General features: G+C 40.7%; 1 protein-coding gene across 1 annotated transcript; it reads right to left on the reverse strand.

The window, feature by feature from the left end:
- Window positions 1-19,317: 19,317 nt before the first annotated feature.
- On the reverse strand, window positions 19,318-56,467 carry LOC308502326 (overexpressed in colon carcinoma 1 protein). Its single transcript, XM_081059951.1, has 6 exons — window positions 56,162-56,467; window positions 41,007-41,031; window positions 25,149-25,184; window positions 24,202-24,281; window positions 23,363-23,392; window positions 19,318-20,560 (listed from the first exon to the last, which is right to left on the reverse strand). Exons 1-5 carry the CDS (start codon window positions 56,205-56,207, stop codon window positions 23,388-23,390), a joined length of 192 nt encoding a protein of 63 aa, XP_080916077.1. The 5' UTR covers window positions 56,208-56,467; the 3' UTR covers window positions 19,318-20,560; window positions 23,363-23,387.
- Between the last annotated feature and the right edge of the window lie 15,622 nt (window positions 56,468-72,089).

Below are 72,089 nucleotides of genomic sequence, written 5' to 3' on the forward strand. Positions count from 1 at the left end.
GAACCAGCAACCTTGTTGAGAGCTTGCACTCTAACCAACTGAACCATCCGGCAGCCCCTCTGGCAGCTCAGTAGCAGCTCATTGTCTTCAGTCTAGTTGTGGAGGGCACAGCCCACCATCCCATGTGGGAATCGAACGGGCAACCTCATTGCTCAGAGCTCACGCTCTAACCAACTGAGCCATCCGGCAGCCCCGGTTGCTATTGTTTTGTTTTAGTTTTCATTTTTTCTTTCTTGTATTCTATGCTTTCCTCTACAATTTTTCCAGAATTGATTGAGAGTCAGGTTACAGGTAGAGCTGGAAGCTCGTGCTAGTTCACCAACTTGGAAGGATCTGGAAATCTCTTATAGAACTTTATATATACAATAAGATTCTGTTACCTGAATGACTCCAGAGACTGTCAATCAAAAAAGATGGCTAAAACAAGGAATTATTTTTTTAATGATGCATACATACCTCGAGTATTTTAACTTAAAAAACAAAAAACACCCACAAAAAAATTATTGTAATATTCTGTTATTGCTACTGAGAGGAAACCAATCGATTTCTTCCTATTTATTTATTTATTTATTTATTCATTTATTTATTTAGTAAAGAAAGAACAAAAGAAAGGAAAGTAATGTAATGTCATGATGTTTGGGTCAAGAATTTTTCTTTAAATATTAATCTGCTGATTGGGGTTCTGCTTTACTTTTTCTGGCATAAATCACATTCATTTTGCATTATCTAAGATACTCTTATTTCTTTACAATTGAACAAGAACTTAAAGATACTTGTAAATAAATTCGATTGCAGAATAATTTTAAATTTTTTGATGCGTTTTTCACTCCCACAACTATGGTGACTGCATTAATTTTAAGCACCTCATTTTATTTTTTGAAGCATTCAGTCTAATTTTATAAAAACAACCTTTTTGCCACACTCATGCTTCATCAAAGTTTGACATTTTAAAACGTATTTCACTGGTAATTTAATTGCATTAAGTATAATTAGCTGAGTAGGTTTGGAAACTAACAGAATTCCCTCTTGCTAAGAACACATGACTTGAGAGTAAAAGCATGGCGTTCTGTAGCACAGCCCAAGAGTTGTGACAATTTACCGCACATTAGGCATCCGTCAGCAAGTTTTAGAGAGAGAAAGGAAAGTGTAGATGTACTCACATCCTCCAGCCCTCCGCAGGGACCGTTACATGGACATCAGTTAGGAGAGCATCTACATCACCTCCACGAAGGTATGTTTTGGTAATTAGCTGATAAGTTAGAGATCTCAATTCAAGACAGCCATTCCTATGATTTAACTACTTACGCCTACTAAATTCAAGTATTTCTGGGCAGAAAATGATATATCAGTTGACTGTCTTCCAGAAACAACTTAAGTCAAACATCAGGGGCTGTCCCTGAGTGAGCACCAAAAGCCAACTTCATCTTCTTCACGATGATGCTGAGTCTACTCTTTCCACTCTGCCCTCACAGATGTCCATCGATTGGCACAGCATTCTCACCCTGGTTATTCAAATAGCATGATGTTGCTGCTAAACTACCCTGGACTCAACCACTGCAATGCCCAGAAGTGTCAACAGAGGCAGCCTAGAAAGCAGGCCTCCTTTCTGAGACACAGCGATAAGAACGTGGTTTCCCATGCTGGCTGCACGCTTACTAGATACGTGACCTAAAGCAACGTACACAGCCTCTGTGAGCTTTAATTTCTCCATATTCAATGACAATTTATTTATCCAACAAATGTTAACTAAGTGCCTGCTATATGTCAGGCACTGTGTTAGGTCTGGGCATCTATCATTAATAGACATAGTTCCTGTCATTGTTAAGTTTACGTTCCCATGGGGGAGACATATATAATTCCGAACTGAGGCAAGTGCTCTGAAGAAAGGTTACAGAGTATTATATGAGAGGATGGCAGAGACTAGTTTAGCCTGGAGATGCCATAGATAATAGTTGCATTTACCTCAGAGAGTCTTGTGAGGATTAAATGAGATTGAGAGCCTGACTAATGTCTGACATGTGCCCAGAGTTCTATAAATGGTCACTACTTCTGTTATTCAGACCAGTAAGATGTCAGCCTTGGGGGATTGACAAGTGTACAAATGCCATGTTTCCTGTTCAACATGCCATTCCTGTCCTGTGTTTCTGTGGCTCATTCTATCACAGAGCTAACTAGGGGTAGGAAACCAACTCCTCTCAGAAAGCAAATGGAGAGGACAGCTGGACAGCTGTAAGGCCTCCGGGTGTTTCAACGGAGTCAAGGAAGGTTTCAGAAAAGTCCTGCTAATGCTAATGAGAGGACACTAGTTCATTTTCTTCTTTATCATTGAAAAAAGAAAAAGAAAGAAAGAAGAAGAAGGGAGGACAGAGGGAGCAGGGAGAGGAAGGAAGGAAGGAAGGAAGGAAGGAAGGAAGGAAGGAAGGAAGGAAGGAAGGAAGGAAGGAAGGAAGGAAGGAAGAAAAGGCGGGAGGGAGAGAGGGAGGGGTGAAGAGGAGAGAGAGGAAGGAAGGAAGGAAATGAAAGGAAAGAAAACTAGTACTGAACAAATGAGCATGTATGTCCTTAACCAAAGAAGTCTTGGTGAGAAAAGCTCTTTGAGCAGCTTGAGTAAGAAATACTATAAATGGGAGAATCTCAATAATTTCCATTTATAGGCTTTCAAAAGTTATTCTGGCCATTTCATTCCTGCCTCAGGCTCCAATGAGTCAATGTATTTATTCTCCTGAAGGGGACCTCTTCCCTGGACTCACAGCCCAGCTGAGAACCAACACAGTTGGGGGGGGAGGGGCAACATTCCCTTCTCCAGGATATTTTTCTTCTTTTTCTTTTTTCCATTCAGTCTAGAAAAGGATATTTGAATCTCAAAATTTCTAGGCTAGAAGAGCTTTGAGAGATCATGCAATATAGCCATTTTCAAATCATTTTTCATAAGAGGACACTTTTGTCAAATGAAATTTTATCCAAACCCTAAGGCAGAACATGGGGAGATAAAGTAATATTTTTCACATAACTGTATCATTTTAGTTTCAAGTTGTCTGGCACTGAGTTTGACTGAGTATCCTTTGAGGGATCCAACAAATTACACTGTGGAATTCTGCACAATACAGGATAGTTCGTTCCTATATTTCCTTCGGCCTCTAATTGTTGTTGTTGCTGCTTCTGCTGCCGCACAGTTGCAAGAAAATCCTGATTTTCACAATTAGGCCCTTTGCCAGTAATTACAATTATAAATTTCCTGTAACCTTCGATGTTGCCAATGAGAGAAACTCAATTCCACTTAGATTCAGAAGGGGCAGAGAGGGGAGCCTTCACAAGGAAAAGTCAAGGGCATGAAGAGCTTCGGCCATGGCAATCTCTCCATCTCCTCTCTCTCCACTTCTCAGCCCTGCTCTCCCTAAATTGGCGTTCATCTCACAGAGCCTCCGCGGACTGGAGAGAAGGATGACCCAGGAGCTCTAGGCCTTACAGTTAAAGCTCCTGGTCCTGGAGGAAATGAGAATGCTCTTTATCTCCCTAAAGTCAGGAGAAAATTCCAGGGCAGATGCTGATCAAGCAGGCCTGGGACACATGACCTTCTCCAAAGGGATGGCTACAGGTAAAGAAAATGGGAAAATCCAATTGGCCAGGTTAGGGTCACGTTGCCATCTGGGTGGTAAGGAAGGATATGGCATCAGCCCTTCCCATCCATGAGGAATGAGTTTCCTACCGGGAAGGGAGCTACTGTTAGGGAAATAAGGGGGGAAAAGAAAGTGTGCTCTGCAGACAGAACCCATAACTACTACAGCTCACTTAACTTACATTTGTAGGTGCACACTTAACAATTTTAATAGCTCACTTTCCAATCTCAGTATAATGGAACAAATCTAGAGCTTGAGAGACAGCAGGAATTTTTGGCCTCATGATGAATAACTAATACTAACAATTATTCCCATTTCTTAATTTATTAAGCATTGCCTTAGGAGGGATTTGATGAACAAGGTCTTCATCCACTTTACATTTTCCTTCTTTTGAAAAATCAGAATACTTTTCAAATATATCTTGAAACCGTCAACAACGGCATTTGTAATTATTAGACACCTCAATTCCTGTTCTGTCAGATATTCACAAAATACCTCAAAACTACCTAATTTGTGTTGTTTTGAGTGTTGAGTCCAAAGTGTAATCTTCTGATTACTTTAAGGAAGCCTTAGCTGTTCCTGTAGGCATGGGAAGGTTATGAGCCCCTTTCATTACTACACTGAAACCATTCTGCTGACTAAAGTCAGAACTGTAATATAAACTTAAATACAGAGATGATCTATGACATTATATTGTGACAATTCAGCATGTTTTATGGTCTGTTGTTACTACCCAGCTGATCTATTAAGTTATGACAGCGCCTCACCCAGTCTGTATTTGAGAATGGCCTGCACATATGTTATAAGTATTTATAAATATGCACAATTTCAGGCAAGTAGATGACTGCCGACCTAAATGGTTTCTAAATATTAGTGTAACGCCCTAAGCCCCGTAAGTCAGCAAGACTTCCACAAGAATTTTAAGCATATGCAGAGCTCTGGTGCAAAGTTTGCATAAATGATGTACAACATACATGAAAAAGCAAAATGGTGGTGTTCCCCGTTGGCTCCATTGTGGTTTATGATACTTCTGTTGATTCTGTAGTTCTTTTCAGTTTCTGACGTATAATTAACATGCTATGAAATGTACCCTTTTCAAAAGTATACTTCAATGAGTTTTCTAAAGAATAAAAATTAATTTTTAAAATGATCTTCTGGATTATAATCTTCAGCATTTACATTGGATCTAATCTTTCCCACTTAAAATATATTCTCCCTGGGGTTACCATGACCAGGTATTTTTAAATATTATAAGCTATAATAATTAAAACTGTTTGCTACTGGAGTATCATATTAGTTTGCTAGGACTGCCTTAACACAGTACCACACCCTGGGGAAAATGTGTTGTCTCACAGTCCTGAGGGCTACAAGTCTGAAATCAAGGGGTTGGGAGAGCCAGCCTCCCTCTGAAGCTTGTTGGGAAAGGGTCCTTCCTTCCCTTTTCCTGGCTTCTGGTGATTTGCAGGCAATCTTTGGCATTCCTTGGCTTATACATGCATCCAATCCTACTTTTTTTGTATGGCTGTCTTCCCTCTGTGTTTGCCTGTCTCTGTGTCCAAATTTTCTTTTTATAAGGACACCAGTTATGTTAGATTAAGACCCACCTTAATAATCTCATGGTAACTTGATTACCTCCGTCAAACCCTATTTCTAATAAATAAGGTCACATTCTGAGGGACCGGGGGTGAGGACTTTAATATTATCTCTTTTGTGGAGCATAATTCAACCCATAACAAGCATGAATAACAGATGGTGTAGAATTTCATCAGAAATCAACCCAAACACACACACACAAAATTAAAATATGATAAATGTGGCATTTCAAACAAGTTGAGAGAAGATGCATTAATCAATACATGGTGTTTGCACAGCCAGTAGCCATCTGTTGTCTCAATAACTAAGTTGTATCAAACCTTCACAGCTCAGACCTAATCACTTTCCACTTCCTGGTTCTAGTCCCTGGGAGGCCTCGCTGTCCTGGGGTCCTATAAAATACTACAGTATCCTTTCAAAAATATCACTATTTTTAACAAGGGGTGGCTTGGGTTGGTTTCTGTAGCTTACAACCATTTCAGAGGCTGATGGCCTCCTAATTGGTATTCCTTTTCACAGTGAGAAGTTTATATGTTCTACAGAAAGAAAGAGAGAAGAAGGGAGGGAGGGAGGGAGGGGGAAGAGAGAGAGAGAGAGAGAGAGAGAGAGAGAGAGAGAGAGAGAGAGAGAGAGAGAGAGAGAAAGAAAGAAAGAAAGAAAGAAAGAAAGAAAGAAAGAAAGAAAGAAAGAAAGAAAGAAAGAAAGAAAGAAAGAAAGAAAGAAAGAAACCTCTGTCAAAAAGAAACCTGCCTCCTTCACAATTACATCTGGTTTCTTGCCTCTACCTGGAAGTAGGCTATTTGAAGTCATTTGGTTCCTTCTGTATCGTTCATCATTTTGGGCCGCCCAGAAGTGATCAGTCAGAGCAGCAGCTGTCCTCGGAGGGCCACTAGAAAGTCTGCAAAGCCAGCTAAGATCGCAGCTATTTTAAAACCCAGACATCAAAGTACTTGGATGGGGTCCAGAGTTTCCTGCCTCCCTGAGACCTCTTTCCAGAAAAGAATCAAATTGTGGGCAGGAGGGAAAACCACCTTAATTGGACCTCCAATTCCCAAAACTGCTATTGGACTCCTTGTTCCAGAAAAGGCGGCTCCTTGGAAACCAGCTTATTAAAATATTTTTCTGAATATTGGTGAACTGGAGGGCAGTGCTAAAACCAGACAAAGCATACTTGAAGCCAGCGGCTCACTCTCTTTCAGGTTTCCTCTTACATTTCCTGGTTTTGCTTTTCAAATGGTAACAATAGCTCCCATCTACTGGGAACTTATTGTGTGCCTTGCATGTGTACAAAAAGACTCACATCATTACATTACTGAATTCTCACCACATCCCTATAAGTTCTATTATTATTCCCCTTTTTACAAATGAGGTAACTGAGGATCAGGGAAGTTTAGTAAACAGCCCAAGAGCACACATTTCAGGAATGACTAAGCTCAAATTTGAACCCTGCTCAAATCTGACTCCAGAGTCTGTGCTCTTAACCACTACTCTGTGAATCCTAAACCAAAACATCTAAAGTCAATAGGTGAGAATAGAAATGAATGCCACAGATCAGGGGTAAGACATAGGGCATGGTAGACAGAATGGCAAGCTAGAGAGCTTGCATTACATTTATAGAAGGCACCCACTTTGCAGCAATAGCCAGTCATAGCTCTGTGGAAATGTGGCCCAGTGTGGCCAGGTTTTCCATTTTCAAAGAAAAGCTTGAAATGTGGATTTTATATGAAATCTCCCAACTTTTAAAAGATCCAAGATAGTGGAGTAGATAAACATTGTGCATGCTTCCTTCCATGAACACATTAAAATTACAACTAAATTATACAACAGTCAACCTGGAGAACCATCTGAAGCCTGGCTGAACAGCAGTTTTATAACTAAGGATATAAAAAAGCCAAGTCGAGACTGGTAGGATGGGTGGAGACACGAAACAGGCTATCCCCAAACCTCCGTGTGGTGGTTGAGAACTGGGAGGGATATCTCAGCTACAGAGGGAGAAAACCCAGCCCCACACCAGCCACCGCAGCCCAGAGTACTGGTGCCAGAAAAAGGAGCCCCCACAACATCTGGCTGTGAAAAACTGGGGATTCCAACCATCCAGGTGGGACAGAAGGCTGCAGGAAACCCAGACGTCCTCTAAATGGCCCACGCACAGACTCTCTCACTACCAGACACTCAACTTGGGCTCCAGCAGGACAGGAACTTGGGGGAATTCGGAGGCATATGGGGGTGCAGACCGAGGTGTGTGGCTTCAGGATGAGGACTGGAGAACAGTCGTCATTTTACCTGTGAGGAATCCTCCTTCCATGCAGCCAGCAGGTGGGTGCCATCTTTCCTGTGTTGAACCCTCCCCCACAAGCCAAATCTGAATCTGATTGGACTGGTGGGCTCCAGGACTCTGCCCTGCTGACTTACTAGGACCCTGCCTCACCCAACTCCCCCAATGCCGGAAGCAGTTTTTCTGTGAGCAGCTAGCCCCTCCCACCTTGCACTCTTTCGTGAAAAACTATCAGAGTCCACAGGACCGACACGGGTGGCAGCTGGCCTCAGTGTGCTCTGAGGCTTTTGCTGAGTAGCTCCAGGCTCAGCACTAACACCAAACCACAGTCTACATTAACCTGTTAACCACAACTCTTCCCACTCTGGTAACTCCCTGAGATCCTGCCTCACTCAACTCCTGTACCACATGAGGCTTTAATCAGGGGCTGAAAGTTAAGAAAGCCAGCAGGTGGCAGCAGGCCTCCAGGTGTCCTGGCTTTTTGCAAAGCTACTGTAGGCCCAGTACTGGTGGTAGATGTCTTTGGTTCACAATGTGGCCTCTCCACCTTCTTCCAGGTTTAGCACAGGCAGCGAACAACTGCAGATCACTTTGTAGCTCCCACCAGGTAGTCCCCAGCCAGTCACAGGCTGGGGTGACCTGAGCCTACTCTGGAGCCCCTCCCAAGAGGTCCCAGAACCAACATACTTTGAGGTTGACTTCAGACCACAGCAGAGAACTGCCCAATTAGCCCCATAAGTTGCACACCCAAAAGGCAGTCTCAACAAGCACCAGAGCCCACTGGGGGGAGAATCTCACTCAGTGGGGTAAGCTCCCCGGTACAGCAGCCTGTGAGCTGTGGACATGGCCAAACCCCACAGCCAATCAGCCTGGGGGGCAATTCCATCCACTGATGTGCCAACAGAAATCAAGGCTCGTCTATAACAGGAGGGCACACATAAACCACACAGGGACACTCCTAAAGCACCTGAAGCAGGTGATCAGGTCCCCACAGGGCACCTACTACATAAGGCCACCAGGCCAAGACTGGGAGATGTAGCAGATCTACCTAATACATAGAAACAAACACAGAAAGGCACCCAAGTTAAGGAAACAAAGAATTATGTCCCAAATGAAAGAACAGGAGAAAACTCCAGAAAAATAACTAAACGAAATGCAGGCAAACAACCTACCAGATACAGAGTTCAAAATGGTTATAAGGTACTCAAAGAACTTAGTGAGAACTTCAACAAAGAGATTGCAAGCATAACAGAGGACATAGAAACCATAAAAAAGGACCAGTCAGAAGTGAAGAATACAATAACTGAAATGAAGAACACACTAGAAGGAATCGCCAGCAGACTAGATGAAGCAGAGGATCAAATCAGCGATTTGGAATAGAAGGTAGCAGACAACACCCAATTGGAACAGCAAAAAGAAAACAGAATCTGAAAACATGAGAATAGTTTAAGAGACCTCTGGGACAACATCAAGTGTGACAATATTCACATCATAGGGATACCAAAAGGAGAAGAGAGATTGAGAATCTATTTGAAGAAATAATGACTGAAAATTTTCCTAACCTAGTGAAGGAAATAGAAACAGAAGTCCAGGGAGTGCAGAGAGTCCCAAACAAGATGAACCCAAACAGGTCCATACCAAGACACATTATAATTAGAATGGAAAAGGTTAAAGACAAAGAGAGAATTCTAAAAGCAGCAAGATAAAGGCAACTAGTAATTTATAAGGGCGCTCCCATTAGATTGTCAGATAATTTCTCAACAGAAACTTTGCAGGCCAGAAGGAATTGGCAGGAAATATTCAAAGTGATGAAAAGCAAACTACAACCAAAATTACTCTATCCAGCAAAGCTATCATTTGAATCGAAGGACAGATAAAAAGCTTTCCACGGGGTGGTGGTGGATGGGGGGAGGGGGGTTCACGGTGTGAGGGATGTAAAAATAAAATAAAATAAAACTATAAAAAAAATTTAAAAAAATTTAAAAATAAAACAAACAAACAAAAAAAAAATTTGGCTTTGAAAGTTAAAAAAAAAAAAAAAAAAAAAGCTTTCCAGACAAGAAAAAGCTAAAGGAGTTCTTCACCACCAAACCAGTATTACAAGGAATCTTAGAGGGACTTCTTTAAGATGGAAAAAGAAAAAAAGAAGAGAGAGATAGAGAAATTATGAATAAAATGGCAATAACTACATATCTATCAATTACTTTCAATGTAAATGAATTAAATGCTCCACTCAGAAGACAGAGGAGGGCTGAATGGATAAGTAAACAAAACCCTTCCATACGAGTATGCTGCCTACAAGAGAATCACTTCAGATTGAAAGACACACATAAATGGAAAGTAAAGGGATGGAAAAAGATATTTCATGAAAATGGAAACAAACAAACAAAAGCTGGGGTAGCAATACTTATACCAGACAAAATAAACTTACAAGGCTATAACAAGAGACAAAGAAGGTCCTAGGAATCCCACTTCAGGATGTTTACCTGAAGAAGCCCAAAATGGTACTTAGAGGGGACATGTGCGTCCACATGTTCACTGCAGCATTGTTTATAATGGCCAAGATGTGGAGGCAGCCTGGGTGTCTACTGATGGAAGAATGGACAAAGAGGAGGTGGTACATATATACAGTGGAATATTGCCTGGCCAGGGAAAGGAGTGGGTTCTTGCCATCTGTGGAGGCATGGATAGACCTGGAGGGCATTGTGCTGAGTGGAGTGTGTCAGACAGAGAAAGACAGATGCAATGCAATTTCATTTATATGTGGAATCTATAGAACAAAATAAACAAACAAAACAGAAACAAACTCATAGATACAGAGAATATATTGATGGTTGCCAGATGGGAGGGGACCTGGGGGTGAGTGAAAAAGGGGAAGGGATTAAGAAGTACAAATTGGTTGTTACACAGTAACCATGGGGATGTGGGGTATAGCATAAGAAATATAGTCAATAATATTGTAATAACTATGTATGGTGTCAGATGGGTACAGAGTTGAAACAGGTGAAAAGATTAACAAGTACAAACTGGTAGTTACAAAACAGTCATTGGGATGTAAAGCAAAGCATAGGGAATATAGTCAATAATATGGTAGTAACTATGTAAAGTGCCCAGTGAGTACTAGGCTAGTCAGGGGATCACCTCTTAAATTATATAAATGTCTAACCACTATGCTGTACACTTGAAATTAATATAAAATAATATGGAAAGTCAACTGTAATTGAAAAATTTTAAAGGGTGGGAGAGGAGAAGGGAAATAACAGGTCCAAATTTCTACATACAAAACAAGTCCTGGAGATGTAATGCACAGCATAGGGAATATAGTCAACAACATTGGGATAGCATGATAAGGTGTCAGTTGGTTGCTGGATTTTTTGTGATCACTTCTTAAGTATAGAAATGTTGAATAACTATGGTGTATCCCTGAAACTAATGTAATATTGTAGGTTAGCTATATTTTTAATAACAATCTTTAAAAAAAAATAAAGTGTTGAGAACTAATTCAAATATTTTTAGAAAGATTTTGTGCCAGCAAAATAATTGGCATCTGTAGTCCACGGTTGGGCAGAAACTCATGCTCCCTACTCCTCCTGTCTCCTGTGGGAGGGACTTAAGCTGGACTGTCTGTCACCTCTCATCTTTCTCCTCTGATTGGTGAGTTTGGAGAAGGAGCTGGGCTAATCTCCTTCCTGCTCTGGAGCCAGCCCATGAAAAGCACTTCATAGGCCAGGTGAGAAAGTGCATCTGTTCAGAAACGAGGCACCTACAATCCTACTTCCTTGCAAACAGAAAGCCATGTTCTCCAAACTGTTTTCTTGGTGTATTAGTTTTCTGTGGCTGCTGTAACAAAGTACCACAAAATGGCTGGCTGACTTCTTCTGAACATTTTAGGGAAAAACCCATCCTTGCCTCTTCTAGCTCCTGGTGCCTCCTAGCAATCCTCGGCATCCCTTGGCTGACAACTCCAATGCCTCTGTCTTCACATGGGCTTCTCCCCATGTGTCGCTGTGTCGCTGTTTTCTCTTCTACGGACACTAGGCATATTGAATTGGGGCTCGCTTAATCCTGTATGACCTCATCTGAATTAATTACATCTGCAAAGACCCTACTGTTACTGTCTCCACTTTATAAATCAGGAAACGTTGTGACACAGAGAAGTAAATTGCTCAAGACACACAGGCAATAAGTGTGTATAATAATAATTATAATGTAATCCTCCAGAATATAAACTCCCTGCTCTTGTGAAGAAACCGCTGAAGAATCCTGGAATCCATGAATAGATTAAAGAAAGTAAGCTAGGGACTACTCCCACTAGCGGTAAAGAAGAAAAAAACAAAGCTACTATCAGAAGCTAATTCCACTAGAGAGCAGTAGACGCACGCATTACACAGACATGACGCTAGTCCATGGAATTCTTTTTTAAAGATATTAAACACTGAAAGTTTTATTGCACGTTATGCCGATTGTTAAAGAAGAAATCAATCCAAACTACTTTTCTATTTTCCTATTAAAATATAGAAGATTGCTGTGAGGATTAAATATATGTAAAAGTGTCTGATAAGCTGCCACGCAAATGAAAGGACTTCATTCCATCAACAGTCAATAAAACCGTTGTTATTTCCTCCTCTGCGCCTGACATCGCGCTATTGATGGGAGTCAGGACGTACCAGGTACCATGTCCACTGGACAATGATAGACAAGGACCCAACATACCATTGTACTCTCCACTCACCCTTATTCTGTGTGAATATATCATAGCGATGGCCCAGGCACAGGATGGTGGTGGCAACTGGGAAAAATAGGTTCAGTGCATATTTGGAGCAATTGAATGAAACTAAATTTGGAAAACAGTGTAATAAGTGCTGTGTTAGAGCCGATAAGCCAAGCGGGGTAGGAGTGCTGGAGAGGAGAAAAATGGGGAAATATTCCAAGAAGAAATACTTTGGCCAAAGATTCCAGAGCATGGAAAATCCTTGTGCCTTTGGAAAACAGTAAGAGGATACCCAGAAAGGCCTATGCAGTGAGCTGGAGGGGAAGTAGGACTGATATCCACCCACCCCACCCCCAAGTAAGAATATTAAACATGCAAGAGAGGTGAGAGAATAATCTGCTCTTAGAGCACACAATGCTCTTCGATCACTCCCTCTCAATACACCACCCTTGTGTAGAGAATTAGGAAATCTCGAGTTAGGGAATCCATCCTCTAGCTCCAAACAGAAACTACATCAATTGAAAATATACCTAAGGCAAAAATTACAATAGACCTGAATGCAGCTATTGTTTTAATAGACAATCTGCCTAAAACAAAATCAGTATCTCCAGACTCTCTTTTCTGTCCCTACTGGCTTTGTTTCTATGGGGATCAGTTATCCTAACCATTTCCTACTGTATGGCACTTCTAAGACAGTATCTCATCCAGAGCTCCCTTCGTGTGGTTTCAGGATATCAAACATTCTAGTTTTCCTTCCTCTCTCTTCTTCTTTCTCTCTGGCTATTCCTTTTCATTCTTCTTTACTGGTCCTTCCTAATCTTTTGGACTCCAAATACTCAATTTCTTCTCCAGCTACCCACTCTGCCGGTGATCCCATCACCCTGTGTCTATAAATACCATCTGTATACTTAACTTTATATAGATTTTCCAAATTTATATCTTCAGCTCTGACCTCCCTTCTGATAGCTCACCTGCTTATTCTATGTCTCCACTTTGCAGTTGAAGAGGTATCTCAAAGTTAATGTGTCTAATCACCTGATTACCCCCCTCAAACCTGCTCCTCTCAGTCTTTTCCTTCTCAGCAAATGGCAACTCCATTCTCCCAGCTGCTCAGCCAACACCCTTGGAGTACTCCTTAATTCTCCTTTTAGTCTTGTATCCCATATCTGATGCATCAGCCAATTCCATTCACACTGTCTTCAAATTCACACTGTCTTCAAATACAGTGAAGACACTGTATTCACACTGTCTTCAAATTATATCCAGAATCTGACTACTTCCAATGCTTTCACTCTGTTCCAAACTATCATCTCTCTCCTAGATTATTCTAACCACCTCCCAGATGCTGTCCCTGCTTTCATCCTCACCACACACAATACAGCAGCCAGTAACCCTGTTTAAAGTTAGATCACATGACTCCTCTGCTTCAAACCATCCAAGGGCTTCATAGCACACAGAATGAAAGCCAACAGTTTATGTACAGGCAACAAAAGCAAAAACAGATGAGTGGAACTGCATCAAACTACAAAGCTTTTGCACAGCAAAAGAAACCATCAGAGTGAAGGAAAGGAAATCATCAGAGTGAAGAGACAACCCACAGAATGGGAAAAAATATTTGCAGACCATACATCTGACAAGGGGTTCGTATCCAAAATATATAAGGAACTCAAACAATTCAATAGCAAGAAAATAACTCAATTTAAAAATGGGCAAAGAAACTGAATAGACATTTCTCAAAAGACGACATATAAATAAATGGCCAATAGATATATGAAAAGACACTCAATATCATCAAGGAAATATAAATCAAAACCACTATAAGAGATCACCTCATACCTTTTAAAATGTCTGTGATCAAAAAGTAAGTGTTGGAGAGCATGTAGAGAAAAGGGAACCCTTGTACACTGTTGATGGGCATGTAAATTAGTATAGCCATTATGGGTTACAGGATGGAGATTCCTTGGAAAGTTAAAAATAGAACCGCCATATGATCCTGCAATCCCACTTCTAGGTATGTCTGAAGGCAATGAAATCAGTATCTCAAAAAGATACCTGCAGTATCTGCACTCCTATGTTCCTTGCAGCATTATTCACGGTAGCCAAGATATGAAAACAATCCAAGTATCCATCAATGGATGAATGCATAAAGAAAAATATATATAATAATATACTGTATATAATATAGTTATACTACATATGTATGTATATATTTAGTATATATATATATAATTATTATGAAAAAGGATATCCTGCCATTTATGACAACATGAATGAAACTAGAAGACATTTTGCTAAGTAAAATAAGCCAGAGAAAGAAAAATACTGTATAGTATCACTTATGTGTAGAATCTTAAATAAAAAAGTCAAACTCAGAGAAGCAGAGAGTAGAACAGTGGTTGCCAGGAACTGGGAGAATAGGGGAAATGGGGAGACAATGGTCAAAAGATACAAAGTTGCAGTTATGTAGGCTGAGTAAGTCAGCATGATGACTATAGTTAATAATACTGCACTGAATACTGGAAATGGCTAAGACAGATTTCAAGTGATCTAATCACACACAGACAGTAACTATGTGAGATGACGTGCTAATTAGCTTGCCTGTAGTGTTCATTTCACCATGTATAAGTTGATCAAATCATCATGTTATATACCTTAAATATATACGTTTATTTTAAAATATATAAATCAATTAAAAAGCCAACAGTCAACAATAGACCTACTCTTCCTCCAAAATGCCCTCCCTCCAGTAGCCCTCTGGCCTCTCCAATGACTCTCCCATTGTAATCTTGGCCCAGCCACACTAAATTCTTTGTCCGACTTCAAATAGGCCATACACACTCCTGCATGAGAAATTTTAACTTGTCCCTTCTCCTTAAAATGTTTTTCCACTGGATACCCATCTGGGTAGCTACTTCTCTTTCAGGTCTTTTCCTTCAAATGTCCTCTTTCCAGTGTAATTTCCCTGATCATCATGTTTAGGATTAAAATTGCAGTACCTACCTCCCCAACTACTAGCTCTCTGTCCCCTCTACTAAGGTTTTGTTTTCCTCAGAGAACTTATCACTCAGACAACTACACATATATTTGTTAGTGTGTCTCCCCTCTATAAAACATAAGTTCCACGAAGTCAAGGACTTCTTTGTGATTTGTTCACTGCTGCAACTCCAATGCCTAAAACAATCAGTAGATGCTCAGGAAATAATTGTTGGATGAATGAATCAATGAATGAATGAGTTCTGCTAACAACCTTAGAAGAGAATTAGATTTTGTCTCACTCATTGAAAATTCCCAAGGTGCAGAAAAGCCAAATGACTTGCCAAAGGCCATAGAAATTGTCCCAAAGATACCCGTTCTAGAGAAGACATCACAGTTGCCCCAGAAGTGTAACCCAGTCTGGGAGAGAGTCACAAATTATTTTGCTTTCCTACCAACCTAAGGCTGTTTCTTCATCGTGGATCCCTGGGACCCAATTCTAAGAATGGAAAAGAATACACTAGTGCAAGGCACCTGCTTTCTAAGGAGTCCACAGTACTTCAATATTAAATATTTGGAGAATAAGCAAAATATGTACTTGAGTGCTAAATTATCTAAGTGTTAGAGACTCCACTGGAGAAAGAAGTGTCTCTTCATGTAATGGAATGTTTTTGTGGAGAAAGAAATGGGAGAAATATGTGAAGCCATAGGATGGCCTCAACATCATCAGAAGCCTAATTACTAGGCATCTGGTTATACCTGCTACTGGGAGAGGCATGTCCTACCCTAATGGAATGTTTCTGTCATTCCTAAAGGAATATAGTCCTCTGTTTCTTCATTTTCCTTGACTCTCTGTGTTGGTTTCTACGCGTGAAACACCCACCTCTCCCAGTCTTGAAGGTGTGGTCTCACGTAGGTGATGAACCTTCATTCAACTCTGCCCTAGTTCTTGGTTGTCACTCGAACCTTTTGACAAATTGCACTGTCTAAAAACTCCAAATATTTGTACCCTAGACGAAATAGGAAAGCCCCACCTTCACAAAATAGAATTCCAAGTATTACTCATGCCTCCTTAGAGAGAGACCCGCAAACCAAGAGTTGGAAGAAACAGTAAGAGCAAACCTTCTGGACAGCCCCCAGATGACGGGTAAAAGGAGGGACCCAGCTTGTAAGCTCCATGACTGCTTCTGGAGAAGTTCCAGCAGGGCCCATGAAGCTCCTCACAGGCTCACCTTGCCCACCTCTGCCACCACACTGCCATCACCTCCCACCCTGCCAGAATGAACTAGCAGTTCCCAGGATATGCCGAGGTCCTTCGGGCTCTGCGCCTTTGCACCTACGGTTCTCTGCCCAAAGTCTTTTTCTTCTACCTATAGATGGCTAACTTGCATTCTCCCTTATGATTCTGCAGAGAACTGTTCTCGGGGAGATCTTTCCTAACCCACCAGTATGACATAAGTGCCCCTGTTCTGTGCTCCCAACGTAATCCATGCCAACCTTGGGCACTGCTCTGTGTGTTCATTACAGGTTACCCAGTGTACTCCCACTATTCTAAAGGCCCTCAAAGCAGGGATTGGGTCTTTCAGCCATCCTTTTAGTAATGAGAGCCTATTTGGAGCACAGCAGGAACTCAACTGGTCACGGTTGCTAAACAATTGAAAATCAGAACTGGATAGTAGTTCTATACAATCTAGAGCAGCGGTGTCCAAACTGAGGCCTGCGGGCCAACTGCAGCCCGCAATCCCACAATTCATTTTTAATTGGCCCGCAGCAAATTTCAAAAATATATTTAGTTTACTTAAATAAGCCAGGTGAGGCAATACGTACTTCACCTCGAGTGAGTGGCCCGGGTGTTTGTGTATTTTACCGCATATGGCCCTTGGTAAAAAACGTTGAAAAAAGTTTGGACACCCCTGCTCTATAGAAAAGCACTAAAAGAACTATACAATCTATAGAAAAGCACATCATTCTGCACTACCTGGATTTATCATGTGCATGAAATAAAAATAAGCAAATAAAATGTAAACTCTTTTCCTGGGAATGAGTTCCTCACATACCTTTTTCACTCCTGAAATTCTTTACAACCTTGGGCATGAATACAATACAACCACATAAAGTTCTCATTTCCCAAAATAAACCTGTTTTCTCTTCCTCCTCAAGCTCTTACCAACTCAAAAACGCAGACAACCTCCCCATTGTACTAACTTAGCACCTTCTATCATCCCACCTCTCTCCCCAGAACCTACTTCAGATCACTTTTGAAGAAACTCAGTTCATTGGGCCAGCCAGTTGTCAACTTTAAAACCCCAGAAGTTGGTTGTATATATTTGCCAAAACCAGATTTCTACATTCTAGATATTCAAACAGTTCCTCCAAAAACTAAACTCTAGCAGTCTTCTTTAACTAAGTCTAAGAATAAATGTCTCCTAGCATAGGTTTCTTAAGAAAACTTTTTCTAATACAATGTATTCATCAGAAAGTCTCTGAAATTCATCTCTCCACTATATATTTCTAATAATTTTTACAAGAAAACAAAATATATAGTTTGAAAAAAAATCTCTTACATTTCAGGCATTTTTAAGGCTTCACCAATCTCTCCCTTTTCTTTTGAAAGGTCTTAATCGTTATTCTTCTCTAAGTCTGTCAGTCAAGATTCTTACAGTACTTAATAAAGATTATAATCATTAGCCTGAAAACATAGGTAAGTGGGCGGCAAGTATCATTAACATGTAAGAATCACTGGGTTGTAAATTTAAATGATGTCTAGTTGAAGGAAAATGTTAAGACTTGTCATAATATGGAAAACACTATTCATTTATAATGAAATTTCATGACTTTTTAGGAATGTGTTTCAACTTACTTTTGAATTGAGTTTTTACTTTATAGGCCTGTTTGCTATTAACAGTCAACCTCAGGGGGATAAAACCATCATGGGGTTTTTCAAGAACCAAACAGAAAAAATTGCCAATGGTCAGAGCTTGAACAATTTGAGCAATAAAATACTGATAGTATTGGATTATAATGTAAAGAACAAAATGAGTATCTATTCAGACATAAATAAATCATTGAATAAATAAGCAAATGGGGGAAAGGGACAAATATTCCTTAAGGGAAATTCTAAGCAATACATGTGAAGGGACAAGGGAAGTAGAAAACCACCTTTGGAACATCTCAGTAATGAATGCTGGAGGCAACATCGAAGGATGAATGCTAAAATCAGTGGGCAAATCTTTAACGAGAACCAGGACGTCTGCAGACTCTCAAAGTATCTCCCCCCAAATACTTATGAGTTACTGGGGCTTTTAACAAATATCCAGAATTTCTTTGATACTCTTCTCCAGGAGGTGGACCTTAATTCTCCTCTCCTTTGGGTGTGGTCTAAGCTTTCTGACCCACATATAAGGAGAAGATGGAAAAGAAAAACTAGAACCCTCACAGGGGAGAAACCTGACAGACATCCCCCAGCCAGCGATCCCAGTTAATATCATCAGCAAAAGTCATGTTGAAATCATGAGATATGATATGATGTGATGACAGGGGCCACATCACCTCTATGGCATTCTTCCCAGTCTAACCTTAAGAAAACATCAGACAAATTCAAATTGAGGGAAATACTACAAAATATCAAGCAGTATGTTTTGAAAGTGTCGAGGTCATGAAAAATGTGGAAAGACTGAGAAAATGCCAGGAAGAGGAGACTAAGGAGACAGGATGCCAAATGCAAAGGAACGCAATGGAATCTGGGATTGCATCCTGGACCAGAGAAAAAGGACATCTTAATGGAAAAACTAATAGAATGTAATTAAAGGCTGCAGTTTAGTTTATAGCATTATATTAATGTTCAATTTCTTAATTTTGACAAATGTACTATGTGTAATATGTTAACATCAGGGGACGCTGGGGTAAAAGCATACAGGAACTTTCTATACTACTTTTACACATGTCCGTAAATTTAAAATTACTGCAAAATTTAAAGTTTTCAGAAGGTGACTCTGTTATCCTTTCTGTGATAAACTGCTAATAGCCCATCTAAATACCATTATGGAAATGGGACAGGAATACGTGTATCAAGATCATTTCTTGGGTGGGGGGAGGGAGATGAGGGTAAGGGGGATCAAATATATGGTGATGGAAGGAGAACTGATTCTGGGTGGTGAACACACAATGGGATTTATAGATGATGTAATACAGAATTGTACACCTGAAATTATGTAATCTCATTAACAATTGTCACCCCAATAAATTAAAAAAAGAAAAAAGATCATTTCTTAATGATTCTTACCATTGATACTTTTTTTTCTTTATCAATGTGATGTCCCTACGGTTGTCATATGGACTAAATATGTAAGATGATGCTTTTCTTATGAAAAATTTTGGCTTTTCATGGTAATCTATTTATACGTTATGATCTTTACATACTGATATATTGTATCTATACATCACAATGCCATGTGTGACTTCCTTCAAAGTGTTCTTTTGAAAAATTATTAAGAAATCCAGGTAAAGAGGGATAAAAATAGTTTAATTGTTGACATACACTGGTAAACTGAATAATTTACATTGCAATACTAAGTAGATACACGTGGGTGATCATTACCAAAGTAAGAACTTTCCAAATATCCCTCTAACCATCAGTCACTAATCCTTAAAAATAGTATGGAATTAACATGATGAGATGCCGTGATCGCTCCAAGGCAGAATGGGAAACTCAACGGCTATGACATATTTGTAGTTACACAGCCTTTGACTAAAGAAAATGGGAAGTTAATCAAAATGTATAGACGGCATGCAAATCTCAGTGAATTATTTTTAAATATTGCAAGGTAGTACATTGTTCATAATAAAGGAAATTCTCTGACATTTAAATAAAGCTGAAACCCATATCGTAAAAAAGCGAAAGAGAGAACAGTGAGAGTCAATTTAACAATTTTACAAGTAAAAATTAAAGTGAAGTAGAAATAGTGAAAGATAACACAAATATATTACTTTAGGTAAATCATTTATAGTGCCTTGTCATCTTAAGTTATAAATAGAATAAGGATTTTGTTATATAAAAACTATCAAAAAAGTATCAGTGAAAAGACATGATCTTCTTGAACTGTGTTGACCGGCCAGGGTGAAAATGGTGCTGGGGGAGAACAGGCTGGAAGGGCAACAACGGTTTGTTAGCGTGTCTCTCATAGGTGGACCACAGCAAGTTCCATATACGAGTGTACTGTGTAACCAATTCCTTCCTGGTACCACACCATTCAACATGCACCCATTGTTTTAACTGTAGACTTAAGAATTTGGGGTAGGACAGTAGGTAACTCTTTAGAATTCCCTTGGAAATGTCTGTGCACTTTACAACGTCCCATGGAGCGAATTTCCTTCTAAATCCTGATGAGCAAGCTATGAAGACAACAAACAGAAAAAGGGAAAAGAGTTAGCAAGTTTGAAAAGGTACAACTTCAAAACATACATATCAGCTTTAAGCCTATCAATTATTTGCTGATTTTTTTTTAAACACACATTCACCATTCTCTTCATATTTATTTGAGACTTAATACGTGGTCAACACAGCACTAACCACTGATGATACTTATATAAAGGGATAAAGTTGAGTGGAGAAAGAGACTTATAATGAAAATACAACAGGATAATGCCCAAACCTAGCTGCGAGCCAATGTCACCTAGATTAAAGGTGCAGACAGCTCGGCCACAATCCTATAACTTCCCTACTTGGGCAGACCCTCCTGGGAGGGGCCTCGTCATCCACATTATGTGAAGCTCCCCCAGGAGGGGGAGGTTCTGACGTAGCTAGTCCACCCACTGGCTTCCGAGACACATCATTTAAGCTCCTCTGTGCTGGCAGCACTCCACACACCTAAATGGGCGTAACTTTCACCCGCGAATCATCCGTAGAAGAAAGAAACTACCCATTTGTATCATAAGTAATTTTAGAAGATTCTGAAATAATTCCTAAAATTATTTCAAAAAGTAACCAAGTCAACTTTGGATTTTGGTTATTGAGTGAGTTCAGTGGTTTTATTTCAAAAGAGATTTTACATGTTAGGTCAAAAAAAATGTCTCCGATCCTTTCCATAAAATGTCTTCCTCTCCAAAGGATAGTCTTATCAGGGTTCCTGCCCCAAAAATTAAGCCCCGAAAGCCATGAGTTCAGATATATTACAGGTAAGTGGATGTTTAGCAACTACGAAAAATGGACAACGTTTCAAAACTTAGAAAACTTTTCAGGTAATTCAAAGGAGGCAAAAGAAAAATCAGGACCACATTGACTGTGTATAAGTAGGGAAAACTGGGAAGAGAGAAGGGTGGCAATAAAATAATATATATTCATAGCCATGATCAGTAAAAAGTTATATGGACTGGCTTAACAGCAATAATGCCAAACTGTTATCAGAGAATGTTAGATTCACACAAAAAATTTAGCAATCATCTTGTCTCCCAAGAAAAAACTAAAACTGAGAGAAGCTTGGAAAAGGTAAGAGATTCAACTAAGATCCTGTGTTAACTGAGCTACTGAGTCCCCTGATCCTTACCCACATGGTATCTTTTCCCACTCTATTCCCATGGTTTTTGAAATACACCCTGTTTTCAGGAGGGTGAACAGTAACATATGCTTTCCTTCAACTACATTATCTCTTCTATTTGATGAAAATAATAAAAGTACTACTGCATAGGGCAAAACTGGCAGGGAACTTAGAAATCTACATGGAGTGTTACAACTCCATTAAAAATAGTGGAAATAGAAAATCTCAAGCAAATTCCTAAAGAGAAACTCAAAACCCTGACGTGCTCACGGGCACGAGTAACTAAAGCTCCATGACGCTGTTGCCTTGATGAGAAAGTCTTCACAGAAGTAGCCACCCAAGATTGTGATAGTTCTTGTCAGGAAGAAACTGGTTACAGCTTCTGTGTCCCCACCCCCAGTGGGAAAGCTGATGTGTCTCCACCTGTGAGCTTGTTCTGTGAGCTTCCCCTCCCAAACACCAACTCTAGTACTGTCCCTCAGCAAGAAGTTGGTTCAATATCAAATCGGTCTTGCTCTGCATCTGCCAATGGCTGGATGGTGGTTACAAAACAGAATAATATAATGATGATGATAATAGTGATGATGGTGACGATGATGATGACGATGATTGCAGAAGCTACCATGCATTTCATATTTGATCCTAACAACAACCCTTCAAGCTAAGCCTTAGTTCCATTTTACAGATTACAAAATGGAGGCTACAAAGGGGAAGTAACTTGCCCAGCTAGTAAGTAAAAGAGACTGAATTCAAATCAAAGGCTGTTGGGATGCCAAAAGAGAATGGGCTATCTCAGGAATCGCAGGAGACAGAGCATTCCTGATCACTGAAGGTTCAAAGGAGACCAGGAGTCATTCAGCAAGACTGAAAGACAGTGGGGAGCCAATCATCAAATGTGTTGTTGGACCAGGTGAACCGAGACTCTGCCACTATGGAAAGGCTGCTTGGGTGTCTTTTAGAGACTGGTCCACAGAGGGTAGTTAACAAATGAAAGCTATTTTCTCCTGTCCTTATTCTTGTTCATCCTATTATAATTTTTACTCCAGGCTCTTCAGCAGGATTCCAGGTCCACAGTGCTTCACATTTTAGACAAGTTTCTTCCATCCATATTGAACATGTTTTACGATACCCAACCAGTAAACTTGGCCTATGACTTTACTATTCCTTCCTGCATAACTGCATCTCTGTACACTGCTGACTGCTCACGTCTATTGGAGTTTGGGTACTAAAACACCGCTTCTCTGTATACTAACTAACCTCTGTCTACTGTCACACACCTAATGTTGATCTTAATCTAATTCCCAGCCTCAGCCTCTTCTAGTCTCTCCCTCTCATTTCCAAGGTTCTAGCCCTTCCAAGTTTTTGTCAATAAAGAGTGAAACCTCAGTGTTTCTGGTAAAAACTTGGCTTGTTCTTGTTAAATGAATTAAGCTTCATTTGAAAGAAAATAAATTTAAAAAAAAAATACAAAGAAAATTGATCTAATCGTTAAAGACCTCTTTACAAGAAAAAATGTTCGGTTCCATTGATTTAACCACAAGCTGAGCCCACTCCCTAATCTTGAACTCCAAGATTTCTTACAAATACATAGCAATAATATCTGCAGTTCATTCACCATCAAGGCTAAATACATACAATTATTTCGAAAAATATACAGTACCTCTTGATTACTGTCATATTTTCTTCTAATCTTAAAGAGAAAATTAAGAAAAGTTAATTTTTAAAAATGTTCAAATTATAAAGAACATATTCTAGTCTCCTATAAAACTACAAATAGTGGTTACATATATGTATTTGCTAGTCTAAATCATAAAGTAGAGAAATAGCAATGAGGAATAAATAACTAAACTATGTTAATGTAATATACAGCCTTTTGTGCAAATGAAACATATTAATAGTCCTTTAAAACTATACATGAGACAAGTGTACAGTACTTAATAAACCAGCATTCTTTATCACAAGCCTTACTTAAAAATTTACTTAAGCAAGAAGCTACTACAAGGCTGCAGTCTTACCTATTATCAAAAGGACATCATTCACCCCACAATTACTATTAAAATTCAGAAAAAGGAGGCTCACTTCATTTAGTTATACAATAGACAGTTATTTTCCCTCTAATCACCAGTGATTATCAGTTAGTCGTTTTTATAATGTACTACAAGAATTTACCTTTATGTTCTGCAAAAATTCCGTAAACTAACTAAAACATGAGCTTTCATTTTCACACTGATCACCACTGAAATTAACAAGAAATTAAAAATACCGATGGAGCATAACCACAAATGGAAGCTAACATTTACTCTGGAATGACTTTTGTCATATGGTTGGCAATTTCAATAAATGATTACAATGAACAGATATGTGGTTCTTATATATATGGTTCACTGCCATTCAGTAATATGTAGGTTGAGTCAAGCAAGCTGAAATATAAACTATATTTTTTCACAAAATATAAAGTAAATACTTAAGAGAAAATAAGTATCACATGACTTTACTTACTTTTTCGAACAGTCTTTGTTTGACTGGATACCATATTGGCAGCTTCAGATGGGAGACCAACATACACTCCTCCGTAGTTTCTTAATGAAAAGAAGGAGATATACTAGAAAAATCAGACCAATTTAAATGGTGCTATTATTTGCAGAAAGTGATAGCGTGGAGTACTTCAAACACTTCTAGAACTATTAAAATAACTCATGATTTTTCCAAAGTAGAATTCAGAATAGTATCGCCCTTGGAAATATAATTGGTTTTTTTTTTCTGTTAAAAAGAAGCTACCTATAAAAAAAGAAAGCTGTATTGAGCTAGTAGAATTTTTAGATATTTTACTTATAATGAGAAAGAAAAGAAGTTGGGATGTTATAATTTAGTATAGTGATAAATATTAGTGGAATGACAAGTAACATTTATTCAGCATTCAGAGTGACCAAAGTGGTATTCAATGCTATGGACACACAAAAACATTTAATCTGTAAGTAGATATAAACATAAAATTAGGAGGGAGGGAGGGAGGGAAAAGGGGGGGGGGGGAGAGAGAGAGAGAGAGAGAGAGAGCACGTGCTAAAGAATGATGAGAGGATGAGAGTACAGTGCAGTTAACCAGAGGAGGGGGAGTGGGAGGACAGAGAAGGCTGAGAAAATGAAGGGAAGTCATCCAGTTAGGGAGAACAGCACATCGAAAAGCCACAGGATAGAAACTACTACAGGCCACACGCACAGGACAAAAACCAAACTTGCCTGAAAGAAGGAAAGATAATAAATCCTGGGCAAGTTCTTTTACACATCACATACACCATGCCAAATGTTTTTCTGATGGAATCCATATTATTAGTTGTGTGCTACAGTGTTCAATTAAATATGCGAGTTAAATTAATCCATGTTAAATTAAATCTATGAGGTGTGGCCAAAATTATCCAAATTAAAGCCAACTTTAATATCAAACGTACCTCCTCTTGTCATCTTCTATTATCGATTCTTCTGTTCTAAAAAATCAAAAACATTTGCTATTAGCCCTTTGGTTATATAGTCAGAGACTTCATGTTTGGTTATGAGAAAAGGGACTCTGAGTTCAAGTCTATTTATTTCAAGTTCTTCCATCTAGCATTTCTGTAACACAGTATTCTGTCTCCACCTCAATCATTCACACGCTAAAAAATTGTTAATTTTCTATGTACCAAAGTGTGCAGACCCAGCAAATGCCAAAAAGCCCAAATGCCAAACAAAATGAAAAACTGAGGCAGCCGAAATTGGAAAGAGCCCATAAATGAGGCACCAGGAAGACTGGGTTCTTGTTTTGGCTGTGCCACCCACTCCCTACGTGACAGATGGGCTGTGGGCAAGTTGCCTGCCTGTATCTCATCTGTAAAAAAAGGGGGTCGATCAGATGACTCCAAAGGGCCCTTCCAGTACTGACACACTATGATTTTGTGTTCTGCATGCCAGTTCAGTGGCACAATTTCAGGTTCATGTCAATTAGCTTGTTTTTTTTTAATTTAAAAAAACTGCAGCCATTTTATACATGATCCACTGCAAAGAGAAGGAGAAAATGTTTAAAGGGAAGTTTGCAGAGGGAATCACTACTTTAAAATGCACGGCCTCTTTCCTTGCTTAAGAGGAATCCATATCCTCCTAGAATTCCTTGACACATTTCCGAGAGGATCAGGAAGTTTTCCTTGAAGCACTAGCTAGCATACATACATAAGTTACTTTCCTGAAAGAAAATAAAAGAAAGAAAGTTTGCATCTGAACAAGATCCAAATGTATCTGCCTGAACTCAACATGTAATTCTAAGGGGCTTCAGTTAAGAAGAAAGCAAACGGAAAACATCCAAACAACTTCACCGAACTTTCTAATTTTAGGGAATAATTGTGGTTTCACCCATTTAAAAGTTATAAATATATCAAAGGTATATGTACGTGAGATTTTGCTTCATTGCAACAGCCACTAAGTCCCAAGTCTATAAAGGAGGGGAGTATAAAAGTGACAATTTATCTTTTGAACACTGGCCAGGCCCACAGCTAATACTCCAACAGAGTGCAAAGTCTACCTTGAGGTCTCATTGATTCCAATTGAGCACATAGCCTAAACTCACCAGGTAATTATCAACTTCATTTCTCCCTTGCTAAAGTTGGATCATTTTTTAATTCAAAGGTGTCAAAGTCATACTGTATTAGAAATGGTGCTATGCTTACTGAAGTGGTATAACAAAGTGTTGTTTACTACTTGTAATTAAAATGGATTTATAACCCGTTAGTATAGCTAATAGGAAAATGATGGTGACAAAACTCTTTCAAGATTATTAGAACTGTCTACTTTGGTCCTGAGTGACTAATGTTATCATGAAATTTTTTTTGAAGCTATATATAACTGGTAGATTTAGACATATACATTGTCTCGTGTTTTCCGCCATGCCTATTCTTTTCATGGCCAATTACTATCTGTTTATTCTAATTTTTCCCCTTTTGCCTAATTCTGCTTAAAGGTATAGTCAAGGTTTTAGAATACATTTCACTTCCCCAAATATAAGAAAGCAGTAAATGATTTTTAATCTATTATCTCTTATAAATTATTCAATATTCTTAAACCTGGTCTGTGTGCTCAATTACAAAATTAATCAACACATCGAACTGGCAGGAGATGACAATGTAACTGCCATATTTATTGGACAATAAATTAAGCTTCAGATATAATACAAAATGTTTTTTAAAAATACCATTTATTAAAATGTGTGTCTATTCTTTCAAACCTTCAAATAACGTATAATGCCTGCCTTTGAATCTATGCTCCATATCTGAGACTGCTGCTTCATCCATTCCTTCCACAAACAATTATTCTACAATATGAAGATTGGAGAACAAAGACCACATGGGTAAAAATGCATGGGTAAAAATCATCAGTGAGTCCCTCCTGTGTGTCAGATAATGCATCAGTGCTATTCCTCACTACAGCTCTGAGAGTTTAGACCTGAGGAAATAGGTTCAGAGAACCATGTAATTAATAAAGATGTAAGACCAACGTTTAAACCCCATCTGACACCAAAGCCATGCTCCATATTCTAATTCACCACTCCACCACTCAAACAGGAAGATGGAAAAGTCAAAATCATTGCCAGTGACAAACCAACATGACGGCTTTCCCTAAAATGGGAGCTGCCTCCACATCACTCAAAACCTTTGAGCATCACCCCTGGCTCACAACCCATTTGTGTGACTGCACCTGGTACTTTGCTGGTGCTCTTACATTGTTTCCTCATTTTAGTCCTGAAAGACAGGTATTTGCCACATTTTAAACATGCAAAACTGAGGCTGTTAACAGTTGCGTAGCATGACCAAGGTTGCACAGCCAGGTAACAGAGCCAGAACTCAATTCCAAGTTTGTGTGATTCCTACTCCTGCTTCATAAACCGGAGCCCATGCTCATTTGAATCAGAAAAGCACCCCCATCTCCCATGCTGGACCTCTCCAATTCATATCATCCCACTTAAGGAAAGAGGAAACCAAGATGGTAGAAGAGTGCTAGTCAATGTTTCATTAGCATTAAAAGAAACCTCTAATAGCTGCCAGGTACAATCAATCTTTGTAGAACTTGCGGAATTGCTACATAACTCATTTTCATCCAAGTACCAAAGTGGTCCTAATCAGATATCCTACTAGAATCTATTCATCTGGAAAACCAGGTCCAGACTGAGATTAAGTCAGAAGATGGTAGTTGGTCTCTCCTTGTGAACAGACAGGTCTGAGCCATTGTGTTTAGCTGTCTGAGGACTAAATGCTGCCCTCCCGTGTCCAAGAGGACAGCATCCTAGCAGCCGGGTGACACGGTCCTGCCCCAACTGCACAGGCTGTAGAATAAGAAGAAGAAACGATTCATCAAGCAGCAATGTAGCTCCTGGTAAAAGGAAGGCTGGAGATGGTAAGCCAATGCCCTGAAATGCTGGTGGAACTGCCTCATGGTTACTATTTGCTCCAGATGAGAATCTGAAAAATCCATCTTCTGCTGTGGGAGACTAACCTCCCTGAAAGGTCATTTCGTGTTGATACTAAGAGAAGTGGGCATTACCTTGGGGCAGTTCAAAACTTGGGTGTTCAATTTATCATACCACTGAGCAACTTAGCAAGTAGCTTAAGTTTGGGGAGTCTAATCCTTGGGGCGAGTCTCAAGTGTTGAATAATGAATGCCCTGGGTGTCTGAACATTGGGGCTGCCCCATTAGAACACCATTTTCAGGAATCATTGCGCTTTGTTTGCCCTCACAGAACATAGTTTGAAAGATGTTGTCATCAACCTGCCTTAATAATTCATGTGCTGATATTCTCTTAGACAGACAAGTGCCAAAGGGAGTTTCGGATGTACATGGGATAACCAAGATTCCCATGGGGAGCTTAGGTCATTTGAATCAGATGCAAATAAGTTTCATGTTTTGGTAAGCCTGTGTAGTCTCATTGTAGGCACATGCAGGTGTCCGTTCAGCTTCTGAAGTCAGGGAAATGGTCTGTGGTCCTCCTTCAACCTCTCAGATCCAGAACTTCAAACTGAGATGCGCGCTCAGGCCACATCCCCCAAACCTCCCCCCCCCCACCGCCCCAATGGAGCTCTTGGATGAACCATTCTGTATTTCACTGAGGACTTGATTCTTTTTCTTTTCTGGTCATTACAGCTTAAGTGGGAGAACAGTGGCCATGGTGTGGCCTGCAGCTGTGATGGCTGATGGATTACAAAATGGGTAAAAACCAGTAAAGGAAATGAGGAAGGAGCGCAGAACACAAAGCCACACCTTCCCCACAGCTTTCTGAGAACAGTAGCCACGGACAGAGTTTAGAAGGTCCTCAGAAATAGGCTTCATTGCCCTACTTTTTGCCAGTGCTGAGGCAGATCAGTTAGTACAAAGAATGCGGTGACTTCATCCTTGAACTTTCCTTAGAGAGGAAAGCTTGATGATTGAATTAATCCATGCTGGAAAAGATAACATGGAAATGAGGCCAACTCACAGAGGAATTGGAAAAGAGGCCAAACTGCTCTGCTGCACTTGATAACCCGCCCCAGGGGTTCACTGGCCCAAGAATCTCTACAGACTCAGCCTGACCATAATCTTGCTCCCTCAGAAAAGGAGCAGTGGAAATACATCAGCCAGGATGAATCTCCCAGAAGTAACGCACTTCCAAATAAGAGCTCTCAAACAGAGTTCAGGAGTCAAGGCCCAGACACCAGCAAGCAGAGCCTCTGAAAACCGGGAAATGTGAGATTCGGGGACAAAAAGAGCACCCCTTAATCTACCACAAAAGGGGGAAGACACTTTGAGATTAAGGCTTCTACCAAGAGAACTGAAAACGCAAAGTTATGAGGTAAGGAACGGGGTCCCATAAACCAAACCACCTAAAAACAAAAAGTGAAAGGTAACTTTTCCAAGTTCCCTCCCCGCTTGCTTGCCCTGCCCCAATGTCACCCCCATGGAGCCAGAGGCTGGGGTCAATGAGGGATCAAGGGGTCAAAGGTGATCTGGAAACAACTATGTGGCACATCAAGACCAATCCACTCTTGCTAGAGGACCTGTGCCGACATCAAGCCACTGTCTCCCCACCAACCCCTTCACCCCCATACTCTGTGAGGTTGGGGGCAGGACTCTGAAAACCACCTTCTCCTTTGCCACCTGGCTTCCTGTTGGTTTTACCAAGGGGATGCTAGAGAGAGAGAAAATGCAAAAGGAGGAAAAAGGGGTACTCCTTCCAGCTTAGGGTGCTGATCCTGTCAGGATCACCCCCAGTGGCTTGTTCCAGTGTCCAGAACAGGTCCCATTACTCCCCTTTTCGGGTCACTACAGCTTAAGGGGTGGGGGGCAGTGGCTATTGTGTGGCCTGCAGCTGTGATCACGGATGGATTACAAAAGTCAGATGTGACAGCTCCAGCCTGACAGTGCCCTCTCCTCTAAGACCTTGAGAAACCAGCAGCTGCCAGGCAACACTCTCTCCTCAGAAGCTGGGTCCCGGCCCCGTAGAACCCCTCCTCCTCCAGCTCCTCGATTTTGATAGCCCCAACCTTTTTCCTCTGTCATTTCCCCAGGAGTGGTGGCCACTTCCTGCTATTCCTATTTCTGTTCATCTCAGTCTTCCTTTCTTACATACTCAATCTTCCAAGACCTGCCTAACCAATTCCTAACAGTAAATTCTCTGCTAAAATAGGTAATGTGGTTTCCTGACCCTGACTGGACACTAACAGATACATTACTTGGTAGCAAGAATGGGGTTCATCTCATCCATTGAACATGTCTTGCTAAAACATCCGAAGTACTTGTTACGTTCATCGGATCCAATGGCTACAATATCATCAATACACTGGACCAGGGTAACGTGTCCGGGGCTATCAGTAAGGTCCAGATACTGCAGAATAGAAGATGGGAGAAAGCAAAGGAACTGTGTAACACAGAGGCAAGGCTGAGACGGGATGGGATCAGTTGGCCATGCCAGGTATAGCAAACTGCTTCTGGTAATCCTTGCAAAACGGCACAGAGACAAAGTATTTGCCAGACCAAAGGTTGCCTACCAGGAGCTAGGAGCTATGTTCATTATTTCAAGGTACCACACCTTGAAGAGTAGCTGACATTGGCATCACCTCTTTATGAGGTGTAAAATAATCCAAAGTTACTCACAAAAATAAATCTGCCTTCTGCACAGGCCAAACAAGCAAATTAAATGAGAACATGAGAGGTATCTCCATGCCTTAAGTCTTTTGTGGGGACACTAATCTCTACAGCTCCCCCAGAGATGCAGTATTCCTTTTTGTTTATTATTCTGGTAGGAAGAGAAACTCCATGGGCTTCCACTTGGCCTTTCTACCATGATAGCCCTAGGTCAGAGGGCTAACGAGAAGGTTCTGCCAGGTGCTAAATATGTCTATTCCGATGATGAATTCATGAACTAAGGAAATCATCAGAATGGGGGGTCTACAGACTACTAGACCCACTAGAATTTGAAAATTAGCCAAAATTCCATTTTTTACCTAACTACCATAAACCCACTCATGGACTGGCGGACCACAGTGGCATTTTGGGTCCTCAGGTATTAACATCAACTCAGAGCCAGTGTCTAGAAATCTCAAAGGGCTTGGTGCTTCCATTTGCTCAGGACACAGCTGCTCTAATAAACAGATACAATTCCCTTTGGAGACGACATGGAGGAATGTCCATAGTACCCGCATGTGGCAGTATTGAATGTTCCCTCAGGGAACATGGCCTCCCCTTCAATCAAGGGGCTCTGAGGCTGAATTGGGTCTGGAAACTGAGTTAAGAGGCTGTGCCTTTCCATTGTGGTAACTCAAATCAGGTTCCTATCTCACAGACCAGGAGTCTTCCTCTTATAGAAATACACAGAGGGAGAAAATTAACCTGTAGAAGGCCGTCCTTATGATCAACTAACTATCATCAAAGATCCTTTCAGGACAACATATTTTAATTGCTTCTTCATCTCTACTGTCCATTATGGGAAATGTGCCCACCTTGTCTCAGGTGGTTAAGTTCTACCACTGCTTTGCCCCTGCTCCTCTAGACTCTATCATGCCCCAAGAAATAAGAGCCCATTACAGGGACAGCTTCTCCCTGTCATAGCCATCTCACAGGGGACAGCTACCTTAGACTTCTGGGGATACTTCCTTCACTCTGTGTTTCTCACTTTTCTTAATGCCTTAATGAAGGAGGACCCTCTGTGATGGAGAGTAGGTCACACCTGAGAAATTCACACTGACATTCCTAGCTCCTTAAGCCTTTGGAGTCCTTCTTCTGCATTATACCCGGCAAGTTCTGGCATATTCCTCCTCTCATTAAGAGTGTAAGCTCATTTTGTTTCATCAACCAACTTACCTAAACTGTTGGAGTCCCAGCCACGCACCTAAATTATGAAATTTAGAACCTCTGTTAAATATAACAATAAATTCAGTCTGATTCAGTATACAGTCCTTCCTCTTTGGTATCTCTCACATCCTTAGAATCCATTCCCGCACACATTCCCTAGGCTTCTGATTACATAAACTACAAAATCCTGCAATTATTTTGCAGTTGAAGCTTTTCTCCCAGGTCAGGCTGTGCGCCTGTCCTTTTGGGGCACACTGAGATCTGACTCTATTTGTGTGTCTACCAGCCAGCAAGGGTGACTGGAATAAGTCTTAAGGAGGACAAGCAACCCCTAAGAAGGCAACTACTCCAGGTGAGGGGACCCAATTCCATGCCTTCCACCCAACTGGCCCACCCTTTTCCCACAGGCACTGCCAGGAAAACAGAAAGTTTCTGGCTGGCAAAGACGAGAAAAGAAAGTCAGCTCTTCACCATTCGCTTCACTTCAGTTCTACTTTAGGCCACTCTCGTGCTCTTGAGAGGGGCAATGGGAGATAGAAGGGGCTACAACAGCTGTCTCTAATCTAACCAGGAACTAAACAGCCACAAAATTGTCCCTGTAGTATGGAACTGAATCTAAAAGAGCGAACAGAGAAAGTTCCTCCATTTATTATAACCCAGTTCTAATGCCCTCATAACACCACCAAAGGCAACAAGACAAGAAAGTCATGGCGCACCACGACTTCTGACCTACCAACTAAGTAAAGACTAGAGGGTAAGGAGAGGTGAAAAGAGACAGGCAGCTGGCTTTTTCAAATTCACTGGTGTAAGCAACTATCTAGTTGAAATATTTTAAGGATCTGGGAAGGCCAAGATTTAAATGTAGTTTAATTGTGCCTATTGGCTAAAATTACAAATTGAAGTTCTCTATTATCAGTTACATGTACAATGAAGGGAGAAGCACATGAGAGAGAAAAGGGAAATTGCCCAGGGGAGGGGCTAGAACGAAGGCTGGGATTCGGGTGTCAGGGTCACCCATTTCACAATTGTGCCCAGGAGCAATCGTAGAAGAAAGACTTACATCTGTAGTCCAGACAGCAAAGGAGCAAAGCAGTACTAAAGGACTTAAGATTAATTTTAAGGAGTAGTTGTTCCATTTTCTAATTATGTGTGAGCCTCTACTCAACAAAGTAAGCTTGTGTGATAAACTTGTTTTTTCCAGAGGGAGCTTGCCTGAAAGCCTAGTGGTAAATTGCTTTCTCTGATATCAAGACGGTGTTTTATTTCTGACCATATATATCATCTGAAACGTTGTGGAAAGTGATGTGATATTTGAAAAATAATGGAATAGTGCAGTGACATTTTAATCACAAGCTCACATCCAATCTTATGCAGAAAACCTTTCAAATCAGAACATTTCCTAAGAATTGTGGAATGTGTGTTAACAAGTATGGACCAGATTTAAAAAATACACTGGACATTTAACTAAAATTGGGTCTCGTTTTGGTAGCAAAGATTCAGCTTGTTTTATCAAAACCTCCAGGTGTTCAAGGAGAAAGAATGTGTCGAGTTCAAAGCCACCCTCTGGGTAGCACCATACTCTCCTCCAGGGAGACCACACGCTCAGGCTCTGACTCACATTCTTGATCAGCGCATCAGTCAGAATGTTTGCACAGACAGGTGTTACTGAGGGTAGACCACCAGGCACTCCTTTTTCCCCTACTTTGGGGATTGTGAAAAAGATAAATCCTCGGTTGATAGTTTTAAAATGACACACCCTTGCAGAGCAGTACACTGTTGAGTGATACCTATCTTACCAAAGTTGGCCCAACACTGGGCCGACCCACAGGCATGTCAGAAAAAGAAAGCACATAAGCAAACAAAAAAATCAACCACGGGCAACCAAAACTAAGCTTACGGTTAGATAACTTCAGGTTTCAAAACTGCTTTCTTCTGTCTCAGGGTGCCCAGCAAACATCTCCAGCTTACTTCCTGTGAACTTGTTAGTGTCAAGCCTGGGACTCTTACCCTTTCCAGATTCAACAGCTACACTGATCCAGAGTCTCCAGGTAATCACACCTATCTGCTTTATACTAGCTTTGTAGACCTTTCCTAACTGAACCGAAGAGACCGAACTGCTCTCTAACCATAAACAAGCTTGACTTCTTAAGTCGAGGTTCTGAAACGTGGGCTGTCTCAAAACGAGCCACATGTCTCTGGTGGCTCTTTGGGGCAAGACGGCTTTCCTTTTCCTGTCCTATTTTTCATTGTATTTTGTCCATGCCTATTTCAAACCAAATATCCAGATAGAACACCTAAACCTTTCAATCAGTTTATACAACTATGATTTCCTCTTATCAATAACTATCACTTAAATTATGAGAAACCTTTTCCAGAGTTACTACATCAAATACGAGTATAAACCACTACTTTTGTCTTCCTCGGTAATCCATGGTAGTCAAAATATTTTCATCACTGCATTTGCTTTGTTTCGGGGTTACACAAAATAGCTATCCAAAGTGACCTTAAAAAAAGTTTCAAAGCTAACACAGTGGAACCCAGGCATGGATACATGGCGTGTACTCTCAAGAACAAATACAGACGGTAAGAACTAGACAGCAGCCAGCCACTCCAACCAGCCTCTCCTAAGTCATCCTGGCCACAGCCTGCCATAAAGTTCACAAAGTTCTCACTTTCCTAACCTTCCAGAACAAACACAGTTATGAGGCAAAAAGAAAAAGAGATTTGTTTTTTACTTATTCACCAAGAAAAATTTTCTAAATATAGAGCTATTCTTACTAGCAGTGACCTAAGAAGCAGAGAAACAGCCTGTAGTCTTTTCTTTTTCCATGTTTGCAGTGCCGCGAAAGAAGCCAAACTTATTTTGACTTTTAAATGGCACAAATTTAATAGGGAAACCTCTGGAGATCTTACATGTAGCTCTAATGGTAACTTTCAGTTACCATTCATGATGATCTTTTCAAATAGGTTTATTAATTTACTGTTTACTTCCAAGTACACCACAGTTCTCCAGATAAACAGTAATTAATTTTCTTTATAGTATGTTTTTATGATGGCTCCTACTTTTTAGTGTGGTTCTGATCGGTTCTATCAAACACCTAAATATAATGCATCTGATTTTGGACAGAACTGATGTTTTATCATAGACTAGTTGGGCCTATGAGTAATTTCATTCATTTCTTCACAATTTCAAAACTTCTTGGGGCAGCTATCTTTACATCTCTCTCCTTGGATGAGCCTATTGGCTAATATTGGTCCCTTTCTTTCTTCCAGGATGTATTACTGAAGAACATGAGGAACATTTACTCTTTCTATGGGGGTAAGTTGCAATTTCCCTACCCGGCTACTGCTCTCCTTCTAAGAAACACACGGTGTTAGGGATTATTTTGTCATTGGCTGTAAAGTATTGGTTGCTATAAGGAAGTCATGAATTCTCTCCACCTCCTTCCCTAAGGAAAACTTGCTTTTCCCTGATGGTAACACTTTTCTCAAAACCTGGCGCATGCGTAGCTTGTTTTCCCACATCTCAGTGCCTCCCACAGGAGCCAGCGTGCTCGCACGACATTCCCACAGAGCTCTTTCAGACAGGCCAATAACACTTTCACTCAGAAACTCTCCCCTTTGGCGTCGGAACCTTGCTATAACAGCCCCAATTGCGCTAAAAATTTTGGCTTTCTTCTTAACCATCATCATCTTCAACAATTTTAAAATCCACGAAAATCACCCAATCTGCCTCTTATTTTACATTTCGCTGACTTCCTCTATCCCAACTTTTATTGCTGCTCTAATAACATACTCCCATGGCTGCTCAGTGGAGCTTACTTAATTTCTGGAACTACTTCACGTCTGACATTTTAGAGTAGAAAATCCCACTCCCTAGGGAGGAAAAAAACCCCTTCCTTCCAAAGTTCCCACTCCCAAGAAGGCTGCTTTGCGGCTGCACCATTCACCGTCCCGGTTTCCCCGTTCACCAGCCCCCACCAGTGTCCCTCCTCCCTCTCTCTAACACCTACGTGCCTTGCAGTCCAGCATTTTAGCAACACTAGCTGGTCACCCCCTCTCCGTCTCTATCCCAGGATGAACCCACCCATCTGCTCTGTCTTCCTGCTCCTATTCCCCTGGGATCCTACGCGGAAAATCGAACCATATATTAATGGGCAACCAATAGGCCTGTGTGATTTCTAACCAGAGCAAGACCTCCAATGCACTGGGTATTCTGCCATCAGGTATTCATGACAGAGGCTCTGCCAAATCTTTTCAACAATGCTTAAACCACCAAATAATTCTATACCATTTTCCAAGGGGCAGCATAGCATAGCGCTGATCATTAGCTTAGAATGCTGACTCTATAGTACCCATGATCATCAAAGCCTTGGAGCAGTGACTTAACTGCTCTATGCCTCACCACCTCACTTGTAAGGCGATGTAAGGAGCATTACTGTCTCCATCACACTGTCCACGGTACGGAATGAGGTCACGTACTTGAACTTCAAGGGCTAGAAATCTCTACATGGCATGCAGTCCGCAATCAAGAGGAACTACTAACTGAGAATGACGATGATAATGATGAAGATGGTTGCCCTGCAGTTACTATTATCCCAATTTTACAGATAAGAACACTAAGGACACAATATCACACTGCTAGTAAATGACAGCAGGAAGTTTAAATGCAGGTCTCTCTGCTTCCAAAATGCATGCTTTTACAATGCTACGTCTGCCTCACCCCGCTCACCCTGTCTGCCTCCTTCATAGAGCACATCTGAGTCCATCAGACATCCTCAGGTTTGTAGCAAGGAACAGAAAGGGCTCAGCTGATACAGGTGCTTGAGACACAGGAAATTAATAAAGGATTCCAAGGAAACTCAAGATTAGAAATCCATAACTTCATTTTTTTTTAAAAAGACAGAGCTTCAGCATGTTTTATATTATCTCATTTCAAGATATTTTTTTTTCTCTAGAGTTGCCACCTTCTGCAACAATAAAACTGCTTTGTCAAGAAAGGGGGCTTAATGAAATGTCACTTTACAAGTTTTAAGTGAAACAAGTATTTGAAGTATCTAGCTTAAATTGAGTGGCTAGGATCTATTAAAGTTGAGTCAATTTGTTTAATACTGTTCCTTATTTGAAACACACTTAAAATGTTCTTACAAATATTGCTTAAAATTTTAAACGAAAAGAAATTGTTTTGAAATAACATGAAAATTGACCTACATGGAGAATATGCTTTGTTTCTGCCTGCCCAGGTATAATTGCCCCCCATTCTGGTAACAGTATCCCGATTTTTTTTGGTGTGGGAACTACCACTCTCCCACTTTTTGGCCATATGGTCAGGTGAAGATAATGGCACTGATTGGCTCCAGCAGTGGACACATGACCTAGGCCTGGCCAATGAGAAGCTCACGTTCCCCTGGGCCATTCGAAGGACTAATTCGGAGAGAGGCACATGACCCCCTGTCCTGGCCAGGGAGAGCTTAGCCCTAGGACTTTTAATCAAACCACAGGCAAAGAGAAGCCTGTTTTTCCACAGGAAATATTAAGCTGATAAGGTATAAACTGACCATCTCTATCACCACTTGGGGAAAGCTGCCTAAGAATGGAGCCAAAAACAGGAAGGCAGAGATGAAAGAGTTTCTTCCTGTCACGGGATCACCTGGACCCAGCTGTGACTAAGGCCAACCCCGGGAGCTTTTTCCTTACACATGCCGATAAATTCCTTTTTGTTTGTTTGTTTAGGCCAGTTTACGCTGGGCCTCTGCCATTTCCAACCAAAAATATCCCAACACAACCTATGTGTGCCAAATAGCGACGATCATTTGCTGAAATTCGAAAAGAAAAAAAAAAGCATGGCTGATTTTTACAGGTCTGTGAAAGCAGCCAAATGTCATCACGTTGAATTCACTTCTATTTTGCTCTGCATGTAATTGCAAAGAGACAGAGGGAGAGAGAGAAAAAACAGGCTCACTCCCTGCATGTGACTCTGCCTCAAGGTAATTAAATTTCTACAGCTCTTCACCCATGCCTTCCTCCTTAGCTCAAGTTTCTAAGGTTAACCTTCTAAGTCTTTCATTCTTGTCGCTTGTTCTAGGATCTATTTCCATCAATTATTTTTTTCCCTCACCACAGATAACCCCTTCCCCAAACCACCCTCAGCTTTTCTTACTCTACTGGTTCCTACCCGTTAGCCTATAAACACACCTCTAGCTCCTTCACAAAATTAAATGAAAAGAGAAACAGATTTCAATATGCAAAACCATACATACAATCACGCAGAAGTAATCAGAAAGAAATGGAAGAAAATGGTGTAAAATATTGATGGTTGTGTCTGGTGGTAGGGTAGTAGCTGATTCTTCTTTGAAAAAAAACAGTTTTCTGTACTTTCCAAATTTTTTTGGCATTCTTTTACAACAGAAATATACAGAAGGTGCAAAAAAATGTATACACATTTTAAGAAAGGAAAAAACTGGATTAAAATTGCAATACTCAATATGTACCGATAACAAAAGATGAAAACAAGTCACGTGTATACATTTTTTTGGCACCCCCACTATATTTTAAACATTTGCTGCTTCTTTCAGCTACCAGCATCTTTCCATCCTTTGCTGCCAGACATTAAACAAAAGACCAAGCACATTTCCTTGCACCTCGCTCATTTCCACTCTGACTCAGGTATTACTTACACGAATCAACTGAAACTACAGTCCCTCCAGGTGACCACTGGCCATCACAGCCCATCCAATGGCTTCTCTTCTCCCTTTAGCCCTTTTGACCTCTCTTGATTATCAGCCATCCCTTCCCTTGGCTCAAGTTTGAAACTGCCAAAATCCTCAGATTTTCCTTTCCTTTCCTTCTCCTTGAAGAGAAATGATGGAATGCATTCAACACCGATTCATTAAATACCATGTTCACAGCATGTTACTACTAATAATTACAGGGGACACTGAAATAGGGAAGACATTTCACTTCCCTCCATTTCCAAGGGGCACAAGACAAGGAGATAAATGACTACAATGTAAGCCCAATGTGATGTATCATAAGATGGTCCAAACTGCTATAAAAGGTTCAGAAGAGAAAGACACTATATCCAGTTAAGAGATCCAGGAAATTCTTCTCCCAAAGAATAAGACTTGTAAGCCCCGAAAAATAGATAAATTTTTTACAAACAGAATTGGGGCAAAGGCCAATCGTGGCAGAGGGAATAGTACAAAACAAGGAACCAAGACAGGAAGCAGGAGTCAGTCCGGGCGCCTGGGAGTTATCCCGCTGAGCAGGAGTAGGCTCACCTCTCAGTCCCTGACCTTGCTCCCTCCCTGGTGCAGTGTTTCCTTCCACCTCATGTGGAGTCGGTCAGCTAAAGGCTAAAACATAAATGGCCTTCCTATTCCCAAAGGATTCTGGACTCAGTCCAGTGGACAATGGAGACTAATTGAAAGTTTCGTTTTGTTTTTTTAACTTTTTTTATCGGGGAGTATTGGGGAACAGTGTGTTTCTCCAGGACCCATCAGCTCCACGTCACTGTCCTTCAATCTAGTTGTGGAGGACGCAGCTCACTGGCCCATGTGGGAATCGATCCAGCAACCCTGTTGTTCAGAGCTCGCACTCTAACCAACTGAGCCCTCTGGCCTCTCTAATTGAAAGTTTTTGAGCAAAGGTCCTAAAAGAGCAGGAGAATGCTTGTAGAACATTCTGGCAACAAAGGAGAGGCTAACAGAGGAACCGAGACACTGCAGTACTAGGAATAAGGTAAGGATGCTGAACTCATCGTGGCTAAATGTTTTCGTAATAAATTGAAACACCGCAACCAGGAGTTTGAAGCAATCTACCCTGCTTCTTTTGTACCGAAAGTTCCATCTAAAATGCACATTTAATTCCCCAAAGGCTTTACAACCCCACTGAAATCTTCTCTGAGTTCCTTTGTAAAAAAAAAAAAAAAAAAAAAAGTGTGACTCTATTTTTTATTCATAACCACTGACAGCCTTCAAGTCTCACCGCTCTCCTTTTGCCCCACATCTGTGCAAACTGATAAGAAAGCTGGGGAACCCCTTCTTCATGATGGCGGGGAAGATCAAACCATGCCACCTCTGACGCAGGAGCCCTCATACCAGTCCCACTCCCCAACCCCAATAAAAACCAGTCACTCACCCCTTCCTTCACTTAAGATGAGGGACCGGTTTGGGTGCCTTCTCTACTCATTCCCAAAAGCGTCATTACGTGAGTAATAAATATCTTCATACTCTCTTGGGGGCGGGGGGGTGTGGCACCATCTATCTTGACACCAAACCAGTTTGGGGTAAGAGTGGGGCAGGAGTTGATCCCACCCTCCATGGAGTAACCACAAACACTCTTAAATAGTCAACTACTGCAAAGTCCTTGCTGTACCTAGATTAGAGGTAGGAGGACGCAGGGAAGGGGCACGTGGAGCCTGAGTTCCTGAGCTCCAGAAAGCTTTCATAGAGAGAGGCCCCGGTATTAAATGTCCTATGGTCTAAAGATCAACTCAATACTGACCGGCTACACCACATGGTCATACATACATTCATTCAAATAGCGAAGTATCAACTTTAAAATGACTGACTGTGCATTTGGTAAATTCTTAGCTCCAGCATCTCCCCACTGGCCAATTGCAAGGCACTGCACAGTCACAGGAGATATGAGCTTCATTCTCCCGTAGTCACTTGCTTTTAACTAGAAGACATCTCTGTAGAAGTTGGAAACACGAACATTTCCCTTTCTTCAAGTTCTGAGTTAAAGGGCTAGGGCAACTGAAAGGCTAAAATGAAAAGTGACAAAATAATACCATTCTTCAAAGAGCACTTTAGTCATACACCAAATGATAATCTTGATTCGTGCATAGTACAGAAAGTATTTCCTTGTCTTTTCAGCAATACATACGTGTAGCTAAAGGTCATAATCGTGAAAAACAGTGTCTTCCTCAGAAAGAGTTTAAAATCATAATATTAATGACTTACACATCTTTAGCTGCTCCTGTAGGTCCTAAAACAAAAAAGAGAGAGAGAGAGGTTTGCATTAGTGATAGCATTGATAACAGAAATTTTAATTCAATACCCAGCTAAAATAATATTCCAGAAGAGACAAGTTGAGAATATGTTTTTTTAAATGATTATTTCAAAAAAAGAAAAAGGAGGGCAAGACAATCATAAAATTCAAATCTTAAATTTAGAATTTATTCTGCCCACTTTTAACAATTCCTATAAATTACAGAGAGTTGGTTCTGAAAGGGATTTTACAGATCACCTAATCCAATCTCCTCCTTTTACACATAAAGAAACGGACAGATTTGAGAAATATTTTCTAAGCTGCACCCCTTCTAAGCTGGTGGCATTGTTATATCACACTCTGCACTAGTCAAAAAGAAAAGCAAAGCCATAAAACAAAATGGAAGTGATATCCTAAATGAATTAGGGAAGTGTCAAGGACACCAGCCTAGCTCCAAAAGGAGTTACATACATTAAAAATCTGCCTGTATTTGTTACTGAACCCTCTCATTTCTGCTCCCCACCCACATGCCAGAAACAACCCCTCTCTTTTGGACCCCATTCCCATCCCCGATTGCAGATTTTCTGCCCACAACAAGGTTGCATCTCCACACTTCCTCCCCCTAATATCCTTATCTAGCGTCATACAACTTGTTTCCAACTTTACTATCTACATGGCATTAAATGTCCTTTAACCTCTTAAAACCTCACTTTCCTCGTGTGTCAAATGAGGGTACTAAGAGTCCCTTTCTCAAAGGTTACTGTGAAGATAATAAAAAACAAATAATAATAAAAAAAATTAATGTGTAAACACAACACAAAGTCTGGCACATAAAAATAGCTAAGTTGTTAGTATTAACAGTCACATTTAACTTAATATCTCCATTTCCAGATCTATGAAATGGAAATCAAGATAACTTCTGCACAAGTCACAGAGCTGTGAAAATAAAGGAAGATGGGCTACAAAGTAAGCACGTAAGAAAAGTTATTGTCAAAGTCGTAAGCACTATGCCCCAGTGACATAAATTTAGGATCCGAATGACTGCAAATTCAAAGCAGAGCATAAAGATAATCAAGATTATACTCCTCTGTCCCAAACAAATACTTTCAAGGCTTTGACCAAGCCTGAATTTTGTAACAAACGTTAACTCCTTTCTTCAGAGAAGAGTACTACTGCTCTGCCACAGCCACCATTTAAATTATATAAATAAAACTGCTTTGGAATCTGGGATCATAAAACCAAAAAAAAAATTCCCTAAAATTAAAACAAAAAAAAAGTTTTAACATGAGAAACACTGCCAACCGTGGAGTATTCTGATAGGAAAAAAAATAAACAAAGGATTGGTGCCATGAAAATGAACGTTTTATTTCAGAATCAAAACAAACGTGAGAATCTGGAAGGAACTCTAGAGTGAAAATAATGCCCTCATTCTCTCATTTTTATTTTCATGGAAAAGGATAGGGAATGTTTGAGTGTTTTCTTGTGGTCAGGGGAGGGGAGAAGCAGACGTGTCAGAAACTGATTCTGTGAAGTCTTACAAAGAAAGAGGACATTATAATGTGGCCCTTGAGCCCATTAGAGGTGGAGGGCCATCTAGTACAGTCCACAGAGGAAAGCAGAGCAGACAGAAGCCATCCCACTCCATCTCGGGGATGATCAGCAGGGTGGGAGGGAGAGAACACCATGAAACTGGAAGGCAGAAGACCCGAGGAAAGTCCTTGTTCCGCTATTTGTCTAACAGTCAAGAAATCACTTTGCTTCCATTTCTAGTACTGGGCCGATAAAGGCAGCTGAGAAGACAAAGCACACTAATGAGTGTGAAATTAGTTTAGAACCAGCACCATGTTGTCTAAGCACTACCTAATTTTAATCAGTCATTAGGAGCCCTCCATCCACTTCACCTTGATTGCACCAGCTCCCGGCACCCATAGGATGTTTTCCCAGTTGGGTTCACCATCTAACATCCCAGCAGGCCCAGGGCAGATGCCTGGTGTTACCTTCTGAAAGGCAGTCAAGAGATAATTTCTTTGTTCTCAAATGTCCCTCGTTTAAAGAGCACCATCTATTTAATAATAGCAAAGGGGAGGGCAAAGAAGTCAGAACCCCTACATCAGTATACAAGTATATACTTGATTATAGTATGAGCGCCATTTTGTCTATTTATTTTTCTTTTTTTAATACATTTTTTAAATTTCTTTTTTTTAAGTATGTAAGTATGGTTGGTATACAATCTCATATTGGTGATATTAGTTTCAGGTGTACAATAGTCGACATTTTTATACCTTACAATGTGATCACTGCACTAATTCGAGGATTCATCTGTCACAGTGCAAACTCATCACAATATTATTGACTCTATTCCCCTTTGCACCCATCCCTCCACCCCCTCCATTCTGTAACCATCCTTTTAGTCTCTGTTTCTATGAGTCTGTTTTGTTTTGTTTTTAGATTCCACATATAATTGAAACCATACGATATTTGCCTTTCTCTGCTATTTGTCTTTCTCTGCCTGACTTATTTCACTTGGCACCATTTTTTTAAAAAAGAAGAAAATATGCATCTTCAAAGCAAGGTAATGCGGTATTAATAATGAGTTTATCACCAGGGCAGGTAGAACATGTCTCCCCAACACACAAATTCTCAGAATAAAAAGAAAAAAAAATGTCATGGTTGGAAACTCGCTGCAAAACCATCAAAATATCTAGGTATGTAAAATGTGAAATATCTCAATTTTCTGCAAAAGTATAAAATCATAAAGTTATAAATAGAAGAAAAATTATCATTACCTTCACTGCGACATTTTAATCACACTTCACCTACATATTGATTATAATTAACCAGATGGAGATCTCTAATTTATGCACACACAAAAAATACTTTGACTAGAACTATTCAGATAGTGCCAAAATCCTATTTGTATTAAATTGTGTTTGTGGTTCATGTGATTTGTCATTTATTAAACAAATATTTATAGTGGTGTGTCTACTTCTTTCCAGGCCTGGGGTTAGCAACACTTCATTTCTTGCCAGAACGACTCTTTCCTGTTTAAGCCTTGGTGCATTAATCTAATGGCCTTAGGAGAAATAGAGACGAGGGAAGGAAACGATGTTTCTTGTGGAATAAAGCACCAGAAAATATACAGACTGTTAGAATTTTTGTGGGTGGAAAGATTTAATGACGATTTTCCAAATGTGCGAATGATTATTACAATTTTATACACCTTCCTAAAAATTAGGTGCGGGGTGGGAGGGCGGGAGGGAGGTATGCTTTCAGAAAAGTATCATCTGCTGTTCCATCTACAAAAAATAATTGTAAATGGTTAGGATATGAAAGGAAGAACAGTTCCTTCTGAAAGTAACTGTTTCTTTAACACTGAAACATTGTTGGTTGTTCACCGGATCACTTCATTTCACAGTGATTGTGTACACCTTTTACTTTACACATTTCAAAAGATTTTAATATTTTATTCATGAGTCCGAAAGCCTCAGTTACATAAAAATACATGCAAATCCAATGTATTCAAGCGTTTCAAACACTCAAGCTGACTGGAATCATGCAAAGACAGTTGGGTTTTGCCCCACGGTCCTGGCACAGCTCTTCTAAAACTCTTGGAATTTCCTAAATGATACCCGTGATAGAAGCCTTTTTCCTTTAATGAGCTGATCTTGGAGGGACCCTAGATAGCTTTCAGATGGGGGTCTGTCACCAGAAAAGCCAACCCTTGATTAGAAGCTTGGAACTTTCAGCCCCACTCCCCAACTTCCAGGGAGGAGAGAGGGGCTGGAGACTGAGTTAATCGCCAATGGCTAATGATTTCATCAACCACACCTGCCTAATGAAACGCCATAAAATCCTTAAAACGACGGGGTTCAAAGAGCTTCCGAGTTGGGAGACACATCTATGTGCCAGGAGGGTGGTGCACCCCCAACTCCATGGAAACAGAGCTCCTGCAGTTCTGTGAGCCATAGAAAATGATCAAGTCTGAGGAAGGGGGCTGTGGGAACCGCCAAATTTGTAGCCAAGAAGGACAGAAATGCAAAGAACCTTGGGACCCAATGCTTGCAACTGGTGTCTGAAGTGGGGCATCTTGGGGGACCTGAACCCCTAAACCAGTAGCGACTGACACTAACTCAGTGTAGTATCAGAACTCATCTTAGCTGCAGGAGGCCCATTTGATGTCAAAGAATTGGACAACTGGATGGTATCAGGAGGAAATAAATAACTCAGATATTCTTCATGTTTTATAACATGTGTTATACAAATGTGGTATCCTATGAACAGCCTTCAACTGCTCAATGAATCAAACCAAAATTGAACTGTGCTGTATTTAGTCTAAAATAATTATTTACACTCCAGGTATGGAGTTGTTCAACTATATTTTCTTATTTACTAATTTGGCCCCATTCCCGAACAACTGCAGAAAAACCTTCTGCATTAGTTTCCTATGGCTGCTATCACAAATGATCACAAACGAGGTGGCTTAAAACAACAGATACACGTGTCCTAGGATTTCTGGAGGCCAGAAGTCCACATTAAGGTGCCAGCTGGGGCACACTCCCTCCACAGGTCCTAGGAGAACCCATCCATGCCTGCCGTAGCACCTGGTGGCAGTCAGCATTCCTTGGTGTTCTTTGCCAGGTACCACTGCACTCTCCATACCGTCCACACCTTCTCCTCTCTGTATCTCTGCCTTCTCTTCTGTTTCTTATAAGAATGCGTATCATTGGATTTAGGGTAGATAATCGAAGATGATCTCATTTGCAAATTCTTACCTTAATTACATCTGCAAAGGCCCTTTTCCCAAATAGAATAACATTCACACATCCCAGGGGTTAGGACCTGGACATAACTTTTTGGAGGTCACCATCCACCATCCTCTTAACTCTGTCCACCCCACCTCTACAAAATAGGAATGCTCTTTTGAAAACAAATATAGAGCAAACTTAATACTTGGGGGAAAATTAAATTTTATATAACGTATCATACATTTCCCAAAAACAGACAAAATTTTATTCCTAATGAATGATAAAACAAGACAGCTGCAAGTTACTACATCAGGTGAGTAATTTTAAGTAGATATATATAACATCTGGGTTCCTACAGACAGATGTTCCTTTGCACTCTAACCAGTCTTATAAGTTCAGACGAGTGAGTCATACTTCCCAGGATGTTTTTAATATTTTTCAGGTTCATGTTTATTGTTATGAGTTCCTCACAAATACCAAATTCTAATATAAAAAATTATCCACCATTTTAAAGAAAGAGCACATACATGTTTACATTTAATAGACTAAAAAAATAGTCTATTAATGCCTTTTTCATCACTATTCCATAGCAACTTATAGAGGTTTATATAATATACTGGAAATATTCACACAAGTAAATGAATTGCTAAATTACATATTAAATCGTATTTCTTTCTTCAGACTGAGTGGTGATAATTTAAACAAATTTAAAAACACACACATCAAAAAATACAATTATATATATAAAGAGTTTCTAGAAAGTACTAAACATTTACAAATCACTCCTCTCTCAGCATACTAATCAGAAAAGTAAATGATTATGGCTCTTATGGGAAATAATAAAAACATGCAGGAATGTTTTACTCTCTATTTGCTTTATTAAAAAGTCCCTCTGAGAACTGTGTAAGCAAAACTACAGGAAAATAAACAAAATTCTCTTTGATTTTGACAGCTTGCTGTGTCTCCTCTGACCCACAAGAATTCTAAAACTATGTCACAGTCTCACTTTGGCCCAAAGAAGCAGAACAACAGCTCTTCAGTTCAACCAAAGCAATTTTTAGTTTTCAAGAAGTCAATAAAGACACAGTCATTTCTTCCATAAAGGAGAAAAAAATTCAGGTCAATATGTCTTAGAAGTATAAAATTACGTGAATGAACGTGGAAGCTCTTACAGAAAATCTCTTCGCTTACCAGTGTTCCTTGTTGAATAGCTACACCTTAGGTAGGTACAAATTAAAATAAAGGGAGCCACATAAGTACAGACCCAAAGTAACGCACTGCCATTTATCTGCTATAATCTAAGGCATGTCTATACTGAGCCATAAGCAGTTTGTGGCAGAACTGAATAATTAACTTCGGTCACCTTTAGGAACTGTTCACGTGGTTGCAAGGTCAATGCTGGGGAGTTGGGAAAGGTACATGGCCTGCTTCTATCACACCTGGGGTGACGCCTGAGCAGTACCTCAAACATGGAACCCCCTGATCACCTGCATCTTCCTACCTTCCCTTTAGACGTAGCAGCATCTCTTCCAGTTACCCAGGCTTTAACAGTTTGTTTTCACTTGCCCCGCCTCCTTCCTCCTCACATACAGCCCATCCTCAGCCTGGATGTCTCCCAGGGGTCTCTGACATCCACACCTCCACCATTCCAGGCACTCTTCATGTCGCTGATTCCGGACAGCAGCTTTAACTTTATGTCGCCCTATATGCTCACTCTTTCCTTCTACACCAGTTAATGAATGTCTTTCCCCATATTAATAATAAGTAGTATATTGAGTTCTTACCATATACGAGGCACTGTTCTAAGCACTTCGCGTACATTAACTCAGTTACTCTTTCCCATTTTACAGGCAACTAAGGTATAGACTGTTTAAGCAAGTTGCCTGAGGTCATGCAGCTAACAAATGACAAAAATGAGATTTGAACTGGGGCCTTTGGGCTCCAGAGCCCACTCTCAACTCTGAGGCTTTCCTGCCTCTCCATCCTCCTGGCTCCTCCGCATAACCATTCTTACCTCCTTCCCAACACCCTGTCACCAAAATGAAACCCTAGAGTCAGTCAGGCCATTCTCACTGCCCTCAAATGCACCACGTCCATATCTGCCCGTTATGATTTCATACAGTACTAAAAATGGCCTCCTTCCATTTCCTGCTTATTCAAATCTTAGCTATTTTTCAAAGTTAAATTAAATCTCACTTCTTCCAAGCAGGCTTTCCTGACTGCTTGTGGCTTTGTTTCCTTCTCTCAATTGCTAGATCAGTTACAGTGTGACCACACAATTTACGACTTAATTTTGTATCATCTTTGTTTCCCAAATATCCTCATCCATTCAACAACAACAAAAGAAAAAAACTTGAGGACCAAAAAATCCCACTGAAAGTTTGGATATTGGTCTAGAGGCTGAGGATACAGTTATAAACGAGATGCATGAGGCTCCTATAAGACCTACATTTGGGGAAGGGGAACAAAACAGACAATAAATAAACAAACAAAATATCACCTCTCCAGCAGAGAGTGTTTCAAATAGAGAGAATACAAAAGTGAGCTCAGCATGTTTACAGAACAGAAAGAAGGATGGTGAGGCTGGGGCCTAAGTGAGCTAAGGACTATGTTTCCCCGAAAATAAGACCTAGCTGGACAATCAGCTCTAATGCATGTTTTGGAGCAAAATTAATATAAGGCCCAGTCTTATTTTACTATAATATAACACCGGGTCTTTATTTTATTATATTATATATTACATTATATTATGTTATGTTATGTTATGTTATATTATATTATGTTATATTATGTTGTATTATATTGTATCATATTGTATTATATTGTATTACATTGTATTATAAAGACCCAGTCTTATTTTACTTTAAGGCCAGGTTAATATAATAATATAACACCAGATCTTATATTAATTTTTGCTCCAAAAGACGCATTAGAGCTGATTGTATGGCTAGGTCTTATTTTCGGGGCAACACGGTAGCACAAGATACAAATGACTTCTTTTTTTTAAATAATTTTTTTAAACTTTCAATTGCAGTTGACATACATTATATTAGTTTCTGGCATACAACATACTGATTAGACATTTATATAACTTATGAGGTGATCACCTCTATAAGTCGAGTACCCATCTGACACCATACATAATTATTACAGTATTATTGACTATATTCCCTATGCTATACTTTACTTCCCCAGGACTATTTTGTAACTACCAATTTGTACTTCTTAATCCCTTCCCCTTTTTCACCCATCCTCCCATTTCTCCTCCCATCTGGCAACCCTCAAAATGTTCTCTGTATCTATGAGTTTGTGTCTGCTTTGTTTGTTCATTTATTTTGTTCTTCAGATTGCATATATAAGTGAAATCATATGACATTTGTCTTTCTCTGTATGACTTACTGCACTCAGCTACCCTCTAGGTCCATCCATGTTATTGCAGATGGCAGGATTTCATTCCTTTTTATGGCTGAGAAATATTCCATTGTATACCATATTTTGCCACATATAATGTGCGCCCACGTTTTTGGCCCAAACTTTCAGGGGAAAATATCTTTTAATTTTTTAATTCACATTTTTATTTGTTTACATTAAGATACTTGTTTTTTGTATTATAAAGGGATTTTAGTCTTTATTTTTTAACATATTATGGTATAAGAAATTTTATGTAACAAATAATTACAAAACACAAGAACAGATACAAGGTACAAGAAATTTCATGTACCAGTAACAAAGTTACGATACTTAACGCATCACAGAAGGTCAAGAACTCTTCATCGTTTCGAGTTCATCTTAAGTTCAATAAAACCTATTATCGTATTCCAGGGTATTATTTTGCATATGGTTTTCATTATTGATTTCTAGAGTTACACTTTTAACTCATAAGCATGAATAAAAGGATTAAAAACATTTATATAGATATGATAGTATACAGTACTATCCGTATATAATGCACATCCTTATTTTTCCCTCACAAATTTGGGCAGAAAAGTGCACATTATACATGGCAAATACAGTATGTGTACCATGTCTTCTTTACCCTTTTATGCACTGATGGAAACCCAGGTTGCCTCCATATCTTGGCTGTTGTAAATAATGCTGTAATGAACATATGGATGTACATGTCCCTTCGAAATACTATTTTGAGTTTCTTCAGATAAATACCCAGAAGGGGGTCCTTGTCTCTTGTTAGAGCCTTTGTTTTAAAGTCTATTTTGTCTGATACAAGTATTGCTATCCCAGATTTTTGTTTGTTCCCATTTTCATGAAATATCTTTGTCTATCCCTTTACTTTCAGTCTATGTGTCTTTCAATCTGAAGTGAGTCTCTTGTAGGAAGAACGTGTAAGAGTCTTGTTTTTTTATCCATCCACCCATCCTATATCTTTGTCTATCCCTTTACTTTCAGTCTATGTGTCTTTCAATCTGAAGTGAGTCTCTTGTAGGAAGAACGTGTAAGAGTCTTGTTTTTTTATCCATCCACCCATCCTATGTCTTTGGATTAGAACATTTAATCCACTTACATTGAAAGTAAATGCTGATAGATATATAGCTATTGCCACTTTATTACTCATATTTTTTATCTTTATTTTTCTTCATCTTCTTCTTAGGGGAGTCCCTTTAACATTTCTTGTAATACTGGATTGGTGGTGATAAACTCCTTTAGCTTTTTCTTGTCTGAGAAGCTCTTTATCTGTCCTATGATTCCAAATGATAGCTTTGCTGGGTAATCTTGGTTGTAGGTCCTTGCTTTTTATCACTTTGAATATTTTCTGCCAATCTCTTCTGGCCTACAAAGATTCTGTTAAGAAATCAGCTGACAGTCTTATGGGAGCTCCCTTGTAGGTAACTATTGTTCTTTTCCTGCTTTTAAGATTCTCTCTTTGTCTTTAACCTTTAGTATTATAGTTACGATGTGACTTGGTGTGGGCCTCTTTGGATTCAGCTTGTTTAGGAACTCTCTGCACTTCCTGGGCTTGTATATCTCTTTCCTTTGGCAGGTTAGGAAAGTTTTCCATCATTATTTCTTCAAATAGGTTTTCAATTCCTTGCTTTCTCTCTTCTTCTTCTTCTCGATCCTCTGCTTCATCTAATCTACTGTTGATTCCCTCTAATATTATTTCAGTTATTGTATTCTTCATCTCTGACTTGTTCTTTTTTACATTTTCTATCTCCATTATTATGTTTCCTATCTCACTGTTGAAGTTGTCCCTGAGATCATTGAGCATCCTCACAACCAGTGTTCGGAACTCTGCATCTGGTAGATTGCTTGTCTCCATTTTGTTTAGTTCTTTTTCCAGAGTTTTTTCTTGTTGTTTCACTTGGGACATGTTTCTTTGTCTCCCTATTTTGGCTGCCTCCCTGTCTTTGTTTCTATGTATTAAGTAGAGCTGCTGTGTCTCCCAGTCTTAGTAGAGTAGCCTTATGTAGTAGGTATCCTTTGGAACTCAGTGGTGCAGTCTCCCTGGTCACCTGAGCCAGGTGTTGTACGTCTGTCCCTTGTAGGGAGAAAGCTGCCCCTCCAGTCCTTGCCATGAAACCAGACAATTCAGTTCCTCCCCCTATGTCCCTGGCACGTTTCAAACTGCTGCCCCAAAAGTGGAGCTCAGAGAAAGTGAGTAAGGAAGTCCGTGTGGGGGCCCTTTAAGAGTATCACCTGGGACTGCAGCCACCCTCCATCTCACTCAGCCACAATCTCCACTGGTTTTCACAGCCAAAAGTCATGGGCACTTCTCTTCCAGGCATTGGAAACCTGGGCTGGGAGGCTGGTGTGGAGCTGGGATCCCTCGCTCCTAAGGCAGAACCTCCACAGCCAAGATATCCTTCCTGGTTTTCAACTGCCAGACACAGGTATGGGACTAGCCCTTCCCCATCTCTGTCCCTCCTAACAGTTTCCACATGGCTTCTTCTGTATGTCCTTAGTTATAGGACATCAGTTCAGCTAGACTTCAGGCGATTCTCAATGATGGTTGTTCTATAGTTTAGTTGTAATTATGATGTGGTCGTGAGAGGAGGCAATCATAGCATTTACTCCACCATCTTGACTGGAAATCACAAATGACTTCTTGATGGTATCAACAAAATTTTACAGCATTTCCCCCCCTATTAGGCCTGGACTAATGCTAACCACAGTGGCAGCATTTCAATACTACCAAAGTAGTTATAGATGTATTAAGGCTGAGCCATACAGCTACATCAAAAGAAGAGAAATGATAATTATCTAACTGAAGATGAGGAGATAACTAATCTAAATAATTAGACCCAAAACAATTATATTAACTCACTGGGTATACTGATAACATAGGATAATTATTAAACCCCTCCTCCTGAGACTATTGTTATATAAATAGCAGAAGAACTATGGTAGAAGCATTCTGATAATAAACTGCCCACAAAGTCAGGGTCAGATAGTTGCCAGCGACATACCTCTGGTAGAACAACTACACCTAACCAATTCAACTATTGTGAACAGAATACTTCTGAAATAACTTTACTGCTGTAAACAACTGCTACAGCCTTAGCCTGCAATGAAATAGACTATTGAAGATATAACGGAATCATTCAAAGTTTTAAGACTCACTTAACAATTTACATCACAGACTCACTTAACAATCTATATGTATGACTGAATAGAGGGAATGACTGATCTATTGTAGATCAGTAGCTGAAACGCAGGCTTGCTCATTTCTCTGCCTAGTCAGGGAATATGTCCAAAGGAAAACAAAGGGCTAGAGAATCTGATTGCTGAGACAGAGAGGTGAGGGTGAGACAGAGAGAACAAAAGCTACCTGCCTTAGAGTTAAATCTAACTCTTTAAAAAATGTATTATTTAATCCAGATGTTTCTTTATAGTTTAGGGACTAGACTCTAGACTACACAGGAAAAATGTACTAAATCTTCACTGAATGGAAAATACAAGAATTCCTCCCACTATAGTTCTCAGTTGGGAAAAATCAAATTCCTACATGGAGAGGGATATTAGTACAACATTAAAATGGAGAGAGCTCTTGTATAATTGAAGTGGTTCTCATGATCCCATTTAAACTGATGGTTCAACTCCTCCCTGAAGCTTTCTCTGATTAAACTATGTTTTTTAACATCTCTTGGGTATGTGGATGTTCATGTGTAGTCTATTATCCTGTGCTTTGCAATTGTTCTCAAATAGTTAATCTTCCTCTCTAGACTATCAATTTCTCAAGGGCAAGAAAGTTTCACTCTACAACCATCCATTCCTGGCTGCCCTGACCCTTGCCCTCAATTCTTAGTAGAGTACAGTGCTCTGCACATGGGGTGGGGGTTGTTTAAGTTTATGGCTAGAAATCTTCTGTAAAGGAAATTTAACCTGAGTGATCTAGAGACTGATTCCTTCTGGCTATTTGACCATTTTACTGCATATCAGTTTTCCAACATGTTGACATACAGAATCAAATGTACTCAAGTACATTACTAAATACCAATGTGTCATATTAACCAGTTCCAACAGACAAAAGCCAAGAAAGGCAGTTGTCCAGATAGTTCAGGGAAAGAAGAAACAGTCATCTGGTTTTACCCAAATCACTCAGAGTAAAACAGGGCTTATAATGGAGATTTCAGGTTCGGAGGCATTATTATAAAGTGCTAATGCATCCTTTAAAAGTGGATTTGCCATGTTCTTATAGAAAAATATTCAGGGAAAAACATTTCAATTTCAACAGGGTAATAATATTCCCCTGAGCGAGGATGGTCACTACTGTATAATAATTACAGTACTATTATATTATATAAAAATTACTGTAATTTTGCGTTCAAGCTGCAATGGAAAACAGTGAAATGAAATACCCATAGTAACACAATCAGCACAGTGCTGAAGTCAAGCTTCAGCCTCTCTCTCTCTCCAGGCTCAAGTTCAGCACCTTTCCCACCATATCTTTCTTTTTTTTTTTTTTTTGAAAAGCTTAAGCATGGCTATTAAATTGTATGACTCCGGAGACATTTCAAAAGCTGCGCATGGTACGTGCCTGGACCACGGGAACATGTGTCCAATGCATTTCATTGTGCTTGGGTTCAAAGCTTGGTCAAGAGCGTATTTGATGCTGAAATCAAAGTTCACAATGGAAAGAGATTTAAGTACCTCTGCACTCTAATTTATTTTCCTTAACCTTACATCTCTCATCCTGATGCATTCCCTTGCTGAACCCGACGTCCTACCACCAGCTCACAGAAAATTTCAAAAGCACAATGACCAAATCCCAGAGCTAGCCAATTGGATTCACCAGCAGGAAAATGTTTGAGGAATGACTTCTCAAAGCCAAGGGCAGATCCCTCAAAGAGGTGATGCAGTAACTCCCTGTTCGTGATGTTTTCTTTTCCTAATGTTTTACAGTCTGCACTATCTTGCTCTTCTCTGAACACAGTAATTTTTAGCAAAGAGCAAGCTAGAGGAGAGAACAACATGCTCTTGCATGAGCTGTCCTTCATAAACAAAAGTGAGGCTACTCATCAAAAAGACATGAGTGGTTTTTTTCAATATAACGATACCTCCCTTGATGTAATAAGAGATGTGCTCCTAGGGGGAAAAAAATCAACCAAATATTTGTAAGGAGAATCACATTTTCCCCTTTTCTTACATTACCATCTCAGAGCTACCTTATCATCATTCTGATTTTAGTAAAATGGGACTCCTCCCTCTATCTTCAAACCTGGCAAGCAGTTCATTAATAAATAAAAATGTAAACGAACTAAACTAGCTCCACTTTAAAGGAAATCTGTTACAAATCCTTTCTATGATTTTTTTTCTTTTTTTTTTTTTTACTATGGATAATTGTCCTTAACCTTTTTTAAAGTAGGGTATACACCCAGTGGATGGCATAGGGTCCCAGGGCATGTTAGATTGAAAGATGTAATTCATGGTGTAGGATGTAGCCTTGACATTGTTTCAGGTTTCTACACAGAGCTCTCTGGCCATTCTCAGGTGAGAATACTGTTCTTGCCCTCTTCAGCAGAAGGTGCTAACTAACCTTGTCACTGTTACATGAACAGAAAAGATTTGTTCCCCGGTGGCTCTCTGCATGTCATAAGGATGGGAATTTAATTCAAGATGATGAAGATTATCTGTAAGGGATAAAGTTTTCAATGAATCATTGCCTGGGTTCAGTCGCAGCTCTAGGACTAGAATCCCAAGTATTTTAGAGCCTTCTCTTAAAATACTCCATGTGTGATCACGGAGAGCCAAAGAGGAAAAACTCTCCTGCCTGGGATGAGACAAGGGAGTCAGAGAGTCATTCTTGGCCAATTAACTGAGCAGATTTCCATATGTGATCCCATTATGTGAACATCAAAATAAACTTTAAAATAAATAAACAAATAAGGCTTGAATTTTAAAACTGCATCTTCCACCAAGGTCTGGGTTGAGGGAAGTGACAGGCCCAAGGTCACAAAGTCATTGACAGGGCATCTCGCTGGCCTAGGAAATACTGCAGCATCAAGCGACTGTTTACATTTGCTGGTTGGGATATGATGTAGCATTTGATTGATCTCAGTTGGAGGAGATACAAGTTCTTTATCCTCATGGACACCAAATTAGGTCAACAGACATTCAAAACAGATCCAGACTCTTAAACTGGGAGACACTGGGGTTGGTTAAAGAAAAGGGTTGAATTTTGGAACAAGCCACTTGATACAAAGCCTGACTGACTCGGGGAATCTAGAAGACTTCACCAGCCCATCAACAAAATGAAGTGATGTAAAAAAAAAAAAAAAAAAGTTTCAATATGCTTTTATTTCTTAATGAAACATATAGGAAGAGATCACTGCTAGCATTAAAACTCTGTGACACATATTTAAAGCTTCCTACATACTGCAGCCTCTCAAAGAAATCCTAAAAACAGCCCAGCGGGTCTTAAGCATCAAGACCGACTCAGGTGAATTTTTAGAGCCCTGTGTGCAGTTCTCAATTCCGCTCGCATCCTCCCAGCACCACCACCAAAAAACTCCTGACTTGTTGGGCGGCACTTTCCGGGGGCAGCGTCTGGGTTCCGAGGACGTGGGAACGAGGCCTGGGGGACCCAGCGTGGGAGCCGGGGGCACGGACGGGGGCCGCAACTGGGAGCAACTCTTCCCCAGGAGGGTGCCCCGCCAGGGCAGACCCGCCGCCCGTCCTCCCGCGCTCCCTCCGCGGGATCGCCCCGCAGGCTCTCCCGGTCCAGGCGTGACCGCCCCCGCTCGGGGAAATGCCCTGCTTTCGGTCGTCTCAAAAGCGGGCGAACTGCTCCAGTCCGGAAAATGCGGACAAGGAGAGGCGGCTGCGCGCCCTGCCTCCCCGGGCCCCTACCCCCGTCCTCCCCGCCCGCAGACCGCCCCGCTCTCCCCGCGTGGCGCCCCGCGCCCCTGGCCGCCCGTCGCCCTCACCTCGGCCCGCGCCCGCGCTGCTGGCGGTGGAGTTCCCGCAGCCCATCGCGCCGCCAGCCGGGGAAGAGGCGCCGCGAGCCGGCGGCCGCACGTCCTGGGGGCGGTGACGGAGGCGGAGGGCGGTGCGCCCAGCGCAGGAGGCCCGCGGAGGGCACGCGGGGCCAGAGGACACGCGGGAGCCGCCCCCTGCCGCCGCCGATGGGCGCGGGCCAGGGCGGAAACCGCCGGGCACCTCTCGCCCCCACCCAGCTCCTGGACCCCGCGGGGCCCACCCGTCACCTCGGCAACGGCGGCTCCGGCCAATCCGCAGCCTCCGGTGCGCTCCCCGGCCCAGCATTGGTCGTCGTGAAGAGGGGGCGGGAGTTTAAAGTGGGTTTGAGGGCAAGGGCGAGGTGGAGGGGCGTGGCCGGCGCGCCCACGGGGCTGCGGAGGAGGAGCGGGGGAGCCGCACCTGCCCACTCCACGCATCCGCTTTGCCTTCTCTTTCCTCTCCTCCCCTCCCTCCTCCAGGATGGGAGGAACAGAGGAAGTGGCAGGCAACACCTGTTTGGGGCACCGTGGGCTCCCATTAAATGATATTGACAGAATGAAGTTCATTCGGGTCTGGAGTCAAACTGAAATTCGTTTCTGCTTTAACAGAAAACGAATGCACCTCTGTTCCCCAATCCTCACTGCCTGATAAAGAACATATATTTCCCCCACGTTAGGCACGTTAACTTATTCTGCTTTAAAAGGAGGGCCACAATTTTGATAACTTGGATCCAGAACTTCCACTTTGATTAATGACAGAACTGTGAATTTACATTGCACCTTTCAATCTAATAGTTAGACAAGTGTTACTGGAGTCAGACTGTTCAAGCTACAATCTCTGCTCTGCCCCCCAGACTTCGGCAAAGTTACTTAACCCATTAGGGTATCAGTTGTACCTGTAAAATGTCCCTAACAATTCAGATTGTAATGCAGTATCTCCAGTCCCGCTCCCCACACAACAATGCAGGATATGGTGAGGCCAAAAAGGAACAACTGAGCCATAGATAGGGGAGTCATACCACTATATTCTCGCTGGCGGCTGGTGAGACACAAAAGCAAACATCCACCAGTACCCCAACAAGGGGTCTTCCTGCACCCCAGTCTCGCTGGCAGCGAGGCAAGACCCAGGAAGTAGGATCAACACATCATCCGCAATCCACAATCCGCTTGCTAATTGCACTTGCTAGCCGCAATCTGCAGTCCGCTTCTCTGCCATAGCGGATGGCCATCTGATTACAGCTGATGGCCATCTAATAACCAAGCCAGCACCTTTCCACATCAGGTCGACAGCCTGGAAACTGCTCTCTGGAATTCTGTCCCCATACACATGTAAAGCTTGATCCTAAATAAATGGCCAGCTAGTCTTCTTTTCCTTAAATCTATCAGAACTTCATACTAATTCCCGGAAGGGAAGGACTAACTAATTTATCATAATGTCCTCCTGGCTCATAGTACAGACTCAATAAATGTTTTGTGAGACGAAGTCAAGCCAGGAATTAAATCTCCATTTTAAATCCATCTAATATTTATAGAGAGCCTAGTCTGCGCCAAGTCCTTTGTTAAAATTAAGTTCCAGGGATACAAACATGCAGGAGCCAGTCTAACCAGGCAGACTGATGATAAACAAATTCATTACAGTATAGCTGGGATGGTAACAGAATACAGGGTGCTGTATTCCAGCCCAGAGGATGCTGGGATCTGGTTAAAAGACTTTCCTAAAACCATGCAGTTGTATTTAGAGAAAAACCTTGAAACAGAACCTGGTGGACTGTTCAACAGACCTGGGCAATGGCGAGGACCAGATGATCCTGTCATACAGAGACAAAAGATACACCATCACCACTTGAAATAGATATGTCTGGGCATGTGCTGAGATGGTAATTAATTCTTGGGTAAATGAGGATGTTTCTGAGCTGTCTGACTTCTAGAAACATCATTTCTCTACCTTGGCCTCCACTATTTGGTTCAGTGGCTATCCCCACACAGACCCAGAACCAGTGGGGAGGAAGAGGGGACTTTCCAACAGCCAAGAGAAATGCTCTTGTTTATTTCTGGACTGTCTGACACTCAACAGCAGCCCTTGGACACTTATAAGAAAGAGGGAAACGGGCCCTGACATGCAGGCACTGGCCTGACACTCGCAGTGAGGCCTTTGTGGTCTCCCACTCAACACCGTTGCATAGAACACCAGTATCCGACGAGGCCACTCAAACTGCGCAGAAGTGAGACCAAAAATAAAACCACTGAGTAGTCTTGTCTACGACAAAAACAAGGTCACCAGCAAACTATGAAAACACCAACCATCACCCAATCTTGGCTAGTATGAGTGAGTACTACTTTCTTACCAGTTACAGTTTTACCCCCATTCTAGTCTTCCTGCCTTATCGATTAGATTTTTTAAAAGACTATCCCATCATAGCCTGTTACTGAGATGCCTCATGATTCCCTGTGGTGTGCATTCTCTTTCATTGCAATGAGAAATAAACCAAACTTGTTCAATGACCTGTTCTTGGTGGTCTTTGACTGGAGGATGTTGATCTTATAAATAATACGTACACTATTGAGCATCTCCTTTGTGCCACCCACTTTTCTAAATGCTTGGGATATAGCAGAGGACAGGGCCCAGAGGAAAAACCTAGTCAGAGGAGACAGATCAAAATCAAATGAAAGATAATTTCAGATACTATAAGTGTGACGGGAAAAAAAAATAAGGCAGGGCACTGGAATAGGTGACTAGGGGTACAAGGAGAGATGCTATTTTAGGCAGGGTGGTCAAGGAAGGGCTCTCTGAGAAAGGGGTATTTTACCTGAGCCTGATTGATGAGAAGAAATCGGACATGTAAAACCAAGGAAAGCACATTGTAGATAGAGGTAATGGCAAGTGCAAGAGCCCTGAGGCAGGAACATGCTGAGCATGTTTCATAAACAGAGAAAAGGCCAGGATGGCTAGACTAAGACAGAGATAGAGGCGGGGAGTTGGAGAGGTAGGCCAGATCACATTGGGTCTGATGGGCTTGGTAAGGAGTTAAAATTTTATTCAAAGGGCAATGCAAAGTCATTTAATGAGACAATATATGATAAGTCCTTAATAAAGTGTCAGTCATATAACAAGTGGCCCATAAATGTCAGTCATCTCCCTGATGTGGAGTAAAAGAGTAGCCTAGTGCTTCCTTTTTTTCCTTTTTAGGACTTTATTTTATTTTGTAGACAACAGTTCATTGCATTTGGATGTTTTCAAAAACAATGAGTCAAAAGAAAATTATTAATGCATGCCTCATTTCCTGACTGGTCAATTTCAGTTTCTTTCTCTGTGCCAGTTAAATCACATCGATTAGCGGTTGTTTTCATTCTTCAAACAAGAACTGATGTGGTGCGAAGGAGAGAGAAGAGGTGTGTGACTGAAATTGATCTGATAAGAAAAAGAAAGCATGAGGCAGGAGAACTTGCAGTAAATAAGACTCAATTTTCATGCTTTTGCTTCCCCTAAGAGTCTCCCCACAAAAGTTAGCCAGCCTGAGTTTTATTTTTGTTTTTCTCTTTTTCCCTTGTTGACATGCTACAAGATGGGTGTCTCAGCTCTGAGTGGCACACCCACATACAATGATCTCAGCAATAAAAAGGGGGCTCCCCCCCCCCACACCGCTTTCCTGTCCCTTTTTAAAGGCAGAACACTTCCTTTCCCATTTCATTGGCCAGAATTGGGTCATATACCCTTTCCTGACCCAACCACTGGGGAGGTAAATAGGGTGATTGTAATTGGCTCTGGTAAGTTACAGTTTACCCCTGAGTCATGACAAGGAATATAGAATAGACACCTGAACAAACCTGGGGTTTGCTGGCAAAAAAAAAAAAGAAAAAAGAAAAAAAAGGGAAGAGGAAATAATGAATAGCTATTTAATCACTAATCCTGGTAGATATTGTACATGTGATCTAGTTGTGTTCTGGAATTAGCTTCTTACTCCCTTGAAGATGGGGGTGGACATAATGACTAGCTTTGGCCAATGAAATGTGAGTAAAAGTGAAATATGACTTACAGGCTCTATGAATTTTGGCCTGCTGGGAGTCAGGAGTTAGGAATGCGAGCGATTATTATGGGTAATGTTTGAAAGATGCAGGAAAAAGGGATCAGAAGTAGGCAAGGAAAGCCTTCAGGCTGCATTGCAGGTCTGACACCCCTGGGGGAAATAAGAAGAGCGATAAGTAAGGAGGACTGGATAGGAAGAAGCTCTGACTGCCGTGCGGCTCTGAGAAAGTCTTGGCCAAAGCCATCAGGAACTGCAAATGTAGATTTAAATGCAGTAGGGTAATCCCAGATTGGACAGAGATAGACAGGCCCTAGGAACCGTGCTGGGCTGCGAGCCGCCCAAGGAGGTCTGGACCTTGAATACAGCAGCAGATCCTGAAGGTACCAACAGCTGGGGGCTGTCAGCCAACTTCACTGCTCACAGCAGGTTCTCTCTTGAAGAGAGATCGGAGCGGCAGGTCTCCAAGCCTGCTGCACAAGAAGAAGGCACTCTTGATGGAAAGGACAAGATTCTCCAGCTGTGAGGCCCATGGAAGTGCATGTTGAGGAGCTGCAACCTCCCTCAGGCTGGATTCCTAAGGCAATACATCAGGCAGGTCCCCACCCACACTGGTCCTGCAGTAAGAAACTTGTATTGTGTTTAAGCCACTGAATATTAGGGTTGTGCTATCATAACATAACGTGTTTCCCCGAAAATAAGACCGGGTCTTATATTAATTTTTGCTCCGAAAGACGCATCAGGGCTTGTGTTCAGGGGATGTCATCCTAAAAAATCATGCTAGGGCTTATTTTCCAGTTAGGTCTTATTTTTGGGGAAACACGGTACCACATCATGTCAAATCAGAGCATAGCATTTCATAATGCATCATGACACAGATACAGCAACCACCTGTGTCTGCTACAGTATTCATCACTGTATTTTCTTGTGGTGATCGTGACCTTTTATATCTGTGACTGCTCCCTGTTGCCTCCCCAGAGTATTTATTTGCACTTTTTCTTTCTTGCTTGATTAGTCTTGCTAATAGGCTTGTCCATTTTATTGGAGTTTTCAGAGTCTACTTTTAATTTTTTTTTCTGTACTATCGCTTTCTGTTTTGTCTTCAGTCCATTTATTTCCAGCCATCTTTATTCTTTTCTTCTTTCTAATTTGTTTTTACTTTGTTACTTTTATAACTTCTTGAGTTAATCACCAAACTTACTTTTCTTTCTTTCCTTCCTTTCTAGCTTTCTATCTTCTAAATATTGTTTGTGCTGCATCCCAAAAGTTTTGATATTTTGTATTTTCAATGCGGTTTAGTTATACATACTTTGTAACTTCCATTACCTATTAGTCCAGGAATCACTGAGAACTTTATTTCTAAGTGAATTTCTTTTAAAAATGTATTAACATTTTTACTATTACTTTTAATTTGTCTTTAAAAGTTATCACTACAAAGTGGGATTTGAAATATATTGGGACTTCCCTTGTCATTCTCCATGTTTAATATTTGAACATGTTTCAAATGTTTTCTTATGGCATGTGCTACTTTTTCAGCCTGTAAATGACATTTAGCAGACAACACTGTGTGTGTATATATATAGTATTTCTCTGATTCAACTTAACTCCTTGAGGACAGGTATAATGTCCTATAGGTTTTATTTCCTTACTGAACTATGAGAGCAGGTGAAATGTCTTTGTGTGAGTATAAATGAAGGGAGGGGAGGGGGAGAGAAAAAGAAGCAATGTAAAAACATTATATTTTTAGCCCAACTGACATTATTACTCCTAGGACTCATTTTTCAAAACAATTTACATCATCTTTCTGAAAACAATAATAGTAAATTTTTGAGCTCTTACATTCTCTCATTTAACCCTCATGAAAACCCTACAGAGTAGGTTCTGTCTGGTGGTTCACTGGAGATGCTGGGAGGCAGACCTGGAAAGCAGTCAGGAAGCAAGGGGATTGGGCAATGGGGACAATGCAGCCACAGGGCACTGTGCCTGTCCACAGCGCCACTATGCCTGCCCTGCCTCTACCCACCACTGCTGCTGTCACAAGCACAAGTGCACCCTTACGTACCTACAAACACTCTATCAAGATTCAAAGTGCTGGGAGGAAAGATCCAAGGTCAAATGCTATGTAGGGTCAGAGAGAGAGAGAGAAGTTGTCCTCCCTTCAGTTGGAGAGGAGTCAGGGAGCTCTGCCTCCATCATGATTTAAATAGCAGGTGATTTCCCCCAAAACTTGAGAGATAGTTCACTTCATGAGTGGTTTAAAGAGTTAATTATCCACTATAACATGTAAAGTGTTTGATTAAAGAACATTGAATCCAAGGCTCTCATTTGAGAATGAGGAAACAGAGCAAAGAGGTCTAGTTCACTCTTGCTTTATTTAGCTAGCAGAGGAAAAACTTGAACCCATGACTTCTCATTTCCTGTGCAGCTCTCTTGATGATGCTGTTCTGTCTCTTTTATCCTGAAAGACAAACTGGAGCAGTGTCGTCTCTCTGACTTATCCTCCCCCCTGGCATTTATTATTCCTCCCTGGGGAGAATGAGAGATTGATGGGTGCCAACTTTTGAGCCTCAAATAACCATCAGATTTGCGAGGCAGCTTTTGCTCTGAAAACCTCAAGAGTTTGCTGAGACGCCCAGAATTGCTGGCTATGGAGGTTGGGTTGAAAGGTACTTAGCAGGGAGCACTCTTCGTGGGTTGGGGAGAATAGTCATGTCTTTTCCTGGTCCCTGGCTACAGGCTCACTTCCTGGAGTTGAAGCTTGGCCTCAGTGGCTGCCATGCCATCCCCTTCTCCACCCTGCAGCTTCCAGAGCATTCTGAATTCTCTGGTTCCCTCCCTTTCCCATTCAGATCAACCAAGAACAGACAGCTTCCAAGAACAACAGCTTCCAAGAGGAACTTTACTAGGAAACCAAGAGACAACAGTGCCCACACAGTAATTTTTCAGTGCAGAGAAGGGTAACTTGTCACAATCGATACTAACTAGATTGGATTACCAGGCACCCAAAAACACATCTTCCCAGGCCGGTGGCCATGTTCCGCCTGCTCCCCCTCAGGTTGCCCTCTGCTTGGCAGAAGTCGTTGAAACAGGAACCCCTGTCTTCCACAGTCCTAATAGAACAGATGGGCACGCCCTGATGGAGACTGCTTCCAGGTTCCCCCATGGTCCTCAACCCTCTCACTCTTTGGGTGAGATTTGGCAAAAGCGAAACAAGAAAGCATTGGCTCGTGGAACTGAAATGTACATAAGCGAGGACAACTTTAGCTATGCTTCAACAAGATACTTTAAGTCATCAGGACTCAGCATCACACCATCTTTCAGCCCCATTCTCGGGTGCCACTGGGCGACTGCTGGTAGCATCAGAGTCTTCATTCACGTCACCGTGGCAAGGCAGCTACAGCAAAAATTTCAGAATGTAAATGTGATTGAATCCCTCCCTCCCATCTTCCTGAGACTCTTCCACAGCTTCCCATTACTCTCATGAGATAAAAGGCCTAACCTTGGCCTGCTTGGTCTGATCTCCACCCCACACTCCCCTTCTGTACTCCTCTCAATGCCTTCTTTCGTTTCTTGTTCTCATGGTGTCCCTCCCATTGCTACGCCTTTGTACTAGCTGCTCCCTCCATCTGGAATGCTCTTTTCTCTCCCCTTGGCCTAATTAATTCCTGCTTGGCCTTCAAACTTTACTCAAGAGTTACTTCTTCAGAGAAGCCTTGTCTCACCTCCCTGTCAAGACTCAATTTCATTATTACAGAGACTCTTGGTCCTCAAAGCAGTTGTCATGGTTGCAGTTCTAGGTTCCTAAGTGACTCTTAGGTTCCTAAGTGACTCCCTGTCTCTCCCCCTAGACCAGGGGTGTCAAAACTGCGGCCCGCGGGCCAACTGCAGTCTGCAATCCATTGTTAATTGGCCCACAGCAAATTCCAAAAATATATTTAGTTTACTTAAGTAAACCAGGTGAGGCAATAGTACTTCACCTCAAGTGAGTGGCCCGGCTGTTTGTGTATTTTACCACATAGGGCCCTTGGTGAAAAACGTTGAAAAAAGTTTGGACACCCCTGCCCTAGACTATCCACTTATTAGCACAGAGATCAAGACTCATCTGGCTTCACCATTGTTTTTGCAGCATCTCACTTGGTGTTTGGACCAAAGCCAGGGCCCATGAATACCTATATATGTGAGCGTCCCTCCAGGCTGCCATGGCGCGGAGCTGCTAGAGGAGACAGACCAAAACAAAAAAAGAAAAGGAGGCCCCAAAATCACAAGTTGAAGTAAGTGCAATGAAGATAGATATTCAGCCACATAGCAGGCTGAGATTAAAAACACAAGTAGAGAAGCTACTTAGATGGTGATGGTGACATTTAGGTGATACCTGACGATGGTGATGGTGACATTAAGGTGTCCCATGCTAGGCTCTTAAAGCTTCTTGGCCTTGTGCTTTAATCAGATGTGGTCACCTCAGGGCAACAAGACTCCTGGCTTGGAACCAAGAAACAGGTGGAGGCCCGAGAGAGAGAAAAATGTGCTGAGCAAACTTCCTAGGATTTCAGAGCAAAAAGGGGTACCAGGAAATGTGGTCCCGTGCCCTGTCATCAAGCATCAGGTGGAACCCCATTTTGGAGCTCCCACAATGTATCTACTTCCTTTCCTCTAGGCTGACGTCTAACTAGTTTGCCATTTTTAAAGGGAGGGAATTGGGTTGAGGCCCAAAATAGACATGTGACTTCAGGCTCCTGCTAAAGCATCCTTTTCACCAATCACTGCCAGCTCTCACGATTTGATGTGACTACATTTTTCTAACGACATAAAATTCCCATAACATCAATACACCATTTTAGACAGTTGCATTTGGTATTCACAATGTTGTGCAGGCATCTCCACTGTCCGCTTCTAAACCATTTTCAAAAAGAAACCTTGCAGCCATCAAGCAGTCGCTCCCCATTCCCCACCCTCATTCTCAGTCCCTAGCAACCAGTCATCTGCTTTCCGTCTCTATGGATTTGCTTATTCTGGATATTTCATATAAATGGAGATGTTACTGCATTTTACATGTGAGGTTATTCCTTAGTATTTTAACATTATCAGAGCTCATACATTGTCTTGTGCTCTCGTGAACCTATAGACTGAATAGGACCAACTGAGATCTAGAGTAAAAGATTTTGCTCAGAGTCAGTGATTATTTACACTAATGAGGAGAAACTAGGAAAAGATTTCCAGCAGGCAGGTGACAAACCTGTTGCTTGGTGCCCAATGAGCACCACGATGAACGTTTAATGCACAAGTAAAGTAAATAATGTCATGTCCTTTTCTCTGAAGCAAACTATTAAGTAAATATCCTCATTTCCTTCAGGGAACTGTGAGCATTTTCCTTGGGTATCTCAACATTCAGGATCTGAAAAACATCTATTACCCTGTGCAGAATGGACGAGCTGGCCCTGATGAAATGAAGAGAGATCAAGCTAGAAATCAAACCACAAGCAGGAAGTAATTTGCCTGAATTTTTTTTTTTTTTGCTTTGTTTATGTGGGTTAGTTTACATATTATTTTTAAAGGTTTGAAATGTAGTTGAATACTCTTTGATGGCTTCAAAAAACATGCAGAAAAACCCTCTCAATGCTATATTAATATACTCATTTACAAATTTAACGTTAAACTTCTAAATGCTCTTTCACGTGAATCACATTTAAGATCACATATTTTAAATTATAAAACACCACCAAACCTTAGGGGAAACTGGGAGTGACTGTTCAGATGCATGTATATGAAGTTTTCATTATTTCATAAGTTCAATCTTTAAAGATTGGATTTTTAACAATTACATACTTGTTTCTCTAAGCAGGAAAAGAAAAGGAAACTTGATTTTGAAATGCTGAAATCTACATTTCTCCTAAGAAAAGTCCTTTTCTTCCAAAGGAATTCCTCTCCCCCTGAATTATTGTTTTCATAGATTGCTTTAAATGAAACCAAATGAGCTGCATTCTCACGCCTTGTGATTGCTTTACAGATATATTTGAAAGCTGAAACAATATAGAATCTCACATGCTAAGGAAACCTTTTCTTCAGTTACAGCCCCACCACTTCCAAGTGTACTGGCAATTCATGGAGGTCAATCAAACCTTTATGCTAGAACCTCAAAAATTTGGCTAACAAAGCCGGACTGTCCGTATTGTGTCTAAATTTTGTTGCCAATTGGCCTATCCCATGGTTTCGTTGCCATGACTAACTAAACAACATATATAAATGGTTAAAATTAAATCACTTGGTAAAGAAGGAGGTAACTGGAAGGTGGAAAGGAGACATTCAATCACTAGCTAAAATACATGGAATGTGGACTCCTGTATCTGAACTCAAAGGGAGTTCTGAAGATAGTGATTTCCAAATTCAGGCCCTTTTAGGTGTCAAAATCTGCCAGGATTCAGACAGATCATAAGGAACATTATTCTCTGATTTGAAATGCTTCAACAGATGACCCCCCTCCAAAAAAATGTATTAAATGACTACATTTGGAGTTCCCAGCTTGAAGATCTTAAAATGTGATTTCAGGTACAGTGTCTCAGGCTGGAAGCTTCACAGATTGAAGCTTCATTCTGAATCCCAATTTCTTAGACACTCAATCCACTCACCTTGAGTTTCTCCAGCCTCCCTCACAACTAACTGCTTCTCACTCTGCCAGAAATCAGACGTCTCTCTACTATGCTTTGTTTAATTCCACAGAAATTCCATTTTCTGAGTGTCTCCGTGATGAGCCTGGTGAACACTCACATTATGTTTAAGATGGAACACGGCAGGAAATGAAAGACACAGGACTTCAGAGCCAGACAGATACGGTGTCAACTTCTGACATTTATAACTGAATAATCTAAAGCCTCCCCTTCCTCCCCCTCCCCCCCCCCACCTCTTTAAACCTACGGTATGGGCAGAATCTAAACAACAAACAGCACAAATCCTAGAGCCAGACTGCCTGGGTGAAAATACAAATTCACCACTTACTACTAAGTTACTTAGTCACACACTCTTTCTCAGTTTCCTTATTTGTAGAAAAGGGGACCTAATAGTACCTACATCAGAAGGTTGCCAGGAGAATGGAATGAGTTAATGTATGTAAATCACTTCAGAGACCATGGGACACAGAGAAGACTGATCTCCAGGCGTGCCTAGCTCCCACCCATACTCTTGGTAGTTATCTCTGGTGACACTTTTCTTCCTTCTATCGAAATTCTTTTAGGCAGTTAAAGGGGAATAAGCTCTTCCTGAGTCTTTCTGGGACTTGTCTTTAGCTCAAAATAGCCTACGTGCCAAAGTGACACATTCTGGGGAGAGTTCTTCTGAACCCCATCCGCTCCTTGGCAAGTCTTCTCCTATCTTCCCGGGAAGAAATAATTCCTCCTCTCAGAATACTTTCAGCACACTCCTTACCACAGTGTATTATCATGTCATCTTTATCCCCCTACTCCCCACCCCTCCACCACCACCAAAATACAAATTCCACATGATCAAGGTTTTACGTGACTTTGCACTCCCAGAGCTTAGCCAAACACCTGGTAGGCTCTCCACAAACTTGAGCTATTCTCTCCCTGAGGAAGGCTGAGCAAATGTCCACTGAGTCATGAACTCAGTGTCAGGAGACCTGGAAGGAGTCAACCAACCAGATCACAGAGTGTGCCCAGCAATTTTGTACAGGGAAAATCAAGGGGCATTTCCTGACTTTCAACTCTTGGTTTCCCAAGCTCTTGCTTTTGAAATGTACAGCCAACAAGAAAAAAAGTAACTGGAAGAAATTGCAGCTTTGGAGTCCCACATCCCCGTGAAGCACACAATCCTGGGATTGGAGCTTCTCTTGCCATCCAGTGAGCTCTCATCAGCCGTGAGAGACCATGACCTAGATTTCCTTGCACAATAAATTGGAAGTAACTCCCACCTACCCTGTTTCCCCCAAAATAAGACCTAGCCAGAAAATCAGCTCTTAATGTGTCATTTGGAGCAAAAATTAATATAAGACCTGGCATTATATTATATTATATTATATTATACAGGGTATTATATTACATTACATTACATTACATTACATTACGTTACGTTACGTTACATTATATTATATTATATTATATTATATTATATTATATTATACAGGGTATTATATTATATTATATTACATTATATTGTATTACATTACATTATATTATATTATACCTGGTCATGTATTATAGTAAAATAAGAGCAGGTCTTACATTAATTTTTGCTCCAAAAGATGCATTAGAGTTGATTGTCCAGCTAGGTCTTATTTTCAGGGAAACACGGTATTGGCACAGAATGAAATTCTTTTCCTCCATAGCTTGCCAGGGGCATACATGAGACCAATTCAGGTTCTTCAAATAGAAGTGGGGACTTGGCTCTCAGACCCCCACACTGAATGGTGCTGAGAAGTGACTCACCAACATCACTGGGAATGACCCACACCTACCGGGAAAAGGCCTATGGCAGCAAACGTAGAATAAGGGCATTTAAAATCAGCAACATTTTTTCTCTCTCATTTGCCATGTCACCAGGGTTGGGCTGCTGGGTAGTCACATAACATGGTCATGCTCATCCAAAATTGAGATGGGCATTATCAACCTCATACCACACGTGAAAGCGCCCATATGTAATTTTTCTGCCAATCAGTCATCTTCCAACTGTGCCTTAGACTTCACCCCATGCTACCAAAAAAAGACATCTCACTTTTACTACTTTCCTCTCTTCCGCAGGGAGTATCACTTTTTATCTCTTCTCTGGCATTAAGAGTATGAATATCTTCCCCAGGTGTAAAAATATTTTCTGCTGTTTAAGTCGATCCCCACTGTTCTTTCTAGCTGTTCTCACTTTATGGCCCACATTCTGTCTTTCCACGATCTCTCCATCTATTCATTGTGAGAATTTGTTGAGTATCTTCTGGAACCACCAACCTCAGAACTTCTTGTAAGGTGGTGAGACAAGGAAAATTTCTATTGTTCACAATCTCATTAGGTGTGGCTACTTGCCACAGAAGTCATCTTCATTGATATACGAGGTGACAGCAGTGGACTGCTCTGCCTTTGGCCTGCCCAGCATTTCCTTCCCCTTCTTCTTATGCCAAAAACCTGACTTTCATTTGGGTAACTCTCCATCTCCCATTCAATGTGGTCTTAATGGCACTGTAAGCCACGACAGCTCACCAAGGAGAAGAACTGGTTGAGGACTGAGCTGTGGGCCAAGCTGAATCCTTCCAACTCCCTCCTACAGTAGGAACCTAAATCTTGACACAGGGGAGAAGGCAGCTAGAGCTGAGTTCTGATGGCAGTGCTCCCAAATGCCTGTTCATGGAAACTCCCCAGCTTTTCTGGTTACTTTTTTCCTGAGGTCTGCTGTTAACTAAAATAGCTGAGGCAATTCACTAGGATCCAAATTCAATGGAAAGATGATTCTCATAGAAGGGAATACTTTTAACTTAAAAATAAGTCTATTTAATTTTAACAACTTTGCCATTATTTGTCTATTTATCTGTGACAAATTTCTCCTTTGATTCTGTAAAGCTATTTGATTTCCTTTCAATATATCACATTTTTTCTTAAGTTAACTTGACTTGGTTTCTAACTGTAACCAAAGGAATGTAACTGATAGAGTGATTAATAAATACATTAATTAATGAATGCATTTTCACAAGCCAGCCTAGAAGTACAAAGTAAAATATGCAGTTCTTCCATAATTATCATAGTTATTCTCATTCTGTTTGGCTTCTTAAAGGGGTAATTTCCAAAATGAGATAGTCCCACAGCTGATAAAATCCAAAATGGAATCTCTGAGAATGTTCTTTGAAAGTGCTCAGCTTCTATTTCAGTTGTTCTTGAATACATATAACAAAAAAAACAAAAAAAATTATACTTAACAGATCTTTTGAGTTTTGTTTGATGTCTTTTAATTTTGGAAAATATAATGTAGTTATAATAAAGCTTGATCTTCCTGCCTTGGGGGCCCATCATTTTTGCTACTTGTCACAAGCTGGGGAGATACTCAGGTTGGAGGGGCAAGTTAAGGAATTATAATGGACCCAATATTCTCACGTCCCCTCCTCCATGCCATTTATAATATTTCCCAAGGGAGAAAATGGACTCTAACTTATATTACTTTAATTAGTGTTCTTGGCAAGTCTTAATTTGACCAGCCATGATTCACGCTGCAGAAAAATACATTTCATTGCTGGTGGATGACAAGCTGCTCATACAGAGGAGCCCCAGAGAAGCTCCTTGGAAGGCTTATTGAGTTTTAATTGTTTCTTAGAGACTATTCTAAACCTCCACCCATGGCTTTGGATAGCATTTTTCAAAAATGAAGTCTTTATCTCTTGACAGGAAAAAATAGGACCCAATTTTAAGGTAAAGATGATTTGATAGAAGAGAAATGCTTTTAGCTTTAATAGGGGAGAGGGATATTCAATTTTAACTACTTTGCCATTATCATCTATTAATCTATGAACATCAGGTGTTTATTTGGGGCTCTATATGCAGGCCTCTAAGTAAATACCATGTATAGATTGTTTCACTCTGACACTCTCTCAATAGAAATGCTGTCTTATTCTTATGATAAATTCCACCTATTATCTTCCACACTTGCTACCAGTTGCCAAGGAAACTTTTCTTCCTTGTGTGGATAGGAGAATTTTATTGTTATTTAAAAAAATATCTTTGAGGGCAGTTGTATATGGCATTTCTTATTCTTATCAAGCAATGGGAATGACAATGGTTTCTAATCTTAATGAGGAAAAGTTTCAGCCAAACATGGAAATGATATACCTTAAAACATGTTTTGCCACATGAGCTAAAACAGTGGTTTCTGAATGTTAGTTCATGGATTAGCTTACATCAGAAATAATGGAGGAGCTTCTTTGATTTCTCCTTTAAAGGGACTGCACTTTCTCTCAAGAAGCAAGTTCTTCTAATTATCCTACAAGTACCAGGCCTCAAAGCATAAATTCCTGGGCCTCACTTGATCCAATGCATCAGAATCATTTTATTGGAAAGCATATTCATTTGAAAGACTGAAGTGGAGCTACGTATGCTCCATAAAAAGGTGTTCAGCAGACAGTGGCCTGGAAAAGCAAGTTACAGGACAGTAGCTATATTATAGAATAATCACATTTGTGGGAAAAAAGATGTAAATAAGCATATGATTGTATTATGTACAGAAGTTTTTGCAAGGTAAGACAAGGGGTTATTTTAGGAAGTGCAAAATAGAGGAGAATGGATTTACTTTCCACTTTTTATCCTTCTGCACTTTTTGAATTGTTTTAACCAAAAACGCATACGGTTTTTTGTCACTGAGTTAATTAATCAACAGTGAAAAATACATGAAAAGCTTCCCAGGGCATTCTGATCATCAGCCAGTTTCAGGGACCACCGCACCAGGCAAATGAGATAAAAGCCCATTAGCTTAATTTCTCAATTAAAGGAATTGCACTTTCTCTCAAGAAGCAAATTCTTCTAATTATTCTACAAGTACCAGGCCTCAAAGCAATGTTGACATCTGCTAGCACTCATCTACACAGAAAGTAATAAAGGAGAATAAAGGATGGTAGAACAACCAAAAAACTTATATTGAAAGTTGGAGGTAGAAACATCATTGTCCAAGGAGATAAAAGCCTGTAAACTACCTTCACAGGATGGAAACTGGGAAACTAAGTTCCTATCTACCATCTTATAACTGCTTGGTCTCACTTCCTTTAATGAAAAAAATCCATAACTGAAGCTAGAATTTGTACTGCTTTAGTTCCCTCCTGAAAAGCTGGATTGTCAATAGCCAATATTGAGTGCTATTATGAAAAACTAATTATATCATTTTGACTTAGGTCTTAATGAAATAGGCTG

This window comes from Rhinolophus hipposideros, assembly GCF_964194185.1.
Source record: "Rhinolophus hipposideros genome assembly, chromosome: 9".
Lineage (NCBI taxonomy): Eukaryota > Metazoa > Chordata > Mammalia > Chiroptera > Rhinolophidae > Rhinolophus > Rhinolophus hipposideros.

What these genes read in the sequence shown, in the direction of transcription:
- LOC308502326 (XM_081059951.1), bottom strand. Translation starts at nt 56,207, where the DNA reads ATGGGCTGCGGGAACTCCACCGCCAGCAGCGCGGGCGCGGGCCGAG. An exon ending in CAGCGCGGGCGCGGGCCGAG is followed by an intron (nt 41,032 to 56,161) that starts GTGAGGGCGACG and finishes TTTTTGTTTTAG; the next exon opens with GACCTACAGGAGCAGCTAAA. An exon ending in ATAGAAGATGACAAGAGGAG is followed by an intron (nt 24,282 to 25,148) that starts GTACGTTTGATA and finishes CTTTTCATTAAG; the next exon opens with AAACTACGGAGGAGTGTATG.